At 57.0% G+C, this 67,189-nt stretch overlaps 1 protein-coding gene and 1 pseudogene across 1 annotated transcript; both read right to left on the bottom strand.

Annotated features, from left to right (window-relative positions):
• Positions 1-729: 729 nt before the first annotated feature.
• ONECUT3 (one cut homeobox 3) lies at positions 730-22,289 on the bottom strand. Its single transcript, XM_075535321.1, has 2 exons — positions 21,146-22,289; positions 730-1,022 (listed from the first exon to the last, which is right to left on the bottom strand). The coding sequence occupies exons 1-2, from the start codon at positions 22,287-22,289 to the stop codon at positions 730-732; spliced, it is 1,437 nt and encodes a 478-aa protein (XP_075391436.1).
• Positions 22,290-43,275: 20,986 nt separating this feature from the next.
• LOC142430273 (eukaryotic translation initiation factor 1 pseudogene) lies at positions 43,276-43,783 on the bottom strand (annotated as a pseudogene).
• Between the last annotated feature and the right edge of the window lie 23,406 nt (positions 43,784-67,189).

Raw genomic sequence — 67,189 nt, forward strand, 5'->3', positions numbered from 1 at the left:
GGGTGGGAAGAGTGCTCGCCTGTGGGTGCTGGGCGGTCGCCGTAGCAGGCCCCCTCCCCAGACTTTAAGGCAGGCAATTCTTGGCACAAGGAATCCTGGCCGCTGGGCAGGGCCCCTCAGTTCTGGGCTGGGGCGGGGCAGTTCGGCCCACCGACTGGGGAGGGGTCGTCTTGTGGCATGGGTAAGGGGGCTTACAAAGGATCCAGCTTGACGTAGGTTTTGTCGACTTTTGGGGGATAAGGGGGGTCTCTGCGCACCTCCTCCTGGGGAGGCGGGGTAAGAAGGAAAGCCCCCCTCCAGCCTCCCTCGGTGGGGCTGCCGGGGGGAGGGGCTATTCTTAAAATTCCTTTTTATTTTTCAATACCCGGTTTCTGTTTCTAGTGTGTGCTTCTAGACCCGTTTCAGGGGATCGCACGGAGAGCCCTGGTTTCCTTCGCGGGGCGGGGGGCGGGGGGGGGCGCCCTGTCGTCCTGGATGGGCAAGGGCTGGGGAACCTTTTCCTTTTAGCGCCCTCCCCCTCTGGGGGCAAGGTGAGGGGCATCCTTTGGCCTGGACGGGGTTGGGACGGAGGGAGGGAGGAGGGGGACCCTTTTGTGCACTTGGGCTGGGGGGTGTGCCTTGCCCCCTCCCTGGGTGTGTGGGGGGGCCCAGGTAGCGCCCCCTCCTGAGGACGGGGCTCTGGACCGGCAGGGGAAGGGCAGGAGGGGGACAGTAGGAGGCTGGGGCGCCTCAGGCCTTGGAGAAGGTGGCGGCGGCTCCCGCCGGGCCCCCGGGGGCGGCGCCAGGCTCCTCGGCCCAGCGGTTCATGCACCGGCGCCGGGCGTTCATGAAGAAGTTGCTGACGGTGTTCAGCTCCAGGCCAAGCTGCTGCGAGATGGTGACCTGCATCTCCTTGGACGGCCGCTTGTTCTCTTTGAAGATGGCGATCAGCGTGCGCCGCTGCAGGTCGGTGAACACCAGGCGCTGCTTCTTGGGCTGCAGCGCGCGCTCCTTTTGCTGCTCCTGCTCCTTGCGCTTGCAAGCTGCGGGGCGGGGCGGGGCGGGCAGGGGGCGGGGCCGCCGGGCAGGGGGCGGGGCCGCCGGGCAGGGGCGGGGCAGGGGTGGTGCCACCGTGCGGCCGCACGGGGAGAGGCAGGCAGGGTGTCCCGCCGGCAGGCGGAGAGGAAGCCAGACACAGCGGGAGGAGTAGTGGGGGAGGCACGGAGATGTCAGCGGCCGGGACGGACGGGCGACAGGGACGAGACGTCCGAAAGGACGGAAAAGACAGCCAGGAAGTGGAAGGACGAGGCGAGCAGGTGGGCGTGGGCGGGCACACGGGGAGGGGTGGCGGGTGGGGGAGACAGAGAAGGGGACATGATGTGAGCACTCGTTTGGTCCCCACCCTCGCCAGCCCCTCCTCTCTCCATAGCACCATCCCAGTCCCCCCCAGCCTGTTCCCACGCCTCCCCCACCAAACGCTCCCAGAGCCCCCAGGATGAGTCCGGTTGGTTTAGGGCAGCTTCCCCTCCACTCTGCAACTCAGACCCGGGAACACTGGGTGGCATTGTTGGTTCCATCTAATTGACTTCCGACTCACAACACCCCCGTGTGGCAGAGGAGAGAACTGTTCTGTCCCCGGAGTGTCCCCGAGGCAGGGCTGGGCCGTGTTTGGTTCTGTTGTGTATGGGGTGACTTTGAACCGAACCGACTTCATGGCACCTGACAATAACTAGCAACACCTGGGTTGCAGACGCAGGTGAGGAACTTCCTCGTGGAGCTCCCCCCACCACCCCTAGCAATCTGGGGTGATGAGGAAATGGAGGTGCTGATGGGCTGTGACAGTTCCTGTCTCTCCCTGGGCTGCCCGCGACACCTGAGGCCCTGGAGAAGCCCTGCATCGAAGCCCCACCCCAAGCCTCGTGCACTCCCTCCCACCTGAAAGCTGAACACCTAGATTTGACCTCTTCTTAGTATTGGGGGACCCTCTGCACCCACAGACCCGTGATGAAAGAGACCCTGGAGAAGCGGGGACGGTCGAGGGACTCTCCTTTCCCCAGGGGACAGGGGCACTCAGAAGTAAACAAAAGACACAGCTGTGGCTCAGGCCTTGGCCCTTCCCGCAGACCCCTTCCCTCCGTGCACCGAGGGCTTCCACAGGCTGGGCTACTCTGCAGGTGGGGCCCTCCGTTTCTCTGGCACGCCCCCATCACGGGTCACCAGAGACAGGGGTTCCATTGCCCTGCCCTGGCTACCCAGATTCCCACTTCCCTGAAGTAAAGTAGGTGCTATCTGAGAGACCGGACCCCAGCAGCCAGCCCCCCACTGGCTTTCTCCACGCAGAGCTGTCTTGTTTGGGTCCGATCGATGTCCACCCACCTCGAGAAGACAACAAGCACATGTCCCTCGTGCTGTGACTCACTTCTTGGGGACGGCAGGGACATGTATCTTGTGTGTGAGCTGACACGTGGACTCTCCAGTGGGTTGTGTCGAGGCCTAGGCTTAACTACCAGTGCTGGTCATTAGACATTTTAGTAGAGGCCAGTCAAATGAGCCGGCAGGGTGTGAGGAGGGCGGGAGGAGGCAGCATCTCAGAGAAGCAGACAGGGCAGGCAGCAAGTGGAGTATACAGAGTATAATTAGAGGTAAGAAACAGAGACTGCATGTTTATGAAACAAGAACAGGGTGCTATGCAAAAACAACTAGGCTAGTTGAAAGAATCAGAAAATGCTATCATTTAAACATCTATAGTGCTGTTTGGTTTGCACCCAGGAAAGGGGCGTGTCAGGGCTGTTTCTTTTCACTCTACTTATTTCATCGGTATGGGGAGCGAGCCACAGGGGGCACGGCACTGTATGGAGAGGAAGGCCTGTGGTGACATGCAGTTGACACAGCGTGTTTCCTGAAAGCCAAGAGGAAACACTCCACAATGAGGATCACAGACGACCTCCTTCCGTCAGCAGCACACCTCAATGTAAAGCAAGCCAAAGGGCTACCATCTGGCCCAATAGACAGCGTCACGATGGACGCCGAAGCAATGGAAGTGGCCAAGGATTTTTGTCTTGCCTAGATCCACACTCTGTGCCCAGGGAAGCCGAGGCCGGGCCGGGATGTCGACTGAAGCTTGCATTGGGTGGATCTGCTGCACAGGATTTCTCTCAAGTGTTGAGAAGCAAGACTGTAACTTTGACGACTAAGATGCTCCTTGGAGGCGAGGAGGGCAAGACTTGGTCTCACATACTTTGGTCATGTTGTCAGGCGAGACCAGTCCCTGGAGAAGGACATCGTGCTTGGTAAAGCGAGGAGCAGCGAAAGAGAGGAGGGTCGTTAAGTTGATGGACAAAGTGGCTGCACCAATGGGCTTGGGCAGTGGGGGGAGGTGGGGAGGGGCAGTGCGATGGTGCGGGTGGCGCAGGGCCGGGCGGTGTTTGGTTCGCTTGTGGACGGGGTTGCTGTGGGTCGGAGCCAACTTGCTGGCACCCAACAACACCACTCAGACCCCTATGAGTTGAAGCCGACTCTCAGAATCACCAGGGCTGCTTCATCACTTCACGGCCAGAGCGGAGTGATTCAGGGTGAGCCTGGGAGGGGAGAGGGAAGCCAAGAGCCCTGAAGAGAGGTCAGAGTTGGCGCGGAGAAGGGCAGGCGGTGGACGGGAGCACCCTAGAAAACAACGCATGGCTGCCGTTGGCCACACACAGGAATATTCATAGGCGACCCCGATGTCGGCAAAGGAGCGCCTTCGGCATCATGGGGAGGCTGGAAGATGCAGCACCCGCCTCCTTCCTGTGAGGGCCCCGGGGTGGGGGTGGGGGCTCCTTTCAAAGGGAAAGCTGAATTTCATGCCCAGAGAAAGAGTCAAGGCCCCACCCAGTCCTGGACCTCCTGGGGCCCCAGTTTTCCCACAAACAAAAAGACAGCACCTCAAACTCACACACCACCCCCCAGCCTCCACTGCCACCTCCCGTGGGTTTCCAAGACTGTCACTCTTGATGGGGGTGGAAAGCCGCCTCTTTCTCCTATGGAACAGCTGGTGGTTTCGAACTGCTGACCTTGCGGCATCCCCACTACATCACCCATGGGAACTGCCCGATCACCCGCTGCTCCTTCAGTCTTGTGGAAAGAGTCACCTTCCCCCAGAGAAGGCTCCTGTCTGCCTCCAGCTCCTCCGAGGCCTACTTCACGCTGCTAAGGTTCTCGCTGTTCTGAGCTCCCTCCTGGAGCCATCCTGGCTCGGGCCACCCCCTGTGAGGGAGCAGGAGGACCCCACAGGGCCTTCAGGCCTGACCTGTCTGCCCAGGAGCCTCTGAGCGGATTCGAGCCAGCAGAGCACCGGCCGGCTGGTGCTGTGGCACTCCAGAGCCTCTCAGCACATGCTCCATCGTTACGAAGATTCCAGAAGGCCAGGAGGTCTTATTTGCTCCCAGAAGGGAAGGCAGGGTCCCAAGGTGGCCCAGCTGGGACACTCCCCTCCCGCCCCTCCCCTCACTACAGGGGGCGGCGGTGGGCGGGGTGCCCAGAGGCAGGCGCAGGGGCGAAGGGCTGGCCTGCAGGAATTCTGGAAGAAAAAAAAACTAAACCCTTCACTTTCTGTTGATCACAGCAAAAAAGAGGGACCGAGGTTCCCACCCCCGCTTTGCCTGCGTACAATCTAATTACAGCTCCTCACAGCCCAGATCGATCAGCTCTGGTTGGAGCCATTTACCTACAGATGCTTTGGTCACCTGGGCCCTCCACCCACCAGCCAGCTGGTCAGGCCCACAGGGTGGGGGGCTGGGGGCCTCCCAGAGATGCCCTAAACACATCCCCTCACCAGCATCCTGCCGGGGCCTGTGCCAGCCCTGTACTGGGAGGTGGCCCGGGGAGAGAGGTGGTAGGCACGGCCCCTTCTGCAGAAAGGCAAACTGAGGCTTCAGAAAAGGGACCCCCTAGGACTTGGATCCGGGGGTCGGGCAGCCCTGAGGAGATGCCTGAAGCCACCAACCCTACCCACTGCTGCTGCCACCATGGGACTTCCACCCCTGCTGGTTTCTTTCTATCTCCATCAGCTCTGCTGCCACCATCTTTACCATGTACGCCACCACCTTCACCCACTCTACCACCTGCACCGTTACCTCTGCCTCCACTATTACTGCCACCTCATCACCTCTGCTGCCATCACCCCTCATATCCTCCACCTCTACTACCATCTCTCCCTCCACCATCACCTCTACTTCCACCTCTACCACCATCTCTCCCTCCACCATCACTTCTACTTCCACCTCTACCACCATCTCAACCTCCACCATCACCTGTACCACCATCTCTCCCTCCACCATCACCTCTATTCCACCTCTACCACCATCTCAACCTCCACCATCACCTCTACTTCCACCTCTACCACCATCTCAACCTCCACCATCACCTGTACCACCATCTCTCCCTCCACCATCACCTCTACTTCCACCTCTACCACCATCTCATCTCCACCATCACCTCTACTTCCACCTCTACCACCATCTCAACCTCCACCATCACCTCTACTTCCACCTCTACCACCATCTCAACCTCCACCATCACCTCTATTCCACCTCTACCACCATCTCAACCTCCACCATCACCTCTACTTCCACCTCTACCACCATCTCAACCTCCACCATCACCTGTACCACAATCTCTCCCTCCACCATCACCTCTACTTCCACCTCTACAACCATCTCAACCTCCACCATCACCTCTACTTCCAACTCTACCATTTCTACCTACACCACCACCACATTCTCTACCACCACCACCATCTCTACCTCCACCACGACTACCACCATTTGAATCTCCACCATCACCTGTACCTCCAACTCCACCACCAGCTCTACCTCCACCACCACCTCTCCTCCATCATCACCACTGCCTCCACCACCCCTCTACCTCCACCACCACTAAGCTCCACCATCACCTCTACCTCCACCACCAGTAACCTCCACCATCACGTCTACCTCCACCACCACTAACCTCCACCATCACCACTGCCTCCACCTCCCCCTCTACCTCCATAACCACACGTACCTCCACTACCACTAATCTCCACCACCACTAACCACCACAACCTCTACCTCCACCACCACTAACCTCCACCATCACCTCTACCCCACCTCTCCTCCACCATCACCACTGCCTCCACCACCAACCTCCACCATCACCTCTACCTCCACCCCAACTCTCCTCCACCATCACCACTGCCTCCACCACCAGTAACCTCCACCACCACCTCTACCTCCACCCCAACTCTCCTCCACCATCACCACTACCTCCACCACCACCTCTACCTCCACCACCACCTCTACCTCGACCCCAACTCTCCTCCACCATCACCACTACATCCACCACCACTAACCTCCACCATCACCTCTACCTCCACCACCTCTAATCTCCAGCACCATCTCTAATTCCACCACGACCTCTACCTTCACCATCAGCTCTACCTCGACCACCACTAACCTCCATCATCTCTACCTTCACCACAACTAACCTCCACCATCACCTCTACCTCCACCACCAATAACCTCCACCATCACCACCGCCTCCACCACCATTAACCTCCACCATCACCACTACCTCCACCACGACTAACCTCCACCATCACCTCTACCTCCACCCCAACTCTCCTCCACCATCACCACTGCCCCCACCACCACTAACCTCCACCATCACCTCTACCTCCACCACCACTAACCTCCACCATCACCTCTAACCTCCATCACCTCTACCTCCACCACCAATAACCTCCACCATCACCACAGCCTCCACCACCATTAACCTCCACCATCACCACTTCCTCCACCACCACTAACCTCCACCATCACCTCTACCTCCACCACCTCTAATCTCCACCATCACCACTAACCTCCATCATCACCACTTCCTCCACCATCACCTCTACCTCCACCACCTCTAATCTCCACCATCACCACTAACCTCCATCATCACCACTTCCTCCACCATCACCACTACCTCCACCACCACCTCTACCTCCACCACCACCTCTACCTCCACCCCAACTCTCCTCCACCATCACCACTACTTCCACCACCACTAACCTCCACCATCACCTCTACCTCCACCACCTCTAATCTCCACCATCACCACTAACCTCCACCATCACCACTTCCTCCACCACCACTAACCTCCACCATCACCTCTACCTCCACCACCTCTAATCTCCACCATCACCACTAACCTCCACCATCACCACTTCCTCCACCACCACTAACCTCCACCATCACCTCTACCTCCACCACCTCTAATCTCCACCATCACCACTAACCTCCACCATCACCACTAAACTCCATCACCTCTACCTCCACCCCACCTCTCCTCCACCATCACCACTGCCTCCACCACCACTAACCTCCACCATCACCACTAACCTCCATCACCTCTACCTCCACCCCACCTCTCCTCCACCATCACCACTGCCTCCACCACCACTAACCTCCACCATCACCACTAACCTCCATCACCTCTACCTCCACCACCACTAACCTCCACCATCACCTCTACCTCCACCCCAACTCTCCTCCACCATCACCACTACCTCCACCACCACTAATCTCCATCATCACCACTTCCTCCACCACCAATAACCTCCACCATTACCTCTACCTCCACCACCACTAACCTCCACCATCACCTCTACCTCCACCACCACTAACCACCACTATCACCTCTACCTCCACCACCACTAACCTCCATCATCACCACTTCCTCCACCACCACTAACCTCCACCATCACGTCTACCTCCACCCCACCTCTCCTCCACCATCACCACTGCCTCCACCACCAACCTCCACCATCACCTCTACCTCCACCCCAACTCTCCTCCACCATCACCACTGCCTCCACCACCACTAACCTCCACCATCACCACTAACCTCCACCATCACCTCTACCTCCACCACCACTAACCTCCACCATCACCTCTAACCTCCACCATCACTACTACCTCCACCACCACTAACCTCCACCATCAACACTAACCTCCATCACCTCTACCTCCACCACGACTAACCTCCACCATCACCTCTATCTCCACCCCACCTCTCCTCCACCATCACCACTGCCTCCACCACCACTAACCTCCACCATCACCACTAACCTCCACCACCACTAACCTCCACCATCACCACTAACCTCCACCATCACCTCTACCTCCACCACCACTAACCTCCACCATCACCTCTAACCTCCACCATCACTACTACCTCCACCACCACTAACCTCCACCATCAACACTAACCTCCATCACCTCTACCTCCACCACGACTAACCTCCACCATCACCTCTACCTCCACCCCACCTCTCCTCCACCATCACCACTGCCTCCACCACCACTAACCTCCACCATCACCACTAACCTCCACCACCACTAACCTCCACCATCACCACTAACCTCCATCACCTCTACCTCCACCACCACTAACCTCCACCATCACCACTAACCTCCATCACCTCTACCTCCACCACCACTAACCTCCATCATCACCACTTCCTCCACCACCACTAACCTCCACCATCACCTCTACCTCCACCCCACCTCTCCTCCATCACCACTGCCTCCACCACCAACCTCCACCATCACCTCTACCTCCACCCCAACTCTCCTCCACCATCACCACTGCCTCCACCACCACTAACCTCCACCATCACCACTAACCTCCACCATCACCACTACCTCCACCACCACTAACCTCCACCATCACCACTAACCTCCATCACCTCTACCTCCACCACCACTAACCTCCATCATCACCACTTCCTCCACCACCACTAACCTCCACCATCACCTCTACCTCCACCCCACCTCTCCTCCATCACCACTGCCTCCACCACCAACCTCCACCATCACCTCTACCTCCACCCCAACTCTCCTCCACCATCACCACTGCCTCCACCACCACTAACCTCCACCATCACCACTAACCTCCACCATCACCACTACCTCCACCACCACTAACCTCCACCATCACCACTAACCTCCATCACCTCTACCTCCACCACCACTAACCTCCATCATCACCACTTCCTCCACCACCACTAACCTCCACCATCACCTCTACCTCCACCCCACCTCTCCTCCATCACCACTGCCTCCACCACCCACCTCCACCATCACCTCTACCTCCACCCCAACTCTCCTCCACCATCACCACTGCCTCCACCACCACTAACCTCCACCATCACCACTAACCTCCACCATCACCACTACCTCCACCACCACTAACCTCCACCATCACCTCTACCTCCACCACCACTAACCTCCACCATCACCACTATCTCCACCAACCACTAATCTCCATCATCACCACTGCCTCCACCACCACCTCTACCTCCACTCGTGTCACTTCTAACCCACCACCTTTCACTCCACCATCATTTGGATCAAAGCCTCCTCCCATTTCCCTCTCCACCTCAGTCTCAACACCAGCACCACTTCCATTCTCCCCCATCACCTTCCCTATGTCCAACCCCGTCCCACAGTCCCATCACCTCCACACCCGCTCCTCACCCTCCTGTGTCCTCCTCTCAGGGATGTTTGCCCAGAAGAGGGCAACAGTGGGCTCCCAGCTGAGGGGGTGGAGGGCTGAGAGGTGGCTGCTGCACCATAGACATGCTCCACCAACCATGGTCACCATAGCAACCAGAGCAATGCCGCTCTGCTGGGCTGGCTCCTGGGATGGGTGGGTAGGGGATATCGGATTTGTTCTAGAACCCTGGCTGAGCCGCCTCTTCGCGGCCTCAGTCACCCGCCTGTGAAATGGAGGCAATCACAGCACCTCCTTCAAGCAGTGCTGGCTTCGGCCAGCTGCCTCAGTCTGCAGGCCCCTCTCCCTAAGGGAACAGGCCGAGGTCTAATCCTCCCTGCTTGCCCCCCGGGGGTGGGGCCGGGGAGACACCTCTCCAGTGTCCTGGCCCACCTGCTTGTAGCTGCACTAAAGTTTGTTCCCTGCATCTGGATCCTCTGCTTTGCGTTTTAATTCCACTCTGCAGACATCTCCCCGTTTACAGTCATCCGTCCCTTCAATAGCCCCACCCTCCACTCTTAGAACCGCCCTGGAGCTCAGGGAGGAGGGCGCCCTGCCCCTGGCTCTTGGGGTCCCCGGGGCTCAGCGCGGGCTGGGTGCAAAGGTGGGACATGCGGTGGGGGTGCTCTGAGAGAGAGGCGCTCTCTCCCCCTGCCCCCGTCCCGGGTGCCCGCCCGCATTTCCCGCAGTGGCCGGCAGAGGGCTGCCGCCACCTCCGCAGCCCTGGCAGCAGAAAGCAGGCAGGTGGGCTCATTGGTTCTGGAGGCCTGGGAAAGTGAGTTTCCTGGGGTTAGCAAACACGCCCCTGGAGCCAAAGTGCCTCAATGGGCATCTGCCTCCGTTTTGGGCAGTCTGCCCCAGTTTGCTCTACTGCAAAATGGGCTCACTTGTGGCCCCAGGTTGTCGTAGCCGTTGGGCTGCGAACCAGAAGGTCAGCAGTCCCAAACCACCAAAGGTCCCGAGAGAGAAAGAGGAGACTGAGACAGTACTCCCGGGAAGGGGCGGTTCTACCTGGTTGGACAGCAGTAAATTGGCGGTGAATCTAAGCTGAAGGTTTAGGCAGAAATAATCTGACTGAGGCTACCTGAGCACATCCCCCAAAGCCCAGGAGCAATGGTTGACTCCAGGACACTTCCCCAACACCTGCAGAGCCCTGACTCTTTCCTCTGGCACGCCCCTCTCCTCCCTCTGGTCCCTGTCGGTCTGGTGTGCCTCAAGTGACTGGGGCACCTCGTTCACACAGCTAGCACTCTGGGTTACCCTCGGACTCACATGGACCCCCGAGGGACATGAAGAACATGCGTCTAGTGGACTCTGGGACATCCCTAATATAAGTTCCAGCCCCCAGCCTTTGAGGGAGCCCCGGGGTCCCCGACCAACCACTTTTGTGGGATCTGAAAGAATGAATTATGACTACAGGGGGAGCTGGGGGTCTCAGCTGTGAACTCACCTCCCATTCCCTGGCCAACAACAGAAAGCCCCCTTCTATCCTTTATCCAGAAGCTAGTGGGCACAACCTGAGTGTAGCTGCAGGGGTGGGGGGGTTCCTCTGGTTCTGAGACACACCTGTACCTCAGGTATGTCTTGTCACACCCAGTAGGGGTGGGGTGCAGAATGAAAGGCAGGGTGAGCACAGCCGGTCTGTGAGGCTCCTGTGATAGGGCCCACCTGGACATTGAGGGAGGACAGACCTGGGGCCGGAGCCAGACAGCTGTCTGGCCAGGAGACTGTGGGTGGCACCAGGGGGCCATTTGACAGGGAAGGACAACAGCTGGACACTGCTCAGAGGCAGACCGAGAAATGACACTTGGGACCGTGAGTCTCCATGGCCTGTCCCCTGTGGCTAGGCTCCTTCACTATATCCACCGGGGCACCCCCCTTACCTCCCCCTCAGGCCACCTGCTGAGCGGCTGCTCCCCCCCAGAGGGGACAGTTCCATAGCAGGGGAGCTCTAGCAGGGCTGCTGATGGTTTCCCTGGTGACCAGTCCCTCCTGCCACCAGCTTCCGGCCCCAGATGTGGGGAACACTGGGGTCTCCACCCTGGGGGCTGTACAACACTGCTGGTGGGGGGAGGTAACTTGCCTATGGCGTTGTTGACTCACAGAGACCCCCAACCCCCGTTGTTTCTGAGTGGGCTAGTCTTTCTGGGAGCAGCCTGCCTCATCTTTTCCCCAAGTTACAGCTGGTGGGTTTGAACTACTGACCTTTGAGTGAGCACCCTGCTCCTAACCCACTGCTCCTCTAGAGGGCCCTGATATACACAGTGCTGGCCAGCTGGGGGCACTGGGGTAGGAGGCCCTTGAGTGTGGGTGCCTCTAGGACAGTGGTCTGATCTGGACCATGCCCCAGGTCTGGAGGGAGGGCGCTCCGGGAAGCCTCATCTGCCCCCACTTCACTCCCCACCTCCTTTCCCCTGCCCCACCCACTCCAGCCTCCTGACCTCTCACCCACTTTGGTCTACATCCAGCCTCCCTTTCCCCATCCCCACCCTCCCACCTCCCCTGATGGGATTTTAATAGCCACAGTTTCAAATTAGTTCCTGGTCTCTCACAGTCTTATCTGAGAAAGAGCATTTTCTCCTGGAAGCCAGACTCCAGACCACCTGCCCCTCCCGCTCACTCCATCTGGAGGCGGGGCCAAGGGGGCCGGGTTGTGGGGGGGGCCTACCCCTCCAAATCACTCCATCTGAAGGGGAGGACAATGGAGGGGAAGCAGGCAGGGAGGGGGGCAGGGTTCTACAAGAAAGAAGACCTCGCTCAACATCCTCAAAGGAGAACAACACAAACAGTGCTGGAGTGCTCATGCGCACACATGCACACACAGACAGACGCACATGCACACACAGACAGACGCACACGCACACACGGAGACGCGGACACGCGCGCATGTACACACATACAGACACACACGCACGTGCACACGTGGACACACACCTGCACCCAGACATACGCACGTGCACACACATGTGTACACACAGGCGCTGGCCACAGACCCAAGGCCTCATTTAAAAAACAAAGTTAAAGAGCCACCTGAGCACCTTTGGAAACGGACGACCGGGAGGAGCCACAATAAAAAGGAGAGGGGAGGGGGCACGGGGTAAAAAGTGGGGCAGCTGCAGCAGGGCCTTAGAACGAACGACTGGACACACACACACAAGCCCAAGGCCATCAGCGGTGCTGTGGACTCTGACGCCTGGCCACCCTGCCGGGCAGGAGCGGAGGCTGTCCCTGCACCGTGGGGGTTTCGGCCGCAGCCATCTTAACAGCAAGCCTTCGCGGGCTCCCCAGCGGCCAGTGGGTTCGAACCGTCCCTTTGTGTTAGCCACAGAAAAGCTTCCGTCCCCGGCGCCCCTGCGATGCACTCACTCACCAAACTGCCCCTTACTGCCCGTGTGCAGGCCAACGCACAGCCACCCTGGCCGACAGGGCAGAGCCGCGCGCCGCAGGACGCAACTCTTCCCTGAAGGAAGTCTCTCCCGCCAGAACGGCGGGTGGTTTCAAACTGCCGACTGTCCTTAGCAGCTCTGTGTGCAACCACGACCCAGCCTGGGCTCCTCCAGGGAACCCCAAAGGGGTGGAGACACAGTATGAGGTGGGGATGTTTGGGAGGGGGGGGCAGGTGAAGACAGAAAGGTGGTCTTGGCTGAATGATTTGGTGGTGGGGCACACAACAGGGCGACCCTAGGCGTGTGGGGTGTGTGTGTGTGTGTGTGTGTGTGTGTGTGTGTGTGTGTGTGTGTAAGGTGAATAAAAAAGATCCTGCGCAGCTGGGAACCCCGGATCAGCGGTTGGAAACCACCAGCTGCTCCCTGGGAGAAAGACGGAGCCCCTCTCAGAAACCCACAGGAGAGTCCTAGGGAGTCTGACCCAGGGCGGCGGGGGGGGGGGGGGGGGGGGGAGGGGGGGAGGCTTGGTTTGTTTGTTTGTTCAGCGCCCAGCGGTCGGGAAGGAGACAGGAATGTATGTGCCTGCAGGCCCCAGAGTCCCAGAAGAGAGGCGTGGGCAGGACGAGGTCTCTGGGGCTCCACTGGATGTGGGAACGGCATGAATAGGACAGGATGGTTTAAGGGGGGCCAGGCGGAGGGGCGTGGAGAGCTGGGTGGATAGCGCTATCTTCCCCAGCGTCTCCCTCAGCCCACCCCGAGGGTCCGTGGGGCTACCTTGCCAGGTGCCCTCAGGGCGTGGTTGAGAGGGGGTGCCAATGGCTGGGGGAGCCCTGGAGAGCTCGCGGCGGAGGGACTTAAACCCAAAGTCCCCCTCCTACCCGTCTCTGAGACTCAGTTTCCCCAACTGCACTGTGGGAGCGCTGGCCTTCAGCTTTGACCTCCTGCAGACTTGGCTCTGAGCTCCCAGGCGAGGCCCCCTCCAGGAGGAGGTGCAGAGCGCACGTCTGCCCAGCTCCGCTCTCCCTCCGCTGCAGCACAGTTGGTGTAGAGGTTCCGCACAAAGCGTCCTCCAGTGTACAAAGCCTCTAGAAGACCCCCATACCTGCCTTCCCCAGCCCAGCGTCTCCCACCCCCTCCTGTCCTCCCTCACATCTGTCCCCTTGGGCACCTTCAGCTGCAGAAGAATTGGAGGGTCTTCCCGTGCCCCCTGTCCCATGGGCCAAAGTCTGCAATGTCCTTGGGTGGTTGTGGCCATCCTTGCCATGTCCCTGTGGGTGTCTACACTGTCTACTGTCTCCCGTGGATGTCTGCACTGTCTACTGTCTCCCGTGGGTGTCTGTACTGTCTACTGTCTCCCGTGGGTGTCTACACTGTCTACTGTCTCCCGTGGGTGTCTGTACTGTCTACTGTCTCCCGTGGGTGTCTGCACTGTCTACTGTCTCCCGTGGGTATCTGCACTGTCTACTCTCTACCGTGGGTGTCTACACTGTCTACTGTCTCCCGTGGGTATCTGCACTGTCTACTCTCTCCCGTGGGTGTCTACACTGTCTACTGTCTACTGTGGGTGTCTACACTGTCTACTGTCTCCCGTGGGTGTCTACACTGTCTACTGTCTCCCGTGGGTGTCTGCACTGTCTACTGTCTCCCGTGGGTATCTGCACTGTCTACTCTCTCCCGTGGGTGTCTGCACTGTCTACTGTCTCCCGTGGGTATCTGCACTGTCTACTCTCTCCCGTGGGTGTCTACACTGTCTACTGTCTCCCGTGGGTGTCTGCACTGTCTACTGTCTCCCGTGGGTGTCTGCACTGTCTACTGTCTCCCGTGGGTGTCTACACTGTCTACTGTCTCCCGTGGGTGTCTACACTGTCTACTGTCTCCCGTGGGTGTCTACACTGTCTACTGTCTCCCGTGGGTGTCTGTACTGTCTACTGTCTCCCGTGGGTGTCTACACTGTCTACTGTCTCCCGTGGGTGTCTACACTGTCTACTGTCTCCCGTGGGTGTCTACACTGTCTACTGTCTCCCGTGGGTGTCTGCACTGTCTACTGTCTCCCGTGGGTGTCTGCACTGTCTACTGTCTCCCGTCTATACTGCACTGTGTCCCTGTGAGCATCTATACTGCTCTCCATGGGCATCTACACTGTCTTCTGTCCACTGTGGGTGTCTACACTGTCTACTGTCCCCTGTGGGCCTCTATACTGTGCCCTGTGCGCGTCTACACTGCACTGTGTCCCTGTGAGCAAGTATACTGCCCTCTGTGGGCGTCTACACGGTGTACTGTGTCCCTGTGGCTATTTACACTGTGCTTCCATTGGTGTTTGCACTGTTCTGTGAGGGCACCTATACTGAGTCCCTGTGGACGTGTATGCTGACCCGTAAGACTTTGTCCCCAAGTCCCCTGGTCCATACATTGTCCTACCAGCCCGCCTCTGTCCCCCAGCAGCCAGTGCTAGTCCTGGATGAATCTTTACCCGCTGGCTTCTGTCCCTGGACCTCTGCCTTTGTGGGTGTGACTCTGTGTAGCTCTGAAGGGTCCCCCACTAGCCCCCACATCTGTCCACCTGCCCAGACTCCAGTCAAAGGAGGGTCCCCTTTCCTCAATGATACCCCTCCCCACTACCCCCGTGGATGTACATTGATTGGGCCAAGGAGGAAACTGAGGCCAAGGTCACGTGGGTCTTCCAGACCGCCCCTGGCTTGTGGCCGTCTCTCTCCTCCCCCTGCTGCTGCTTCGTATTGATCAGGGTCCATATTTAATTAAAACCTAGATGCAAACCAGGTCAGCCTCCCCAGTTAAGCCGGGCTGCTGGCTGTGTGCTGGCTCCCATCTCCCCACCTTTGTTCCCAGGCTCCTACAACCTCCAAACCCATTGGGATGAGAGTCTAGAGCTGGGTTGGGATGTGGGCAGGGGGGCTACATCTTTCCAAAGATGGCTCACAGGTCAGGGAGCAGCTCCCTGTACTCCATACAGGACCCTCTCTGGGCACAGAGAGGGCACCAGGGATGGGCAGTGCCAGTACAAGAATTGGAGGAGAGGAGGTGGTGGTAGCTCAGACTAAAGTGGTGATGGTTGATAGGGAGCAAAGGGAATCCATTGGAGATAAAGAAGAATGGATCATTTAGAGACTAATCAGGTTCCAGGAGGTGACACAGCCAGACTTCTGCCCTGTAAGAGCCTCCTTGCTCCCCCCCCCCCACCCATCCACTGTACTCCTCTCTGGAGTGTCTCGGGCTCCAGGTAGATCAACCAAGGGAGGGGATGGGTGGCTTTGGGCCTTGGGGTGCTGCTGTTTCTCCAGTGAGGCCAGTCCTGGAGTGAGGGGAGGGGACCCACAGGCTCTGAGTTCGAGGGAAGGAAGGTCCCAGAATCTGGCTTGTCCTCCCTTCCCTGCTGGGGGTCCCCCAGGTGCCCAAATTAGATTACTGTCACTGTCCAGAAAGGACAGACTGAGGGGAGGACAAGGCTCCCAGGGCAGCATCCTCCCACCAGGACAAAGCCACCGCCCCCGTCACTGGGTGCCAATACATAGCACAGCCACCCTCTAAGGCATGCCTGGACCGTGTCTGGGAGGGTAACTCTGTGCAAATGCAGTCAGCCCCATCTTTCTCCAGGGCAGCGGTGGGTGGGTTTAAACTGCAGACCTTGGAGCTAGCAGCCCAAAGGCTAATGCACCATTCTCCTCACAGCTACAGAGCTCCCCCCACCCACCTTGTGAGTCTGCAAGCGCCACTTCCTGGACTCCTGTTCCTCACTGTGCCTCACCTTCCTCCCACCTGCTAGAGCTCAGCTCCACTCCAAGCCTGGGGAGCAACCTTTCCCTTCTCCAAGCGTCGGCTTGCCTGCCTGTAAAGTGGGCGCAATAGCGGAAGGACCTATTTAAAAGGTCCTTCTGAGTCCGCCCTCCCTCCCTCTCCTTTTCTGAGAAGCCCTCTCCTGCCTAGTGAGGAGCGGAGCCTGGCTCTGAAACCCTGGGCCAGCCTCATCAAAGAGCCTGAGATCTGGAGGTGGGGGCTAGTTTCAGGCACTCAGCAGTCTCCCTCTGCCCTGTGAGTCCCTGTGGGGTCTCAGTCCCTCTAGAACAGTGGTTCTCAACCTTCCTAATGCTGCAACCTTTTGATACAGTTCTTCATGATGTGGTGACCCCCCAACCATAAAATTACATGCATTCTGAAATGAAATACAGTTACTTCATAAGGATAAGTTTGCTACTTTAATGAATCGGTAGACCCCTGTGAAAGGGCCATCAATCCCCAAAGGGGTCAGGACCCACAGGTTGAGAACCGCTGCTCTAGAGTGCTAAAGAACCCCTGCTCATTCTCCGCTCATCGCACAGGTTGATGTGACCTGGCTGACGCCCTGAAGCCAAGAGGTGTGAATGCTGGTGTATGACTGAGCCCAGCAGCTTCCACCAGAGAGGAGATGGGGAGGAGTCCATGAGAACAGTCTTAAAAATACTTGCAGACCAGCTAGGAGTCTTTTCAAGGGATGTCCTGGACGGGAGTGGGGTGAGGAGTTTCTGCAGAAGCAGGGTCCCAGAATGTTCAAGGGGTCAGAGGGGTGGGGGAATGGGGCATGCAGGTGGTCACCGCTCCAAATGGGGCTACAGAATTGGAGGTTGCAGAAGGGAAGAGAGAGGGCAGGCTTATATTCGCTCCAGAAGACCCCTACCCCCTGAGACGGGCTTGGGGTCCCTGCCAGCCCTAGAGACTGTCCTCCAGCAGCAAATCAGTTCAGGGAAATGAATTAGAATAGTATGTTTCTTAGTTTACTCCCACCCCCCACCCCCGCCCTCTTTTCTTGCTTCTTTGTCCGAAGTGTCTGATCTGCTTGGAATGGGGATGGGAGTCCCTTGTATGTACATTATATATACATGATATATATTCACTGTATGTATATTATTTCTGATCAGTTACCGAAAAATATTTTTCTTCCGGAGTTGCAATTTAAACAATATTTGAAGAAGGCCGAAGCTATCGACCGGCGACGTGATGAATTAGAGACGGTCATTCGAACGCATCGACCGCCCCGCCCCCGCCGAGGAACCCACTGCCCCTCCCCCAGCTCCTCTACCAGAATTACAGTTGGAGGCAGACCCCCCGGAGGGCTTGGAGGGGGCAGCGGGTGAGGGGGTGGGGGTGGGGGCGGTGGGACACGAGGACCCTGGAGCAGAGGTAGGATGGGGGTGCAACGCAAAAGAACCTTGGCTAGACTGGCAGGAGTCCAGAATCCCCACATTGTACAGATGGGTAAACTGAGGGACGTTGTACACGGGCACAGACAGGGGTGCAGGGGTGGGAGGGTTCGCCTCCAATTCCTTAATTCCTTTTCCCTGCCTCTGTCTCGCTCTGTGTTTACGTTTTCTCTGTGTCCGTTAGTCGTTCGTGTTCTCTCTCTCTCTCCTGATTTTTTTTGTGTCTTTTTCTCGCCTCTTTGTTTTCTGTCTCCCATCGCTCCTTCCTCCGTCTTTCTCTTCTCTGTCTCGGTCTCTCTTCATGTCTAGCTGTCTGCTCGTCTGTTTCCCTTGTCGATTCTTTCTCTTGGGGGCAGGGCCCTTTCGAAGGGACAGGCTGGCCACGAGTAACTTCGCGCCGGCGGTGCGTCCGGAGCGGGATGGCCCGGCGCCGGGGCCGCCGGAGGTATCGCCGGCCCCGACTGGGACCCGGAGCGTTTGAATCGTGCGGAGAGAAGGCGTCTCAGCTGAGCGCGCCGGTGCCCTGGAGAGGTTCGGGCTGTCGCCCGGCGAGGAGTGGGGACGCGCCCCCGCCGCCCCCAGTAAGCGCGGCGATTAGTGGCCACTTGATCGCTTTCCATTTGCTCAGCGACCGGAACTAAAGGGCTCCGCCAGCGCGCGCGTAATTACCCTCGGTCTTCCGCCCGCCACCCACGACCTCAGGGTCGTGCTGGGCGGTGTAGACGCGGCCCTCGGCTCCGGGCGCGCCAGAAAGGCGGTGGGTGCGGGGCCTGTGTGTGTGTGAGTGCAGCAGGTTCATGTCACCAAGGCTCCTGTACCCCGTCCGTCCGGGTGGCGTGCGCTGGCCCCAGTGCTCCCTCTCCCCGCACCCAAGAGGCGTGGAAAGTCCCGTTTCCCAAAAGGGAAACCGAGGCTGGGAGAGGTAATGTCTCAGTCTACAGGGGCAGGAATAGAATTCGTGACAGTGAGTTTGTTTTGGGGGAAAAGAGACATCAGGGAGTGGACCCTGGGTCTGTCTCCCCTGTAATTCTCTTGGGCGCCTGTATGGTTAGGTGCTGCGCTGGGGCCAGGAGACCGTAGGCGGTGGGCACCGGCTGGCTGCACAGACCCAGCAGCCAGCCGGGCATTGCGGACGGACGCGGGGGTCCTCACTTAAGGTTGGTCCTTCTGTGGCAGGGGCCTGCCGGAAAGTGTGATTTCAATACCGCCAATGGGCCGAGTTATTTCCCACGAGAGTGGAAATTCGCTGCACACACACACACATACACACCGCTCAGGATGAGCTACAAAACCTCAGTGCGCGGAGGAGGAGGGAGATGGCTGGCTGGGGAGAGCACCTTGCAGCCTCACGCGTGTGGCCCGGCTGACGCGAGTTTTCCAAGGAGCCACTTAGTGTGTGTGAGGGATTTGAGCTGTGCCTGTGCGAGGATTTGGGCAGTCTGGGGTGTCACCCCATTTCCAGCCCGCAAGTGGGAGGTGCGGGTCTATTGGGGCACTAGTGCCACCACAGGGGTTACGGGCAGCAGAGGCGGAGCCATTGCTCACTGTCCGCAGGATAGTCCTCACAAAGAATGTATTCCCGGCGGCCCTTTCTCCCCACGCTCCCACGAGGTGGGAAGGGGGACTCCCGCTTCCCACGGGGAGGGGGAGTGGAGAGTTGAAGACCCCCAAGAGAATCCCACCAGCGACCTCGCCCTGAAGGGGGTGAGGACTGAGACCAGGGGAAGCAGTGTCCCCACTCCGCAAGACGGTTCAGTCAGCGGCGACAGGGAGGCCTCGGCCAAACTTAAGACCCCTACTCACCCCCCCCATTCTTTTCCTGGATGGGAGCTTGGGGTGGGAGGGTGGGGGGGCTAGTCAACCCCCTCCTCCCCACCTCCCTGTTAGAGGGACAACTCCGCTGAGCCCCAGCCGCCCGCTCCGCTTGCCCCAGTGTAAGGCTGAGAAGCAGGAGATCAATCGATCGGGGAGCCAGCAGCTATTGTCCCCGGAGCCGGGCTGCACAGCTCACTCCCCAGCCCGTCCTCCATGAAAGACCCCCCACCTTAACCAGGTGGTTGGGGGGGGGAACCTGCCTGCCTGCGACACATACGCAGGAGATAGGGGGTCTGACTAGTCGCCTCCTTAGGGGCAGGTGTAGACCCTCTGTTGTCAGCTGAAAGAGAGGAAGAGGAGGGTTCCTATGGAGCCGATGGCCGGCTGTCCGCGCGAGACAGAGAAACAAATAAAGCGCGACTGAGACGGGAAGAAGAAAAAGGAGGGGAGGAGAGGGGGCAGTGAATCCCGAAACGGGAGGAAAATAAATGCACAGCAGTTTGACCTGGGAGATGTGAGCGAGGAAGAGACTGGAGAGGCCCGCCCGCCCGCCAGCCGCGCGCCCCCAACTCAGCCCCTGGCTCAGGCTAGGGGCCGGGACCGGAGTGAAGGCCTCCGGCCGTGCGGCCGGCCGAGGGTCCCCGGGGCCGCCCCTCCCCCGCGCGTTCTCCGGTGACCTTTGCCAGCGGCCAGAGCGCAGGCGGGAGGCGGCCATCGATCGAGGGCCAGCTACAAAGAGGCGCGCGCTGGGCCGGGGAATGAGCGCGGGTCGGGCTCTGCTCTCGGCGGCGCACGGACGCTATCGCTGGCAGCGCTGGGGGCAAAGCGGGCCCTCTCCCACAGGAGGAGGCATGTGGCACCCCAAGCTGACAACTGCGACGCCTCGGGGCACAGAGCAGACTCCCCGCCCCCTTCTAGACACACACCACAGGCGCACACTCACACAATGAGCTACCCTGGAGCAGCTTGGGGCGCGGCCAAGCAGCCTAGGGGGGCCGAGACCCCTTTCCCATTCCCAAACGGGAGGGCGTGACGTCTCTGGGGGGGGGGGAAGCCTCTGGTCCCTGTTGGTGGCGGGCGACACAAACTGGAGAGGGCCTCAGACCCCCTCTGCCCTCTCCGGTGCCCCCCTGTCCCCCCAGGGTCTGGGGCCCTTGGGTCGCCCAGCGGGGTGGCCCAGCCCGCCGATTAGGCGGCTAGGGCGCGGTGCGCTCCTACCTGCTAGGCGCAGCGCGGACATGCGCTGGAACTCTGGCTCCTGCAGCCACTTCCACATCCTGCGGAAGGTCTCGCGGCCGGACTTGAGCTTGCTCCAGGGCTTGGGGTTGCGCAGCAGGTCGGAGAGCGTGCCCTGCGAGCGGCACAGGATGCGCTGCGCGAAGATGGCTTGCGGGATGCTGTAGCGCTTCAGCTCCGCGGTGATGCGCTGCGCCACCTCCTTGGTGTTGATCTCCTCTGCCGCCGCCCCGGGGCCGCCGCCGCCGCCGCCGCCGCCGCCCGCGTGCGGCCCGTGCGCCCCGGACGCCGCCAGCCCGCCCAGCGGCGCCAGCAGCCCCGCGGCGCCCCCACCGCCCGCGGCCCCGCCGCCGCCGCCGGGCAGCCCACGGGCCAGCGCGTCCTCCGCGCGCCCCAGCAGCGCGGCGTGCGGCTCGAAGGCAGCCGGCGGCAGCAGCTTGTCCCCGGCCAGGTGGCCCGGTGCGCCGTAGGCAGCCAGCGGCGGCGGTGGCGGCGGCGGCTGCGGGGCGCCGTGCAGCGCAGGCGGTAGCGCGTTGGGCAGTGGCGACAACGGGGACCCCATGGCCGGCAACTCCTTGCCATAGGGCCCGTAGAGGTGGCCCACGGAGGCGAGAGCGGCGCGCTCATCGCGCATGAGGGTGAAGCTGCCGCTCACGCTGGCCGCCAGGCGCTGCGGCGGGGGCGGCGGGGGCGGCGCGGCCGCCGGGTGAGGGTGCGCGTGCGGGTGGCCGCCGTGCGCCCCGGCCACGGCCGCGGCCGCCGCGTGCTGGTGGAACTTGTCGGCCACGGCGGCGAGAGGCGGCAGGTGCTGCAGCGGCGTGAGCGTCGTGTAGGTGCCGCCCAGGCCGGGCGCCTCGCAGGCCATGCCCATGGCGGGGTGCAGCGGACTGGCCAGTTCCCCGCGGAAGTCGGCCCCGCTGCCTGCGCCGCCCGCGCCCCCGGCGCCCCCGGCGCCGCCACCGTCCAGTAGGCTGGCCATGCCGGCCACCAGGCCCGGGCGCCCGGTCGCCACCAGGCCGCGGTGCTGCGCCGCCGCCGAGCGCGCGTGGCCCGGGCTCAGCAGCTCGCCCGCCTGCGCGTGGGCCACGCCGTGCAGGCCCCCCAGGCTCTCCAGGCTCAGCTCCATGCTCGCCGGCTCGGCCGTCCGCCCGCCCGAGCGTTTCAAGCCCGCCGCATGGCTCCGCCGCTCCGCGGGGGCTGCGCGCAAGGCTGCCCGGCTGCCCTGCTGCGTGCGCGGCCACCAGGATGTGGCGGGGGAGCGGCCGCCTGAGCCCAGGCCCGGCCTGACGTCAGCACCCCCGCCCACCGCTCCCCTCACTGCCTCCCGCCGCCGCGCGCCGCTCCCGCCCAGGACCCCGCCAGCGGAGCAGGCTGGGGCGCGAGCTCTGGCCGGACGTGCAGGGGGAACAGGACAGAGTGGCCCAGGTGGGACTGGGAGCCTCTCTCTGAGTCTCTGAACCGGTCTGTGACTCTCCTCAGAGCGCCACACGCAGGACTTTCTTGTCGGATCCCCATCTCCAGGGAGGGCGTGGAGGGGCTGAAGGGGACTTTTCTCACACCAGTCACCCCAGTAACAGCCCCCCACCGACCACCTAGGAAGACGGCTCCCTCAAAGCTCAGCCTGAAAAAGCATACTCAGGGGGCCACAGCCTTGCATGACCTGTGTGGAAGGAGCAGAGGAGAGACCCTCAGGCTGGGTCTCACCTATATTCACCCCAAATGTCTGGCTTTGTACAGGGCACCTCGGCCTCAGTTTCTCCAGTTGTATAATGGAACAGTCCGGCCAGAGGAGACTCGTAGGCCTCCCTAATCCATCCCATGATTTGACAAAGCAGGTACTGAGTGAGGGGTGACCCTACAGAATAGTGGCCCTGTAGTCCAGGGGGCTGAGCATGCTTCCTACCCTCCTATTGTCTCCATTCTCCTTTGAGGTATGTGGGGTGGAGGGTGCTCCTCCCAGCACCTGCATAAGAGGGCCTAGGGACCCCTTGGAACTGGGATAAATGGGGGTCCTGGCCAAACAGACCGATTGAGGATATCACCCAGTGGGGCATAAGATGCCAGCAGCCTTGGAGGTGGGGAGGAGAATCCTGCAGACCAGGCCAGACCCCAAAGGGCACCCCCTCTCAGATAAGACCTGGGGTTGGAGGTGCCTAGACCCACCTCATCTCTTTCACATCGGACCCAGGGATGAGCCCCACCCCTTGTTTTCTAGGATAAGAGAGGGTCTACCCATTTCAGTGGGGAGTATCAGGCCTGCCAGCCCAATGTGCCTGCCCCATCTCTGTAGGGGCAGGTGGGGGAAGGACCAGCTCTGGGGATCGCCCCCATTTGCAAATCACTTGGGGAGCTGGCCCTTTCCACATCTTAACCAAGCTTCCTGGAGGGTTACCTGTCTGAGCTCAGACCTGGCTTGTTCCCTATTGAGGCCCTTCTGTGCCTCAGTTTCCCCCAATGTGAGAAGGTCCCTGTGGAAGGCCTGAGGTGCAGCTATACTGATCAACCATAGTGGGACAGAGTGGGGAGCATGAATTTGAGTGAGTTTTGGGGGGCCCAACATAAGCTATGAGGTCCAGCCGTTGTGGAGACCAGGCCCAGGCCCTGGCCCTGGCATGTAAGGAGACTGGGGCAGGGGACTTCTGTGTGTAGATAGGACTGACTTGGGAGCGGTCAGCATTTAGTAAGCACCTCCTGTTGACCAGGGGCAGAGTGAGGACCCACTCCTCTGTCTTATTTGCTTTGGGGGTCTGAGCAGAACCACCCTGATTTAGCCTAAATTCTAATAGCCTCCACCCAGCTCCGCTCTGGGGCAGTCTAAGTGGTTCTCAAGCCTGTTGCGGGATTTAGCGGGTCCGGAGAGGCCATCAGAGAGGGGCAGGTCGGATCTGAGTCCCGGAGGGCCTAGCCTGGCCTCCCTACCCTCCAACAATCGCAAAGGAATCAGAACAATCATGGCATCTGAAAATCGATGTGCAGTCAGATCGCGCTAGCGTCCCGGACTCCAGAAACCGCGCATGAATCTGGAGCCTGGGCAAGTCAGGTGTGTGTTTTGGGAAGCGGTACCGTTCAAGGGCGCGAAAATGCCCAGGCAGAAGAAATAGTCCCCCAAAGCTGACATTGGGGTCTCAGGCATTTCGGATCATGGGGTGCCACTGCCTGTTTCTTTATGTCTCCGCCTGTTCGGCTCAATTATCGTTTTCATTTTCATAACAAGCCTGTGTGTGTGTGGCTTTTGTTAGAGGGAAGCGTCCATTTTGAAAGAAAAGCAGAGAACTGCAGACTTTGAGAGAGAGGCCCAGCTGCCCGCTGCCCTCCTTACCCGGGGACTCGGATGGTGACAACCACCCGCTAAAGCCAAGTCCCTTGGAATCGAGAGGGAGGGACTTCCCAGCACCGTTGAACCCTGGAATCCGGCGGTACCAGCTCTCTGTAGCCAGCTTCCGGAGGTAGACCAGGACTCGGATCTTCCCAGCAATGAGCCAGCATCAATCTCTTGACAGAGATGTTGATCAAAAATTTGTGGGGCCCCTAGAGGGAAAATGTGGCCCTGGGGGGTGTCCCAGAATCGTCATCCCCCCACCCCCATCAGTGGCCTTTTAGTAATTAGTAAAATAGAATTGAGTGGGCCACAGGGCGGACAGGCCCCTGGGGCTGATCGATCTTGGGTTATTAGGCAAATGGGGGAGGGAGGAGGGACAGACTGTATGGGAGCAAGGCGCCCCCATCCCCGCCAACCCCCATCGCCAAGACCAGCAAGTCCTCCCGCCTCAAAATCCCAGGTTGGAAATAGGAGTTTGACCTATGGCCAAGCGCACCCCTAGTGGGGGGGCACCCTCCCCCCCAGTACTCCAGGGTCGCTGGTGCCGCGGGGCCTGCCGCCCACCTCTCTGGGCGGGACTTTGGTTGTGGGAAGCCAAGTAATGCAACCTGCGAGTCTGCTGCGTCTGGGAGCGGGGTGCCCTGGTGCCGAGAGCGGCGTGGAGGGAGGGCCGGTGCGCTCCGGACTCCCTTCCTGCGAGGGTGGAGAGCTGCCTTCGCTCCAAGAGCCATCAGTTTCCGACTGTCTGGGTCCCCTTTAATCCGTGCCCCACTAGGTCTTCCTTGTTGTTCTTGGCTTCCGGGCGCCTTTTAAGAACTTAAGAACTGGGAGTGGGTGGGGGTAGGCACCCCACTTCCCTCCCCCCCCCCGTCTCCCTCAGCCCCTCCCTGGGCAGTCGCCGCAGGTTCGATTTGTCTCCACTGTGAGCCACCGGTGCGATGTTGCGCTCCTTCTTAGAGCAAGGTTTTAATAAACGATGGCGATATTCAGCCCCCTCTTTCCAGTCCCGCCGAGTCCCAGACCTTTTACCCGCTTCCCCAACCCGAGGACGCCCCAATCCAGGCCATGGCCACCCGGACACCTTCTTTCACTAGGAATCTGGGGGCCGGCTGTGGACCTTTGGGGAAGGGGTCGAGCTTTTTCAGGAAAGGCGCCTTGGCGTGCCTGGCGGGGGGTCCCTGCCGGGCTGTGGATGGCGTCCCTTGGTTTCCTCTCAGGAGGGTCTGGCGCGGAGACCGGAGGAGCGAACAACCAGAGCCCCGGCGAAGTGGTGTTTCGCCCCGGGCGGGCTCGGCGTGCAGTGCTTTCCGTCCCGCGGTTGGGGTCTTCCAGGCGACGCAGACCCTCGGGTGGAGGCTCCCGCGGGGCGCGGCCGCGACAGCTGAGCCTCATCGATCCGGGGACCCGGCTCGGGTGCCTTGGCCACGCGGCTCCATGGAATCCCCATCGCTCTCCGTCCCTCGCCGGGGCGTGCGCTCGGCAAACACTGCGTTTGTTTGCGCAGGACGCCCGGGAATGGGCAGCGGGTGGGCGGAGGTCCCTGGGCCCTGCTCCCGTGCCTCTCCCCCCAGAACTTGAGAGACCCAGTTAGAAGAACGGATCCCCACAACGATTCCGGGTAGGTGGCCAAGGGGCAGCTGGGCCGCTTGGTGGGGACACCCGCATAGCGGCCTCATGGCTCCCCCGGCACCTCAGTTTCCCCCCTGGTTCCGGAGACGAAGTGACGTGATCTGGGCACAGGCCGCCCCCCCCCCGCGCCTGCTTTCCCTTCTTTTGCCCCCGTGCCCACTGCAGAGGCTGCCTGCAGAGCAGAGGAGTTACCCCGGGGGCACTGGGACCCTAGCCTCTCCCTTCCCTGTTGTTCGCCCCTGCTCATACCACCCCTACGAATCCGGTGCAAGCTGCTCTCCCTCCCCGCCCTGGAGGGTGCGGGCGGAGGATGCGGGGCCCAGGGACCTTCAGGACACCCCCAACCCGGACTGAGCACACGGACCTCGAAACCCGCGTCGGGCGCCTAGTGCCTGAAGGGGCCCTAGGTCACACCGCTCCGGCTCTCCGGAGTCCAGTACCGACAAGCGCCCCAGGTCCGGGGTGGCCCTCACCCGGACGCCCCCTCCGCGGCTTGCCTCCCCCCACCCCCAGCCCCAGCGTCCTCTGGCAGGGACGCTCCTTTGACAAAGTGTATTGTGGCTTTAATCCTTGCTGGCAGACATACAGAGCTTGGGGGTGCAGGCCAGACTGTAGGGAGCGGCCTTGGAGTGCAGAGCCCCCAAGGTATTGCTGGGGGGGAGGGGACACAGTACCCTGGTTTTCCCAAAGATGCTTCTCCAGAGCTCAGAAGCAGATAGGGAGATGGGAGGGGGGCTGCAGGCGCCCATTTACTGGACTCTGAACAATGACCCCCCTACAGGGGCTGAGGCTCCCGTTTTCTCCCGCCTTGTGTACACCCCCCCCCTCGCCCCCACGGAGCTCCTGCATCTGACCAGGAAGCCTGTGGGGCTGGCTCTCCATTAACGCCCCATTTATCTGACCACACCCGTGCCCTTTCCGCCCAGCCGGGACAAGGGGGGGGGGAGGGTGTCCAGGTGGCTTTGCCCCACCCCTCCCCACAAAGCTGACTGCCCCCACCCCAGCGGTGCCTCTTCCTGGAGAAGGGACCCTATTTGACTCCGGAAGGGGCTGAGGTGGTGGATGAGTTGCAGGCCTCACTGGGGGAATGAATCTTTGACCAAAAGAGGAGGAGGAGGAGGGGGGTGTACCCCCATGTGCTGGAACCTCAGACCCCTTCTCTTACCCAGAGCTCCAAAGTTTGGGGAGGGGGAGACAAAACCTAGACAGTCGCCTCACTGGAGGACCAGGTGAGCCTGGGTTTTGAAGCAAATGTAGGAGTTTGGGGAGGCATGAAAGGAGTCTTTGTAATTTGGGCAAGGGGGCGGAGCATTATAGAGCAGGGGCAGCAGGCTGGTGTTAGCCACCTCGGCACTGCACAGACTTCTATTAAGGAAGTATTTGCTGAATGGTTGAATGAGATAAAGCTAGAGGCAGACTGGGGATGGGGGGGTGGGTAGGGGCAGACAAACTCAGGCTTTGGAAGCCAGCTGAAGAGGGGCTGGGCTTGTCCTCCCTGGTCTCAGAGCTCCCCCCAGTCTCAGTCGGCACAAATAGGAGTCAGCAAAGAGCAGGGTGTGTGTGGAAGGACTCCCTCCCTATCTCTTAAGTCCAGGTGTGTGGGAGGTGGGTCCCCCCACTCTGAAAGGAAGCTGTGTCTGTCAGCTTCCTCTGGGATTTCCCAAGGCCAAGCAGAGCCCAGGACTCCCCCCCCACCCACCCACACACACCACCCTTCCTGAGTAAACCTTTCACTTGCTGGGCAGTGGGAGGCAAGGAGACAGTGAGCACTTGACCTGCCCTTCCTAATTTTCAGATACAGAAACGGAGGCCAGAGGGCTTTAGTCTACCCAGGTTATGTGAGAGGAATTCGCACAGTCAGCCGTTCAAAACCACCTGCCGCTCTGAGTGAGGAAGACCAGGTGTGACAGCCTCAGAAACCCACAGGGGCGGTTCTCTTTGTCCTGGAGGGTCACCACCAGTGGGCGATCCACTCAGTGGCAGTGGGTTCATGGTGGTTTGGTAGAAACATGAGCCCCAAGGTGTGTGCCAAAAATGTGTTGAATGTGTCCTGGGCGGGCTGCAGACAGGTGACAGTGAGGTTCTGGCTCTGCAGTTCAGCCTGCGCTGGGTGGGGAGGCCCCGGGGATCCTCAGCACCCTTGGCCAATGTATGCAGTGAGTGGGGGGGACCCTTCCTCCTCCCCCACTGCTCCTGCAGGGAACTGCAGGGCCCTGTCAGCTGGGCTCCTGGGGGTGACCTGCCTGGCCCACCCCAAATGCTGGAGTCTGACTCTAGAGGTGCTCCCTACCTGGGGGTGGGAGTGGGTGGGACACAGACAGACACCCCAGTGAGAGGGGGCAGTGAGAGGCAGACCTGATGCTTGGAAGGAAAATGACAGGTTTGGGAACGCCAATGGGTTTCCTGCCCCTCCTCCCTCCCCAATCCCTCTCATTCCCCCCTCTCCCTAACCCATCCTCCTCTCTCCCCTCTCCCTCCTCCCTCCATGCCTGCTCCTCCTCCCCATCTCTCTCCTCCCTCCTGCCTCCCTCTTCCCTTGCCCCTCCTCCCTCCTGTCTTCCTCCTCATCTACCTCCTCCCCCTACACCTGCCTAATCTCCCTCCTCCCGCTCTTCCCAGCCCATCCTCCTCCCTGCCCTCTCCCAGCTCTTCCTCCCCCCTCCCTCCCCTTTCCTCCTCCTTCTCCAATTCCTGCTGTCCCTCCACTCCACACGTGGACAGCCTCCCTGGGGGGAGTGTCCTCCCCCAGTGCCCTCTGGACTCCTTCCTCCCCCTCACTTCTCGCCTGCTCTGTGGACAATAGCTTGCATTATGGCTTAGCCCACCTCCCCACAAGCACCTAGGGTGCCCCCCAGCCTCTCTGGGGGCGGTGTTGCACAGAGTGATTGCCTGGATAATGAACCAGGGCCACCAGCTCCCCTCCTCCTCAGCCTCACGGTGGCTTTTTTTTCTTTTTCTTTCCCCAAATCATTTCTGTTATTATTGATCAAACTGAACTCCCTGTGTGCTGGGAGGTAAGAAGACAGGCCAGCTGGCAGTGGCCTCCAGGGGGGGGGCACCCCCAGTCCCTCCCCTGCACCTGAAGATGAGAGACTGGGAGGGGGAGGTGGGGGGTCCACAGAGAATTATCCCATTAGGGGTTCCCCTGGGGGCTGCCAGGCCTGGGGGGGCGGGGACAGAGCTGAGGCCTCCCTCCCCAGGGGGAGGTGTGCTCAGAATGGGCTCCCTGACTGAGGCAAGGGCAAGGTTCAGCCACCTCCAGTTTCCCAGGGAGTACTGGTCAGCCTCCGGGGTGGGTAGAGCGAGCCCTGCCCTGGCGTGTCCCCCCCCTGAGGACAGTGCTCCTTCCTTCTCCCCTTACAGGTGGGTAGACTGAGGCCTGTGCAGCAGCTGGCCGCTGGACCCAGTCTCTGGGCTCCATCTGCCTGTGGGCGCCTTGTTACCCAGGACAACAGTCTGGGGCCCAGAACAACAGTCTGGACCACTTGCACCCCTCACCCAAGTCCCTGGTCCTTTGGAGCCTCAGTTTCCCCATCTGTGGAAGGGACAGAAATATATACACATATACAGACATGCACACACACATATGCACACACTACACATATGCACATACCACATACACACACTCACAAGCATATACACATCACATACAGACATGCACACGCATACAGACACACACATGTACACATATATACATAGACACACTCATACGGACATACACATATGCACACACAGATACACATGCACACATATGCACACAGCACACATATACAGACACGCACAGATATACACATACATATACAGATATACACACACATATGCAGACACACACGCACACACATATATACAGGCATACACACATGCATGCAATATACATGCACATACACACACTCACACACATATACATAGGCATGCACACATTTACACACATATACACTCACAGATAACACACACAATCACACATACATACACATAACACATGCACGTATATGCACATACACACAACACACATATAAACTCCTACACAGACACATACACATTCACATATACTTACACACGTGCAGACTCACATACACACATAACACATATACACACACATGTTGGGGACTCCAGGGTGCCGAGATGCTCAGAAAACCCTGTCCTGTGGTGTGTGTGGGGGGTCTGTCCCACTCCCACAAACTGAACAAGAGGGCTTGTGGGCACGGGGGCGCACAGGAACTCAGAGAGCAGGAGTGCAGTGGGGCTGCTGGTGGAGACCATCTGTCCCCGTGGCTCCCCCAATCTGAGCCCAGTCCCTGGGCTGATTGGGTATTGATCCTAGAGGACCAGGAGCCAGTGAGCCTGGCTCCTCGATGGGAGGCTGGGGAGGCCAGGGACAATGAGGAGGGACAAAGGGCGACATGGTTCCCCCCCACCCCCCGCCCCACCAGGCCCTGCTGCTTCTATGGGCAGCTCTGTTCACAACCAGTGCTCCCAGGAGTCCTGTGAAGGGGGGTGACATGGGTCACAGGTGAGTACCTGAGGCCAGAGAGGCCATGGCAGGGGTCCTTCAGGCCTTGGCTGGGCTCGCTGTGGAGCTCCTTGCGGGAGAGAGCTGCGTCTCTGAGGCTCACAACGCCCAGGGGCTGTGCTACCCTGTCCTCAGGGACATGGACTGCATGGCGGCAAGTCCAAAGTTTCCAGTTTGCCTGAGACCTCCTGGGGGAAGGGGGCTTCCTCTGAATCCTCTCAGTGCGGGAGAGACGGTGACAGGGTGGGGACACAGGGTGGGCAGGGGTCCCGCCCAGGTGGGCAGAGCACAGGCACCAGGAACCACAGAACTGTTGTCAAGAGGGAGTGTGTGTGTGTGTGTGTGTGTGTGTGCGCACGCGCGCGCGGGGAGCAGGGACCGGTGATCTCAGGGGGCTGTCAGTGGGAAGAAGCCCAGGGACTGCAGCGTGTGGCCGGCACACCGAGACAGGAGAACATGACTGGGCCTTCACCAGGGACAGAGTCCTGGGCTCATGGTGGACCTGGTCACGGCGTCCGTCACAGGAGCACAGGTGCTGTGGGCCTCTGAGCACTGAGTGGGTGGCTCTGCGCTGGGCGTGGGGATGGCCCGAGTGGTGGTGGGGGTCCCCATGTTTTCATGAAGGGTGATGGGGGTTTGACCGCATGACGGGCATAGTTAATGCTACCGGGCTGACTTGGTGACCACATGGTGTGTGACCTTTTTGGTCACAAGGAGCAAACAATGGGGACCATAGGGTGGGTCAGCTGAGGCCAATGGTGCCCATTCTGTGGGTGAGCCATCGAGGCACCTGTGGCCCAGCCCCTTTGGAATTGGATGGACAGGAGCTGCCAGTTCATTCCACATCTGTGGGCCACAGTTTCCTGATCTGCAAAATGGCCCACGTAATCCATTGTCCTAACTAGGAGGTCGTTGGGCCCAAAGTTCAATCTGAGCTCTGAGTTGGCTTCAGGGATGCTGCCTCCTTGCTGCAGGCCCTCTACCCTCCGGTCTGAGACCAACGGTGAGCACCGGCCTCTCCAACACCAGGGGCTGCTCTGTAGGGTGCTCACTGCCACCCTCTTGGACTGAGAGCCCCCAGAAGGCACAATGGGTTTTGGGCTGCCCTGATGCCCCCATGTACGCCATGCTAGCCCACCCCAAGAGCCCCCAAAATGCAATCCACTATTGTCAAGATGATTCTAATTCCCGGTAATCCCAGGTGGGGTTCCTGAGTCTTGTTCACCTTGATGGGAGCAGGCAGCCTCCTCTTTCCCTCTCAGAGGGGCTGGTGGGTTCAAACTGCCCAATTACACCACCAGGGTCCTTTAGTTCTGCTCTATTTCATCTGGAGCTTTGAGTCTGTGACCTGCCATGGCCGAGAGTGAATTCAAATGAGCATGGCGTGCTGGGCCCTGACCCTGGGGCCTCTTTGGCGGGGCTCCGGGAGCCATGCAGGGCTGAGCCTGGCCCTGGAGTGGTGGAGAGCAGGCAGAGTAGAGGGGGGAGGTCCCGGGTCTGCCGGGCAGGTGGACTTCATTGGTCTGGGCCCCTGGATGCTGCTCAAGGGACCATGTTTCCCTGACACAGCACTTTCTGTCCTGCCCATGGATCGATGTGTGGCTAGGGCCACGTGTGTCAAGGGTTATTTATGCCCGTGGTCCGCCCCCTGCAGCCTCTGCTTCAGAATCTGGAGGGGAAGGGACTGTGTTTGCGGCCCCCCTCCCACTGGCTGATATAGCCCCCTCCCTGGCAGTTTGGCCTACCTGTTCCTTCCTGTGAGGTTTCATCTGACCAGCGAGTGGGTGGCTCAGCCCTCAGGCTGGATGGTTCAGTCTCCAAAAAAAAACAAAAAACCAAACCCGAAAAACTAAACTCACGGCCAACCAGTCCATTCTGACTCATTGTGGCCTGAACAGGACTGGACAGAATCGGCCCCTGTGTGTTTCTGAGGCTGTGAATTTCTGCGGAAGCATAGGGCCTCATCTTTCTCCCAAGAAGCAGCTGGAGGATTTGAATTGTTGACCTTACAGTTAGCAGCACAATTTATAAGCCCCTGCGTCCGCTGGATGGTGGTGGGTGGGGGACTCCTTCCCAGGTTAGAATCTGGCTTCTTTTCCTGCCCCATCCTGGCTGATGCCTCGGGCTAGGCTAGTTCTCTGTACAACATACGGTGAGCTAGACAACAACATTCATGAGCTCAGAACAGTGCTTGGAGGTCCGCTGCCCAGAACTGGGAACCCCATCCGGTTTGGAGTCAGGAAGGATTAGGGAGGAGACGGTTGCTAAGAGACAAGGCCTTAAGAGAAATACATCAGAAGCACAGGCCCAGCAGAAGGACAGCAAGGAGAGACGTGAGCCCACTGCAGGCGGCACTATTCTTTGGGCTCCAGCTCCCCAGTAGGCAAGGCAAAAAGAGAAACACTTGCAAATATCTATCTGCCTACAACTCTGCACAGATGTTGTTACTGCTCTCATTGTTGTTGTTAGGTGCCTCTGGGCCTGTTCTGACCCAACACAGAAGGAAACACTTCCTGGTCCTGCTGGTGTGGCCGCGGTGGCCATCTGCCTCATAGGGGTCTTCCTCTCACCCCTCCACTGTAGCAAGCATGATGCCCTTCTCCATTCATGGGCAGGGAGGCGGGCCCCTGTGCCTGTGTGTGCCGGCCTCTGCAGGGTGTGTGTGTGTTGGGGGGGGGGCAGGTGACCAGTGTGGTCCTGAGTTGCGGCTCTGAAGGACCCCAGCCCGTGGGGCCAGCGAGTCAGAAAGGATTGTCCTGAAAACCGCTGCTCCCTTTCCTAGACAATGAGGGAGGGAGACAGACAGGCTTCTACTCCCCAGAGGAGTCACCTTCTCAGAAACCCACAGGGCCAGTCCTACCCTGCCCTGAGGCGTCGCGTGGAGCTGCACCGGTGCCTTTGGTTTTTTGGTCTGAAAATGGGGAACAGGTCTTTCTCTGTGGGACCTCCAGCTAGGTCTGTGCCAACTGCATCTCTAACTCCTTCTCCTCCTTCCTCCTCCTTCCTCCTCCTCCTCTTTCTTCCTTCTTCCTCCTCCTCCAGTCTTCTCCTTCCTCCTCCTCTTCCTCCCTCCTCCTCCTCTATCCTTCTCCTTCCTCCTTCTTCCTCCTCCGCCTTCTTCCTCCTTCCTCCACTTCCTTCTTCCTCTACTTCCTCCTCCTCCTCCATTGAACTCCTTCCTCCTCCTCTCTTCTCCTCCTTCTTCCTTCTCCTCCATTCTTCTCCTCCCTCCTCCTCCTTCCTCCCCCTTCCTCCTCCTCCTCCTTCCTCCTCCTCCCGCTTCCTCCTCCCTCCTCCATTCTTCTCCTTCCTCCTCCTCCTCCCTCCTCCTTCCTCCTCCTCCATTCTTCTTCCTCCTCCTCCTCCTCTTCTTCCTCCCTCCTCCTCCTTCCTCTTCCTTCTCCTTCCTCCTCCTCCTCCTCCTCCTCTTCCTCCCTTACTTGTGTATCACAGAGCTTCAGTTTGACATTTCCTCCTTTTGTGACCACTCAGACCAATGTCAAGATCTGAGGGGAGAGGAATCTGGAGAATTTTTAAGGCTATGAAACTTCTCTCTCTCTTTAAATTAAAATGTGTTATTTAACACACACCCCTTTATTTGTGGCCTATCACACATACAAAGAACATACTCTGGTAGCCACACAGCCCATCAGGTCAGGACAGTGACAATGTCCCAGTTAATATCATCCCCCATGTATGTGGGGCTTTTTCCTTCTCTGACCCCCATTAGTCCCTCCTCCCCTCTCCCCCGACCCACTCCCCCACTGGGCTCATCATGGTCTTCAAAGTCTGTTCCTTGGGTGTGAACCCCCCCCCCCAGTGCCCTCATTTATAATGTTGGTGTTGTGATGATGTACCTTCGGGAGATGGACTGGCCTTGCTGAGTGTAGCATCTTCCACTGTTGTCCGAGTCTGAGGAGTTTGGCAGACCCGCCACTGTTGTCTAAAATATGCACGACATGCCACTGTGCGCTATGGGCCAGAGCTGGCTGTCTGCCCCTCCACAGATGGGGTTTGGCCTGTTCCCATCCGTGTGCCATTTTGGAAATCTTTGAGACATTCACGGGCGTTTGTGTGGTGTTATTTCTCCTTCTAATGTAGCAAAGTTCTTGTCGGGTGTCCCCGGAGTGGAGAGATCGCAGAGTCTGATGGTCCGGCTGTCCTCAATGTCCATCTCAATGTCCATCCTGTTTTCCTTTGGCCGTGCTCGTCCCATTCCGCAAACCCCCCAGCAGCGCATGCGCGCGCGCGGCAGTCCCTCCACGCCCTCCCAGCGTCTGTCCTGCTCTGTGCCGTCCAGCCCCTTCGGTTGCGCTAAGCGAGTTGGTGCGGCTCCCCAGCCCTTCTTGGAAGATTTCTCGGTTTTTCTGTTTCCTATCACTTCGTCCTGGCGACCGCAAGGGACTCAGCGTGCTCCTTGTCAACGTTTCTTGACTTGGGGGAGTAGGGTTGAGGGCAAAACGATGCCTGCAGGGCCAACATCAGGGCTTGGAAGGGCGGGCGGTGTCAGGTCCGCGGAGGAAATTCTCGTCCTATGGTCCAGGCTGCCCTTGAAGGAGCAGGCGCCCCGTGAGGTGGGAAAAATGCCTCAACACAAAGTCCCAGGCCCTTGTCTCAGGGATGCAGCTTCTGGTGAAGGGAAAGTGTGAGATACGAACTAATAATAACAATAGATCATTGATCCGGATTCATGAGGGTCGGAGGGTGGGGGAAGGGAAAAAAGAGGAGCTGATAGCAAGGGCAACCTATGGTGCAAATGTGCTTGATACAGTCAATGTACGGAATGTTATAAGAAGTGTAAGAGCCTCCAATAAAATGATTTAAAAACAAACAAACAAACAAACAAACAACATCGTCTGAAGAAGCCAGGATGACCACAGGAACCTTCCAGAGCAGAACTCTCTGAGCAGATCTCACATAGCCCTTTTTGGGGTCCGCCCTTTGATTGGACTTTGCTCATTTTTTTTTTGTCACGACACCGTAATGAGTCTCAGAACCAAATGACTCTTGCCGCCACCGAGTCAATTCTGACTCCCAGGGGCCCTGTAGGACAGGGCGGAGCTGCCCCTGTGGGCATCAGGTCTTTCCCCCAAGGAGCAGCTGGTGGTTTTGAACTGCTGACCCAGTGGTTGGCAACCAGACGCTTCCCCATTGCACCAGGAGCCCAAGAAGCCAAGTGTGTGACTGTGAGCTGTCTGCCATGCGCAGGTCCCAGGGGCATGTTCTGAGTGAGCTCCTCCATGCACAATGGACTGGCCGCTACTCCTCTGGACCCCTCCTCGTGCTACCTGGCCCTGTGTGTGTGGGCAGGACTTGTGCCTTGCTTACACCAAACCACACCCCCTGCCTTCAAGTGGATCCTGACTCACAGAGACCCTCTAGGACAGGAAAGAGCTGTCCCCGTGGGCTGCCCAGACAGTCACTGCACAGAAGCAGAAAATCTCACTCTTACCCCGAGGAGCAGCTGGTGGCTTTGAACTGCCGGCCTTGTGGTCAGCAGCCCAACAGGGAAGCACTGTGCCCCCAGAGGTAGCAGCCAGCCGCATGGCAGCCTGGAAGCAAACAGGAAGACCTAAAAGGAGACAGATGGATGCAGTGGGCATCAAGACAGGCTCAGATGTCATGGTGGTGAGGATGGCGAGAAATCAGGAAGTGTTTGCTTCTGCGTGAGGTGCTTGCAAGTCGGGACTGACCTGTGGCACCTCACGCTAGCCCTGTGGGTCACCTCCGTCTATGCCCACACAGCCAGCAAACAGCAACAAGAACGAAAACCATGGTTTCGTTGTTATTATATGTGATAACCACGGTTATTCCCATGCCTGTTTTTCAGATTGGGCAAACAGAGGCCCAGAGGTTCGCGTGCGTTCTCCCGGAGCACGCACACGGGGGCTCTGGGGTTGTGTGGCTCCAGCTCCCTGCCTCTCCTTCCCTTGAGGTGTGGAGTTTGGTCCATTGCTACCTCTCGCCAAGCGACGGGTTCTATTCCCGGATCACAGTCCCACCAGCAAGGCTCAGGGGTACGGCGACACCGTGGGGACCCATGGAAAAGGCTGCAGCCCCTGTCAGCGGAGTCACAGGACCAGGGTGGGCCCTCAGTCTCCATGCCCAAAGGGAACTCTGATCTGTGCTCAAGTCTGAGAACCACCAACCCCCCAAACTGGGAAACAGAGGAGCGTATACCAAGGGCTCGGGGAGAAAGAAAATGCATTGGAAACGATGATGGCGACATCTGTACCAATGTGCTCGATACAGTGGATGCATGGATTGCTGTAAGAGCCTCCCTCTCAACACAGGGAAGGCAGGCACATTGAGCCCATTATCAATATTTTGCCTGTTGATTTTTATAGAGATATTTGAGAAAAAACAACAAACAAACCTCACTGCCATTCACTTGATGCCGACTCTTGGTGACCCTGTAGGACAGGGTGGAATCACCCCTGTGCATTTCCAAGATGGGAAATCCTATTTATTGAAGGGAGCAGAAAGCCCCATCTTTCTCCCTCGGAGCAGCTGGTGGGTTTGAACTGCCGGCATTGTGGTCAGAAGCCCAAAGTGTAACCACTACACCACCGAGGCTGGTCAATCCTGATGTTTCCAGCTTCTGAGCCTCCACCTGGGCCTTGCCCTCCCCTGGATGAGCCTACTCCCTGCTGTCGCCTCCACGGAGCCCCCTTCTCCTCTGGGGCTCCCCACCTCAGGGGGTGCCCTTGGGGCTCCAGCCTCTGCCAGCCAACCCCCCTGCAGGCTTGTTCCTTCCAGCGGCTTGTCTTGGTCTGTGGCCGTGTTCTTGAGCAGTGCACAGGACAACTAGCTGAAAGAAAGGCTGAACCCAGTCTTGGGAAGGGGGAGCCACAGCCTGGAAGTCCCTGAGGAGCTCACTTTGCTAGGGGTGTGTGTGGAGGGGGGGAGGGCAGGTCAGATCGACCCCACACAAGCTAAGAACAGCCCTCATTTCCCCTGCAGACTCTCTCTCAGTGGGGGTGGGGGTGGGCTGTCCCATAGCCATTCTGGGTGGGATAAGGCTCAGATCCAGTGCCCAAGAAGTACTGGAGAGAGCGGGCGAGAGAACGAATGAATGAATGCATGTGTGAACGAATGAACGCTTTCTGTCCTGCATCCTGATTGCCGCCAGAGAACCCCACCACCATCTCCAGCAACTCCAAGCCACAGCCGGCCCTGCAGCCTCCGGAATCACCAGCTTCCCTGCCGGGCGCATCGACCCACAGCGGCTACTGCGTCTGGCTTTGAGGAGCCGAGGTGGGGAGGGGGCTGCGCCAACCTGCTTGAAGCTGGGAGAAAGCCCCGTCTCCCAGTGCACCCCTGCAGACCAGGCGCCCGATAGTGGGGGGAGGCCTTCAGGGGTGGGGTGTAGTGTGGGGGGCGGGCAGCAGCCTGGGTGGAGGAGCCCTCTCAACACACAAAAGCAGGGAAGGCAGGCACATTAAGCCCATTATCAATATTTTGCCTGGAAAAAATACAAAAAGCATTTTCTTCCCTGAAAAATTAATAACCTGGAGGGGGTGGCGGTGTCTGGGTTTGATGTCTGGTGAGAGAGAGTGGTGTGTGCGTGTCGTGTGTGTAAGGGGGTGAGGCTTCAATTCTATCTGGGTCCCTACAACAGACCATGCTCCCCTCAAGACCACCTCTGAATTTCTCCCCTGAAAGGCAGAGCCCCCAGCCTTGCTGGTCGGCTTCCACCTGCCCTCTGTGTGGGGGTGGGGGGGAGAGAGGTGTCTAGCTGAGGGTCTAGGTGGCATCCTTGTCTTGCCCCCCATTGCTTTTGCTGTCCCCTTCCCCAGGAAACGTCTATTCCACCTTCAGAGTCCAGATCCAATGGCCTCCCTCACTCCCAGATAGAACACCAGTGACTCTCAGGGACTCCCCCAGTTCGGGCCCAGTCTGGTACCCCTATATCTTATTTTCTGGGGTCTTCCTAGGAGCCAGGTCAGAGCTGACCCCTCCACATTCACCCCACATGGCCACCCAGTTCTTTGAGAATAAGCGGGGCCTGTTTTGTGTGTGTGTGTGTGTGGGGGGCATCCCCTTGAGAAACTGCCTCCCCTCCACACTTCCCCTCCTCTCCCCTCCCGCCTCCATCCATCAGTCCCTTGGGTCTGGAGAGAAGGTTCTGGAATCTGGGATGGGGAGGTGCACGGCCACAGTCTCCTCGGGCCTCAGTTTCCCTTTTTATATCCCAGGGGTTTGGGTGGATCTAATCGGGTGGAGCCGGTCATTTCCTGGACCTGTGGAGCAGTGACCACTCAGCGCTGGCCTTTCTGCGGAGGCCCGTCTGGACTCTGGGCCTGAGGAAGACCACAGGCAGGGCCCCAAGAATGCTTGGTTCCCAAGCAGCCCCACACTCACCTGCTGACCCCAGGTTGGGCACCAGGTTGGAGAATTAGCACCAGGGACAGAGGACCCCAGAATCTGGCCGGAGGTCCTCTAAACCCCCACCAGGAGGCAGCTGCGTGGATTTAGGGGACACTTGTTTGCTCCCCCCCCCCCGGCCCCCGCCCCCCTCTGACTGCTCTGACATCCGTAGGGGCCGGAGCTGTTCCTGGTGCTGAAGTCAGGGCGTGAGGGTCCCTGGTTTGGGGCAGGAGCGTTTTGGCCCTCACCCGTGTCCTCCTCTCTCCAGCTGACGCCCGTGGGCCCGACGGCTGCCCGCCATCTGACGCCCAGAGCTGGCTGTCATTCTCTGTCGCTGCAGTCCGAACCCCCAAACCCCGACTCTGACTTGGGTGCGCTCCTGGCCTTTAGCCCGGCGACAGAGACCCCACGGAGTTCTCCTAGTGTGCTTCACTCAGTCGCAGGAAAGGCAGAGAGGCAGCTCAGCGCCTGCACAGTTGCTACATGACCCCCTTGGGCGTGGGACTGGGGGAGCTCCTTGCCCTCTCAGAGTCCCCAACCCCCGGGCACGACACCACCCCGCCCGGCTCCAGGAATGAGAAGGCTGGCTCCCAGACATCCCAGCCAGGCTTCCTGGGGGAGGTAACCCCGTTAGAACTTGGACAGGTGTGTTTGTGGAGGGCAGGGGGCTGGTTGGCTCTCCACCTCCCACCCCACCCCCAACTCGTGAAGCTCAGACTAACTCAGTTTAAAAGGCGCAAGGTGGTGGGGGGTGGGGGACGCGAGGCACCCGGATCTAGCAGCGAGCTAGCGAGAGGGGCTGTTAGGGGAGGGGCAGAAGCGGAGCAAGACTAGGGGGCGGGAGGGGGGCGTGGAGCCGCCGAGAGGGACTATTTCATGGAGGCGGCCGTGATCGCTCTTCCAAGGGCAGTACCTTGTCAGACAGGGAGTATTCTTGTCGATGCCGCCTGAGCTGTAAGTGGAGGGGAAAAATCGCTTAATGGGCTGCTCGAGTCTCGCTTAGGTGGGTGGACGCCCCCCCCACGCCCCCCCACCCCACGTAGCTGAGAAGAGAAGGCAGCGATGCTAACCCTTGAAGGCGCCTCTGACAACCCGCTCCCGGCTCCGGAGGGCTAATAACTCTGCCAGAGGAGCCCCGGGCTGCAGCCAGTGGCTTCCTCGGGATCCCAGTGGTCCCGCAGGCTGCGCGCCTACTGAGGGGACAGGAGTGCATAGTTAGGGGGACTCTGGGGGGCCCTGGGAGCTTCCCTGAAGGGGCCAGGGTGGCAGCGAAAGCTGTGGACAGAGCGGGAAGTGACTGAGCTGACCGAGACTGGGAACAGCATTCCAGGCAGTGGGAAGGGCCTTTGCAAAAGCTTGGAGGGTGGAAGGAGAAGGGAGAGAGGCTAGCGGAGCCAGGGCTGGGTTAGCTCCCCCCTGATGGGGGAAGAGAGTGGGAGGCCTGGGGTAGGGACTGAGGACTGTTGTCAGACTACCTGATGACTCTGTTTGACAGAAGAGAACAGAGGCGCAAGGGCAACACATCAGACCGATTCCCCCTTCTTTTCACTCAGAGCCCGCAGAGGCCACCAGCAGGCATCATGATGGGAGGGTGGCCTGAGTCCCAAGGAAGAGACAGAGCCACCCAAAGAGGCCACAGCTTCAGGAAAGGGAGTTGAAAAGAGACCTCAGTATTTTTAGTGATGTTTCCATCTGGTTTCAGGCAGGTAACACATGCATGGGATATAGATTTCCGACTCGTGGCAGCCCCGTGGATGGCAGAGGAGACATGTGAGCCATAGGATCTCAGTGACTGAGGATTGGGAAGCAGGTCAGCAGGCCTTTCTTCCCAGGGGTAAGACTAGAGAAACAAATTCATAGACACTCATCTGCGTACAAGAAAGAACCTTAATTGTCTATTAAGAAATCTATCCCAGCCCAGTCCAGGTCAAGTCCATAAGTCCATCATTAGCCCATATATCTGATACCAGTCTGTAATTCCTCTACAGACTCATGAAACACATGCAGTTACGCTGAATTCAGGACAATCGCAAGCCAGTGGGTGGGAAGTCTTGTGGATTCAGTGGTGGCAGAAACATCTCAGGGCTTGTGTGGGTCTCCATGTGGCTTCTCCAGCTCCAGGGCTCTGGCTCCATCAGCATAGCTCCATGTGGCTTGTCAACAGGAATGTCTCACAGGGAGACAAGCAGAGAGAGAGTATATCTGTGTCTGGCCTCCAGTCAACTATCTCCCTGGAGCCTCCAAACGAGGTCATCAAGCTGTGACCTGATTGACAGGCTAGACTCCACCCCTTCGCAAGTTGACAGGAGATGATGTAACTGGCCATACCAGGCATCTGGGTGGATGGGACCCTCCAGCCATTAAGAAGGCAGCTAACAACAATAACAGCATCCACACGTTACTAACTGGAATTTAGCTGATGTTCTATTACTAACGAAAGCCCAGTGTCAGTACATGGTTCTTATCTAAAGTTCAGAGTTGATACATTTTTTCCTGATTCTTTTTTTTTAAATTTAATAAATTATTTTATTGTGGGCTTGTACAACTCTTATCACAATCCACCCACCCATCCATCCATCCATTGGACCAAGCACATTTGTACTTTTGTTGCCATCATCATTCTCAAAACATTTTCTTTCTACTTGAGTCCTTGGTAGCAGCTTCTCATTTTTTCCCTCCCTTCCTCCCTCCCTCATGAACCCTTGATAATTTATAGATTAATGTTATTTTTTCATGTCTTATACTGGCCAATGTCTCCCTTCACCCACTTTTCTGTTGTCCGCGCCCCTAGAAGGGGGCTATAGGTAGATCATTGTGATGGGCTCCCTCTTTCTCCCCTTACTTTCCCCTTCCCCTCCTGGCATACATTATTATGAACTGAGCTCTAAAGTATGAGTCATAATCAACTTGATGGCAGAGAGCTGATACATTGTTATTAACCGAGGTCTACAGTTGATACATTATTGTTAACCAAGACAGAGGTGATACATGGTCTTTCTTCGGAGGTACATAGTTGAAACATTGTTGTAAATTGCAATCTAGAGCTGATACATTAACTGAGGTCTAGAATTGAGACATTGTTTTGAGCCAAGGTCTAGCTTGGACAAGCTGCCATTAACTGAGGTCATGGGTGGGCTGGGGGAGTCACAATGGGCTCGGTGGCAGTAAGAGTGGATACACTGTCATCAGTGGACGTCCAGCGTGGATACAATGTGCTCAGTAAAGGAGAGGGACAGTGAAAGAGAGGAAGGCTCTTGATGAGACAGACAGACAGACACCATGGCTGCAACCACGGCCTCAAGCATGGGTGTGGTGGTGAGGACAGTGCAGGACCAGGCAGGGTTTCACTCTGAAGTGCAAAGGGCCCCTTTGGATCAGCACCAGCTCGATGGCATCTCACACCACAGATTGGACACACTGTCTGCCTGAGGCCCAGAGTCGATAGGGTCTATGGGTCAGATCCGGCTCTATGGCCCCTGACCCCAGCCACAGCAGAGTTGCTGCATTGCCGTGAACAGAACTCGAGAGTCAGCACCTTGTTATGAACTAAGACCCGGGGTTTAGGTTAGAGTCTGTGCTCTGTGTGGACAGTGCTATGGGTTTTGACAAATGCACAAGGCCAAGCGTTCCTCAGTGCAGTGCCACACAGTTTCCATGGCCCTAAAATGCCCGGTGGTCCACCTACCCAGCCCTCCCATTCCCCTGGGCCCCAGACAAACACCGCTCTTTTCACCCTAGTTTTTTCCAGATTGTCCTACAGTTGGGACCTCATAGCAACAGGCATTCAAGGATCCTCCAGGCCTGTCTGTTTTTATTTTCACTTTCATTGGGAATTGGGTGAAGGCTGACAGAGCAGATCAGTTACCGCTTGGGTGATACAGATGCAACTTTGTGTCATGCCAATAATTGTGATACCCACAACACACCGTCCTTTATCCCACTTCCTCCCGGTGCTTCCTGTTTCCATTCCTCCTTCCTCCCTCACCCTTCTGGACTTTGTCCTCAGGTCAGTGCTGCCCTCTTGATGGCAAACGGTTGGTTAGTCTTGTGTGTGTGTGTGTGTGTGTGTGTGTGTGTGTGTGTGTGTGTGTGTGTAAATCTTCGCTTGACTGTTCCCAGATACCTCAGTCTCATGTTCGGCTGAAAAGTGAGCCACGGGGTGAGCTCATTCTCAGAAGTGAAGGGTGTCTGGGGGTGGGGGGACACCAATCTCTATCTGACAAGTAAGCCTGGTCTTTTTTTATTTTTAATTTTTTTGGCTCTTTTCAGTTTATTGCATGAAGGAGTTATACTAGTCCAAGTTAAAAGTGGACCCCAAATGGTTACATCATACAAGCTGTGAGGTTTTAAACTTGTGACAAGGGACAGAGGGAATTTTTCTACTCATTGCAAGGAAATCCTCACTTAAGCTTCCGTGAGCCACAAGCACTTAAAACCCATGGACCTTCAGCTGGTCGTCCTTAGCCAGTCCAATCTCTACAAGGAACTGGCATGTGTTCTTGCGCTGGTCCCCCTGGAGCTGAATCACTTCTCCATGTTCTGGATGCTCAATCACAGTCCCATTGCAGGCAAATTTCTTCTTAAAGGCCTTCACTAGCTTCTTTTTGTTGTAGTCATCAGCGATCCCTTGGACAGTGGTCAGGGTCTTCCTGCCGTTGCGCTGTTGAATTCTTACATGGATATAATCCTCTGTCCCCGCAGGCAGCAGGTCATCACCCTTACTTGCATCAGCAAAGGGGTCGAAAGAGTGGAGGTTCTGGATAGCGGACATATGGTACGATTCCTTTTCCTCGGTGGAAACGGCCTGCGGAAGGCGGTGGCTGGAGAAGGCGGGCAGGGGGGACGGAGCGTCGGGAAGTGAGGGGGCTCGAGGGGGAGGCTGCTGAGTCCTTGGCGGCGGCTCAGTGACTGGGCTCTTTTTTTATTTTGCTATTTTTTATGGGCTAGCCGCTGGATTGCTAACTGCAAGGCCAGCGGTTCAAAACCACCAGCGGCTCCCTCGGAGAAAGAAGAGGCTACCTGAGCTTATAAAGATCGACAATCTCCCACACCTTGAAGAGGACCCATATGTGTCCGAATCCACTTGATGTCAGTGGGCTTTTTTGGGGTTTGGGGTTTGGTCTTTGGATGACTCCTGTCTGTTTTCTTTTATTCCTTTTAGTTTTTAAATTGTGAACTAGGTGGGGGTTGACATTCAGATAATCAACTCTGTTCTCGGTGCGAACTCTTCTTCTCCATCTGGCAGATGACTCTCTCCCGTCTCTGCCCAGTTCACACCCTTCAACTGTCCAACCCTCTGCCTCCTCTTCCCACCGTGTCGTCCCCACACCGGGCCATCTCCACAGTCTGTCCCTTTGCTACAAAGCCTTTGTTTGATTTTTTCTCTCATATAGCCGTGGTCTCAGGTCATAGTTTTCCTTGTGTGATTGTGTGTTTTCCCTCCGCTTGATGGCCTTCAGGTCCATCCGTGTCACGGGTCGCTTCATGGCTGAGCCACTCTCCCACGGCGTTCCATGGCACTTCATCGTGGGGAGGTCCCGGGGTTCCTTTTCGCCTTCTTCTACGGGTGGGTGTGTAGGTGGTTGCCATCTTCTTCCTGGCTCTTATGTCTCTCTGGTCTGATGAGCGTGCACTGAGCACAGGAAGGCATGCATCAGCATTAGGGCTTAGGGCTTACGGTAGTTACATAATCTGGTGTCAACCTGCAGAGGGGTGGGGTCTAGCCTGTCAATCAGGTCGCAGCTTGATGACCTCATTTGGGAGGTGCCACAGAGCTAAATAGCTCACTGGGGATCAGATACACACAGAATCTCTGCTTTGTCTGTCTGAGAGACATTCCTATTGACGAGTCACATGGAGCAGTGCTGGTGGAGCCAGAGCCCTGGAGCTGGAGGAGCCACATGGAGACCCACGCCAGCGCTGAGATGCTTCCACTGCCACTGGATCCACAAGACTTTCCACCCATTGGCCTGTGATCTCCCTGCCTTCGGTGTCATTGCATGTGTTGCGTGAGTCTGAAGAGGGATTTACAGATTGGTATTGGACCTATGGGCTCATATCAGACTTACGGACTTGATGTGGACTGGGCTGGGATGTTCTCTTAATCTGCAATGTCCTTCATATGAAGTGCTCTCTAACACATCTCCGCGTGTCTCTGGATTTGTCTCTAGTTGATCTGGACGAGCACAGGCTCTTCCTTCCGTCAGGTTTGCATATCCAGCAGAGGTACTTCGGGGTCTCAGGACCTTTCTGTCCCTAGGTGTTTGAGGGACGCCGTGTTGCTTTCTGCAGTGGTCAGACACACGTACAGTCCCACCAGCTTTGGTAGGGGGTGGGGGTGTCCCAAGGGCTCCACAGCTTCTCCAGCGCCAATTGTTTTCTGTCGTATTGAACTTGGCTGCCATTGTTGGTGTGCGGTGGCATCTCACTGTTGCCTCACCTCCTCTCCCGATGGCTGGTACCCGTGAGCTGTTCTTTGTGTGTGTTGACCACTGGCATGTCACCTTTGGTGAATGCCTCCTTTCTTTTTAATGACCCCTATCTGGGGTCGCCATGAGTCTGGATCGCCTTGATGGCAGTGAGGGTGTTTTTGGGGGGGGTTGTTTTTGGTGCGGGTCTTTCGACAGTTCATTTATTTTAAATGACTGAATACCACTCAGTGACACCCAGGAACACCATGGAGAGCCACTCCTGCTTGTACGCAGTGTTCCATGATGAGAGTTTGTCATGGATTTAACGAGGGTCCTATTAAGGGGCCCTGGTGTCACAGCAGGTTAAGTATCTAGCTGCCAACCACAAGGTCAGTGGTTGAAACTCAGCAGTCTCCCCAAGGAGAAGGAAGAAGCTCCAAAATTTACAACCTGCGACACCCAACGGGGCCAGTTCTACCCTGTCCTCCTGAGTTGTTATCAATCAGATATAGACTCAACAGCAGTGGGTTTTGAAGCTTTGGAACATTTAGTTGTTTCTGGTGTTCGTGTAGAGCAAAGAGGACAAGGTGCGCCGGACTCCAGCCATGGTCTTCTGCATGGCCTCCTACGCCCAAGACAGTTGGACAGGATGAAGGAAGACCAGCCAAGTCTGAGACGTGGCTGTAGAGGAGCCCTGGGCCCCCCACCCCTGCTGGTTAGTGGAGACAGGGCAAGGGCCTGGGAGAGTGTATTAGTCTGGGTGCATTAGAGAACCAAATCCACAGAAACTTTTATGTATAAGAGAGAGTGTTATATATAGGTTAAGTGTGCATCAAGAAAACACTCCAACCCAGTGCTGCCCAAGCCCACAAGTCCAACCTTAACCCATTAACCCATATGTCCAACACCAATCCACAAAGTCCTCCTCCATCTCACAAAGCAGAGGCAATGATGCCGACTGCAGGAGGAAAGCTGAGTCAGCGAATGTGTAAGCATCTCAGCACTGGCAGGGGTCTCCACACGGGTGCTCCAGCACCCAAGTCTGCATCGAGGTAGGTCCCATGTGGCTTCTCCTTGGGGATGTCTTGCAGGAAGTCAGCCTTGCCAGCTGAAGCTGGGAACTGCTAAGGCAGCTGCACCCTGGTCCGACCATCAAAAGCAAGAGACCCGAGAATTCGAAAGGCGAGGATCACTGAGCGATTTATCGCTCCGCCCTTCAATTAACTCCACATGTGTTTATTGGGCAGGTTGGTACAATAAACTAATTAACTCAGAGAGGCAAGGGGACCCAAGCAAGTCCATCCATCAGGGGGTTCTTTGAAGGGGCTAATAAAGCTGCTGGGTGGAGAGCTGGCTTCAGAAACCCATGTGTCTGGCTGTGACCATTGGGGTTGTGTGCCAGGACACAGCTGACAGTCAGGAGGGGGTGTCATTCCAGTCCGTGATGTCCCCAAGGAGGGGCTCTGGGGAATTGGACATCTGGGGAAGGATGTCCACATAGGTGAGCGTCTATCTGTGCTGGGTACTCAGACGAGGCTGGCACCCTGCAGCACATCACCATGTGTCAGGCTTCCCTGTCCTGGGCCCCAGGGCCTGAGACACACAGCGATTGCTCACTGACTGGCACTCTCCTCTGATAGAACACATGGTAAAAAAATTATAATGTTAGTAAAACTCAGCAATCTGACCATTTTGCACATTAACCACTTATATCTGGCAGCACTGTGCCAAGGTGCCAGGCGAGAGTAATGGTGGCTGTGAAGGTCAAAGTTATGTGTCAGCGTGGCTGGGACTTGGTGCTCAGTGATTTGGCAGTTATGGGGTGGAGTGACCTGGCAGCTATGGGATGGAGTAACCTGGCGGTTATGGGATGGAGTGAGCTGGTGGTTATTTGATGGAGTGAACTGGTGGTTATGGGATGGAGTGAGCTGGTGGTTATGGGATGGAGTGAACTGGTGACTATGGGATAGAGTGAACTGGTGGTTATGGAATGGAGTGAGCTGATTGTTATGGGATGGAGTGAGCTGGTGGTTATGGGATGGAGTGAGCTGATTGTGGGATGCAATGAGCTGGTGGTTATGTGATGGAATGAGCTGGTTGTTATGGGATGGAGTGAGCTGGTGGTTATGGAATGGAGTGAGCTGATTGTTATGGGATGGAGTGAACTGGTGGTTATGGAATGGAGTGAACTGGTGGTTATGGGATGGAGTGAGCTGATGGTTATGGGATGGAGTGAACTGGTGGCTATGGGATGGAGTGAACTGGTGGTTATGGGATGGAGTGAGCTGGCAGCTATGCAGTGGTGTAATCTGGCAGTTATACACTGATGTAATGTGGTTGTTTTTCAGGGATGTACTTTGATAGTTGTGTAATAATGATGTACTTTGGTAGTTCTACAATGGTCTAATCATCCTCCATTTTCAAACAGCGTAGTTTTTACGTAAAGAACTGGTCCTTGGGACCCAGCCATGTTGGTTAGTGATAAGTGAGTGTGCAAGGCAGACAGCTTCACTGGGGAGCTCCCCAGTGAGGCCAGCACACGCCCAGCAGCTGTGTGAGAGCAAGCGTCGATCTCATTGGTGACACGTCCTCCCCCGGTGAGGTCTGGGGTACCGATGTTGGGGACCGGACCTGGGCTGGTCTCTCTGGTAGGACTCTAGAGGAGGTGGCCCTGGAAGGGGGACCTGAGATGAGGAGGGAGAATCAGGGACATGGGATGGACTGATGCTGCTGTGACAGGAATAGCAGAAGGCCAGGGCAGGGCAGAGCTTGGGAGCTGAACTTCAGTGAGAGAGGAAAAGGATGGGTGAAGGGACACGGAAGAGCATCAGGGGTGCAGGTCCATGCCTTCAAAGAAACTCTCCTGCATATGCTCATGAGGTGCACACATGCACACACACGGCACACACACACATGTTCATGCACACACACGCACTCCCTTATGCCCCCTCACACACGAATACACAACACACACTCAGTAACATTGTGACTGCACACTCTTATACATCCACACACATCATACATGTACATGTTCACAACACATATAGTGACATTGTGAATGCACACTTGTGCACACCCAGGAACATGACACACACATGCTCACACACACTTCTGCTGTCGCTGGGCATTACTGTGCAGATTCTGGTCATAGGGACCCCGTGTGACAGGGTGGAACGTCCCCCTCAGGTGGTGCCCTAGGCTGAAGGCTCTGTGGGAGAAGATCCCAGACCTCTCTCCGTCCACACACTCACACTGCCACCCCAACGCCCACCACCATGAAGGGAGTCTGACCCACAGAGCCCTTAGAGCACAAAGGAGACTGCCCGGGAGGGAGTAGGTGGGCACAAAGGAGACTGCCCGGGAGGGAGTAGGTGGTGCTCCCTTTCTGTGAATCTTTAGATGGCACAGCCGCCTCCGCACGAGCCACTGCGGACTTATTGGCTGAGAACCCCACCACTGTGCCACCACAATTCTTGTTTGCACACACTCACACACACTCATGGGGAACTACACTCACACACGTGCACGCACCCTGGTGTACATGCATGAGAAACACACGTGCACACATGCTCACACACACACTCACATATCTCCACTCCACACAGGCTCACACACTCACACTGAAGCACACATACACGCACTTCAGCACACACTACATCACCTCCACTACAGAGCCTCAGGCCCTCTCCTCCCACGGCCACACAACCACTTGTATGCTTGTTCACATTCACACACATGCACCCACCACACACTCTTTCACATGAACACATATGTCCAGAGTCCCACCCAAAGCCACATATACATTTACTTGCACACACACACTCACCCTTCTGCACTCACCACATGTGCACACTCACACCCCGTTCTGCACACTCACACACTTGTGCACAGTCACACACACCCTGTGCGCATGCACACACCCTGCTGCACACTCACCCAGACACAAACTCACACTCATGCTCATGCACACTCTTTCATGGCCACCGTGTATCCAGTCAGACCTGAAAACCATGTGCCACGCTCAGTGCCCCCTTCCTGGGCCGTGGAGGAGCCCGTGGGTGGAGCTCTCTGAGCACAAGGGGGATAATGAGTGCCAAAATGGGGGGGGGTTTGAAGAGAAGAGCGTGGTTCTGAAAAGTGAGCCGGGGGGAGGCACTGATCGGAGTGAGCACAGCTGGCCAGGCGGGGCCAGCTGTTGGCACTGCCCTCTGCTTGTGGGTAAACGCACCAAGGTTCACAGGCCACTGCACCAGACCGCGACGAGTTTGCGGAGGGAGGCCCAGGACAGGGGAGGCCGGTGGGCATGGAGGATGGAGGGAGAAGCACATACATGGGGGTTAGCAGGATACGGCTGTTGATTTCATGTCTTGAGATGGGCTGTGTGAACAGATACAGTGTGTTCGTATGTTTCTTTATAAGCAGACACAAAGAACCCCTCCCCATGCGTATCCCTCAAACGTGAGCAGCGGTCTGCGTGGCTGGAAAAAAGCAAACAAACAGGAAAATTAAAACGGAAATGGATCTGGATCCTGTAGTGACAAGCAGGCTCCTCTCACACAAAGAAACAATCATGAAGCTTCTGAGTGTGAGTGTGTGTGTGGTCATGTGTGTGACTGAGTGAATGTGTCTGTGAGTGCGTCTCTGTGAGTGTGACTGTGACTGAGTGTGTATGTGACCATGTGAGAGTGTGTGTGAGACTGTGTGTGACTGGGCGTGTGTATGTGTGAGTGTATGAGTGTGGCTGCGAATGTGTGTATGAGTGAGGTGTATGAGTGTGCATATGTGAGTGTGTACATGTGTCTGTGAGTGTGCATGTGGGTGATTCACTGCGGTCATTTCAATAACTCTCTAAGCCCTGGACTGGGCACCCGACTTATAAAACAAACAACCCCCCATGGATCAAGGTTGTATCCAACTATTCTCTCAGGCTTTTCCCCCCCAAAGAACGACCGTGGTGGGTGGTGTCACAGGGGGAGCCCCGGCCTTTGCCGATGTCGCCTCTGTCCTGGTGACGATGAAGAATCCCGGGGGCACAGCGGGCCAGAGAGCTCAGCAGTCTGGGCCCCCCCAGCAGCTCTGGGACAGAAGCCCTGCCCCTGCCCCCCTCCAGCTGCTGAGAGAGCCCCCGGTGGGCTCCAGTCTGTCACCTGGGTTGCTATTGAATTGGAATCGACTGGACAGCCACCGACAGCAACATTCGCACAATAAATCTTCCTGGGACAGAACCCAGTAGTTCGTTTTAACAAACCCAATTAGTTGTTGGGGGACTTGGGGGGTTTGCTTCCTTACAAAGCCGGATGGATCAGCCTTGCCCGGGATCCCCTCCCCCTTTTAAATTCTTTTTTCCCCTGCAGTCTCTTGTGCTGGGTCGGGAGTGCCCCTCTGCGGGTCCTTTGGGAGAGAAGACCCTCATCATTTCGGGGCTCTGCAGCGCCTACATTACATTTTAATGTAAGCCACTGCCCTTCCCCGATGGACGGTCGGACAGACGGACGTTCAGGTGCAGGCAGCGAGCGTCCGACCTCAGGAAGGACAAGGACTGGGAAGGTCTGGGTGTCATCGGAGGATGCGCTGACATCCCGGTGACTGAGCTAGCCGCTTCGCCTTTTGAGCCTCAGTTTCCCCCTTCCTGGGAAGAGGGACCAGCCAGCCCAGGGTGGCAGCCAAATAAAGTTCCCAGATGAGGCGCCATGGTGCGCGCTGCGGGGAGGGGAGGCCGGGGAGGGGTCCTCCAGCCGCCTGCTCCCCCCTCCCCGCTATCCAATCGCCCCCATTGCAGGAAGCCCTGCGGCCCCTGATAAGAAACCGGTCAATACCCTTTTCTCCAGCCTCCCCAGCACCCTGCCCCCCTCAGGGAAAGGTCAGATGTTAGCAGCATCGACCCGCGCCCGGAGCCAGGCCCCCGGCCACGCCGCGGCAGCGATGACCAACTGACCACGCGGTCTAGCAGCTCGGCCGCCTCCGGCCAATGAGAGCGCGCCTAGCCGCGGTTGCCGGGCAACGCGTGCCGGGGAGGAGGGGCGGGGCCGGCGGGGCGATGGATCGAGGATGCGGCCGGAGCGCGGATCAATCGCGGAGGCAGTGCGCAGGCGCGGCGGGGCAGCCAGGGGATGCTGCAGCCGGCGCCCCGCGGCCATTGATCGCCGAGGCCGGAGGCGCTTAATAAGCTCTAGCAGGACTGGGCTGGGGGTGGGGTGGATGGAAGGAGGGTCCGGATGCCCGACCACCTGAACCCCCTCCTCTCAGTAATAATAGCAACAGTAGACAGGGCTGGTGGGGTCCTTCCGCACAGGGAGGCCGCAGTCTGAGGGTCTGGGTCCACTTCTGTCCCTGCAGCTCAGGGGCGGAGCGCCCTGCAGGGTCCTGCTCTGGGAGTCACCTCCTGTGTGTGGTGACGCCCCCCCCGCCCCCGCCCCCCCCAGGTGTGGCAGACCGTTTGCTTTCACTGTTCGGCCTGGAGCGCCCAGTGGCAACGCGCGGTAGAGACCTGGCAATCCAACAATACAGATGGTTGTTACTGTTGCTGGAAGCTGCTGAGAGCAACTCTCCCACTCCTGTACTGTCCCCTAAACTGTGGGTGGCCAGGTCTTTCAAACCCGCTTGGGGGTTTGAACCGACGACCTGTGGAGAAAACCCTACCGAGTACAATTCTAGCCTGTAGCTTGTGGGGTCGTCAAGAGTCAGAGCTGACTCCTTGCTTGGCAAGAGATTCGGCTGTTGGTGGCTGTGACTCCTTTCTCCCCACCGCCGCCATAGATGCACAGGTTTATAATGCACAGAATGAGATTTGGATGTCTCAGGATCCCAGTGGCCTAGTGGTTGCACATTGGGCTGCTAGAGTCTTAAGGTAGCAGTTCGAAACCGCCAGCCGCTCTGTAAGAGAAAGACGCTGCTTTCTACACCCCGGAAGAGTTACAGTCTCAGAAACCCACAGGGGCAGGGCTGCCCTGTCCACGAGGAGCCCCAGGCTGGTTAAGCTTGGTCGGTTGTCCCTGAGACCCATGGACGGTGTCGGACATGCTTTCTGTCCTGAAACTCACCTTGTGTTCATCAGGCTGTCTTCCCAATATGGTCCGAGTAACACAGTGGGTTTGGAAAAAGGGACCAGAGAGGTGGGCCCAGAAGTGTATGGCGACTGTCCTTGGGGAATCAATGGGGCCTCTTCATAGATTGACTCAAAGGACACAAGATGGTCACAGATGCTTATTATGAAGAAGAAGCGTTTTGTTGAAAACAACTCATAAGTCACATGAGAATCCAAGTCCGTCTCAGTGTTACTTTCCCTCCTCTGATAACCCCTGGGATCAATGTCTCCCTCCGAGGGCTCAGGCCTCTGGGAAGCAGGGACCTGGTATTTGGAACGTGATGTAAAGGGCAGTAGGGGGGCTTGAGGAGGCCTCATGAGTCCTCTGATGCTGACCTATAGGCCCAGAGAGGGGAGGTCACTGCCCAGAGACGCACAGGGACCCATCTTCTTCCATAATGGCTGTGGGGTGAGCACTGAGCTCAGAACCACCAGGTTGGTGGTTTGAACCCACCCGCAGCTCTGAGGGAGAGAAGCCAGGCTGTCCACTTCGTTCTTCAAGTCTCAAAAGCCCAGGGAACGGTTCTCCTTCACCCTGCAGGGTTTGCTGCGAGTCAGTAGGACTGGGTGGCAGTGGGCTTGCTTGCTCGGGGCACTGTGCGAAGTGCTTTGCACGGATAAGCTCTTGGGTTTTCTAAGACAACTGGCATGGGGAAGTTCATCCTTGTAGCAGTTACATAATCTGCTGCCAACTTGTGCAGGGGTGGAGTCTAGCCTGTCAATCAAGCCACAGCCAATGAGGCCTCGGGGTGGGCATGGCCTTCTCCTGAGGATTCTGGGAGCTCCCGTCTTCCTCCCTAGAGGCAGAACATACTCTCTTCTTGGTATTACTGATGACAAGTTACATGGAGCTACGCTAGAGCCCTGGAGCTGGAGGAGCCACACGGAGACCCACGCCAGTGCTGAGCTGCTTCCACCACCACTGGATTCACAAGACTTTCCATCCACTGCCCTGTGATCTTCCTGCATTCAGCATCAGTGCATGTGTTGTGTGATTCCGAAGAGGAATGTATAGACTTGGATTGGATGTATGGACTAATATCAGACTGGTCGACTTGATCTGGACTGGGCTGGGATATTTTCTCAATATACAATTGCTCTTGTATATGAAGCTCTTTCTTATACACCTATGAGTGTCTATGAATTTGTTTCCCTAGTCCACCTGGACTGACACAGTCCCCATAAACTGCTACGTGTGACGTGTGCCTCTGACCTGGCTCCCACTCCAGCAACCTCAGGTGGTGCTGATGACAAGGCCTGTAGTTCGAACCCACCAGCCTCCCCACAGACAAAAGGTGCGGCTGTCAGCTCCTGTGAAGGTCTACAGTCTTGGAAACTGCTCCTATGCTCGATGGAGCTGAGCTGGGCTCCCCAGGGTTCTCAGGGGCTGTTTCTTTTTTAGATCTGAATCAACAGACCTTTCTTTCAAGGTCTCTTGGGTGGTGGTGGTGGGGGTCACTCACACACACCCCTCCGTTCTGGGAACAGCCAGCTGAGAGGTTGGCTGTGGGCACCACCACCAGGCACTTTTTATGAATCTCCCCAGTCAGTCCCTTAGGACAGATAGAACTAGTCTGTGTAGATCTTTACGGGAGCAGACAGCCTCATATTTCTCCTGTGGAGTGGCTGGTGGGTTGGAACTAGTGACCTTGTGGTTAGTAGCCCAAGGCTGTAGTCACTGTGCCATCAAGGATCCTTAAATGGAACTGAGCCCACCAAGTGCCCTCCCTGTGCAGGTTTATGAGCCTGTAACCCTTCATGGGAGCAGGGCCCCTGCAGGCGCAGCTGCCGGCCTCAAACCCCTGACCTTACTGTTTAGTAGTCCCAGGACACACCCCAAATTCACATCTAAAACTGGACACGTTTGTCCCCCTTCCTCATGGAGAGCTATCACTGAAACCCAGACCCCAGGACTGGGGAGCGGGGGCTTCATCCTTATACTGATGTTGTTTCTTTCTTTTTAAATTTCGTGAGATAAAAAAATGCATAGCCGCAAACTGGCCATTTGGCAATTCCAGAGGTACAACTCAGGGGTGTTAGTTACATCCTCACAACTGGACCAAATCGTGCCTTGCTGTTTTCAAATTCTGCTCCCTCCCTTCCCCCCCCCCCCGCCCCCCCGGCCACTATCTCAGTCTTTTGTTCTTGGCAATCCAAAATCTAGCTCACTGCCATCGAGCCCAGGCCGACTGGAGCAACCCGATAGGTTCCACAGGGTAGAACCGCCCCTGTGAGTTTCGGGCACCGGAACCGTTGACAGGAGCAGAGAGCCCCGTCTTTCTCCAGCCGATCGACTGGTGGTTTCAAACTTCAGACCTCTCAGTGAGCAGCCCGACATCTAACCCTTTGCCACAGGGTTTCCTTGTGTTGTTCAGTGCCGACCTGTTCCGTGGGTTCCGATTCACAGCAACTGGATATGCCCCAGGACCGGACACCGCTCAGCCCTGCGCCATCCTCACCATGGTTTTATGCTGAAGCCAGTGGCTGCAGCCGCTGGGTCTCTCCGTTTTTGTTGAGCGCCTGCCTCTTGTGCGCCGCCCCTCCACTTGACCAAGCACGGCGCCCTTCTCCGGGGACTGGTCTCTGCTGACCACACGTCCAAAGTACTCGAGACAAAGTCTCGCCACCCTTGCTTCTAAGGGGCATTCTGGCCATACTACTTCCAAGACCAGAGGTTCTCCACCTTCCTCGTGCCGTGACCCTATCATACAGTTCCTCATGTGGTGGGGACCCCCAACCATAAAATGATTTTCATTGCTACTTCATCACTGTCATTTTGCTACTGTTATGAATCATTATGTAAATATCTGATATACAGGATATATTTTTTTCATTGTTACAAATTGAACATCATTAAAGCATAGTGATGAATCACAAAACAATAGGTCGTTATATACTGTGAAATATTTATTTCTAAGGACAAATAAATGAAATTTTGTCTTGAAGCATGGTGTAGCATGGGTAACAGTCTTAATATAGAACAACAGTAAACTACATTGCTACATTTTGCTACAGTATACTTAAAAAGCTCATGTCAGCGGAAAGGTTGAGATAGCTTCTTTCTCAGCAGATCAGAAATCCTCGGGGAAGTCTTTGCAAGAGCACAATGAAGATCATCTTCCACAACAAGTCTACTTCCACATTCAGACTTGATAACCAACACGCCGGAAAACCCTGTGTCGCAAAGATGTGTTGTTGGAAGTGGAAGAAGAAGGCGCAACACGGTCTCAGACAGAACAGGATCTGACTGCAAACACTTGATCCAGAATCTTGTAACTGGCATTGGAGAGAAGTCAGTTCTCGCTGCATCGCTGTTGAGAAGGTCAATGAACTCCTCTCGTGCTGTCTCAGGGACATCTTCAACATTGACTGTGAATGGGCTTCTGGCAAGTGCAAATGGGGTGTCAGGTAGAGGAGTGGTGTGTCGGTTCCTAAAACCATGGGAAATACGTGTTTTCCGGCAAATGAAGGCCCCTCAGGCATTCATTACTCCATCCCGCCACCATGGGCGACTCTACTCTGAGGGGGGCGGCAGCTCCACAGTCGTAGTTTGCACACCTTCTGGCACGGGGGCAGTAGGAGGGGGGTGGTCATCTTCCAGCACTCTCTGACAGTATCCTGCTACTCTTTCTGATGTTTTCCGCATCTAATTCCTCAGAGGTGGGGTGGCAGTTACCTAAACAGTTGTCAGTTTGGGAGGATTAAGAGTGAAGGGTGGAGTTTAGCCTGTTAATCAGGTTGCAGCTTGATGACCTCATTTGGACGTGCTAAGGAGATTGATTAATAGCTCACTGGAGGCGGGACAGTGGCTTCCATCACCATTAGATCCATAAGACTTTCCACCACTGTCCAATGATCATCCTGCATTTGGCATCATTGCATGTGTTTTGTGAGTCTGAAGAGGACTTTATGGATTGGTATTGGACATATGGGCTAATATCAGACTTATGGACTTGATCTGGACTGGGATGTTTTCTCAATATTCAATTGCTCTTGTCTATGGAGCTCTTTCTTCTACACACACGAGTGTCTATGACTTTGTTTCTCTCGTCCACCTGGACTGACACAGCCTGTTCCCTCTTCATAGTCTGCTCCTAGTCCTGAGGACCTTGAGTGGCCCTGCCGGCATTTGACGCACCAGTGACACAGCTGACAGCACCAGAGCAGCACACGGGCCATGGCAGTGCCACCGATGGACAGACGGACGCGTGGTGGGCTTAGCTTCCTAGGGCCACACTGGAACACACAGCACAGGGACCCTTTAAGGGACAGAGCTCAGTGTCTCACACTATCTTAGGGTCTGGCTCACATAGAAGCCTTCTCCTGCTCCTTGGTGACCGCCGGCCACCCTGGGGGGCAAATGGCCCATACCAGGCATCTCTGTCCCCTGTGTGTGTTCTGTCCTCGTATGAGGAAAGCCTGCTTCCTGCCATCTGATCCATGTCAACTCAGAGCCGCCCCGTGGGACAGAGGAGAACCGTCCCTGTGGGTTTCTGAGACGGAAATGCTTTACGGAGCAGAAAGCCTCATCTTGCTCTCACAGCACTGCGGGGGGTTTCAAACTCCCGACTTGATGGTGAGCAGCCCAATGCGGAGCTGATGTGTCAGGAGAAAAGCCTCTCCCAGCCGCTGGAGCCGGAGCAGGAGCTCCAGTGGCTGCGTGGCCAGGGGTCGGCCTGAGATTCACAAGGTCAGCAGAGGGGTAGCTCTACCCCGGCCCACGGGGTCGCTGTGGGTCAGCATCGACTCGACGGCAAGGAGTTAGGTTTTTGATTTGGAATGAGGGTTTCAACACACACGCACACACACACACACAGGAAAACACACACTTACAGATACAAACACACAGACAGACACATACAGATACACAGATATGCACAAAGATACACACATACAGAGATAAACATGAACACACACAGATACAAATACAGAAACACACACACAGAAACAAAGAGACACACAGATACAAACACACACATACAGAGAGATACACACACAGAAATACACACACATACATAAAGATACATTACATACACAGAGATAAAAACACACGCACACAGATACACATACAGATATATACATATAGAAATACACATATACACAAAGATACACACAGAGAGATACACAATACAGACACACATGCACACAGAAACACACACGTACACACACAGATGCACACACAGGAACACACACACACACACACGGCTGGGAAGGACTGCACAGTTCAACCCTTATAGTCCCAAACAGAACCTCTGGGCTTGCCCCCACCTCAGGCTCTCACATCCCTGTAAGGCCAAACCCGGCCCCCCCTCTCCCCCACCCCCGCCAAGGGGCTAAACCCTCAAGAGCCCACCTGAGGCACCAGTGCCCAAAGGCGGCGAGCACAGCCTAGTGCCAGGGAAGCACGGTGGAGTGTAAATCAGGAGATGCACACAGGCTTTGTAGGACTTCAGGGCTATGGGGGTCAGCATGGCATGGAGGCTATGGCTTGTGGGGTGCAGACAGAGCGCCCCGCCCTCTGCTCCCAGCTTTGTGCCTGCTCTAGTCCTGGGCACAGGAAGTAGGGCAGTGGCAGGGAGGTAGGATGAAGTGATGGTGGGGGCGGGATGGGGAGGGGGGAGTATTCGCTTGGATCCCAGTCGCTGCGTGGCCTTGCGCAGGTCACTTCTTTGACTGGCATCTCAGTTTTCTCATCTGTAAAACGGGGGCAGGAAAACATCACCTTTGGCTTCCAGGACACAGGGCCAGCTCTCGGTCCCCGGATGCAGTGCTGCTGCCAGGACCAAGTCTGGGTTATGGGTTGGCACCCTCAGGGTCCCGGGCTGTAGAGCACCACCCCCCCAAAGCCTGTCCCACCCCACTGGGGTCCCAGTCCTCCTGCAGCACAAACTAGCTGCTGCTCTTCCAGATTTGTCCCGCCCCCCAAAGAAATACATCTTCTGTTATTAATCATGGAGGTGCAGGAGAGAGACACACAGGAATGAGACGCAGCAGTCCCTAGGGAAGAGGGGCACTGGTCTCCTTTCCTTTGCTGTCCTCACTTCTTCCTGGGGATGTCCGGGGTGGGGGTCACGTTCAGAGTGTGGGAAGATGTAGGGGGTCTGAAGGAGGCAGGATTGCCCCCCCCGTGGGCCTCAGTTTCCCCACTGTTAGAGGAACGTTTTGGCTTTGGGTCCACCCCTCGTCCCCCTCCCCCCAGCCTCTGTTCCACGTTGGTCCTTCCTGTTCATTTTAAAAACTGGTGGCTGACTCCCACCCCCGCTGTGATCCTGGCCTGGGACTAGGAGGGCAGAGCCAGAGCTGGAGAAGGGATAGGTAGGGGGGTAGGGGGATGCATCTCAAGAGCACAGAGGGAGGGGTCTGGGGAGGAACGTGATGGATGGGGACTGGATTCCAGGCAGAAGCAGCTTCAAGGGGAAAGGCTGAGAGGCATGTGGGTAGACTTGCAGTGGGACCAGCCGTGGGACATTAGGATGAGCTGCGTGGATGGGTAAGGAGCTAGGGAGAACTAGCAGAGGGGAGAGGCAGCATGGGTGGGGTGGCTGCGGGGAGACCAGGGAGTGATGATTTAGGAGCTGTGGGGGTGGGTGGCAGGCGGGCTGAGACCAGCAAGGGGGCACAGATTTCTCAGGACGAATCCTAACGGGCTGACCGGAGTGGGAGCTCCAGCTCTGTGGGGGCTGACACAGCCCAGTCTTAACAAACAGGGGGTCCATGAGGCCCAGCCCAGGGCTTTGGGGCGAGTGAGGCACATCAAGGCAGGTGGCTCTGGGCTGCTAGCCACAAGGTCTGCAGTTCAAACCCCGCAGCGGCTCTGAGGGAGGAGCCGAGAGGCGGCTGTCTTCTTCAGCGGAGACTGACGGCTGTAGTGGGAATCCATCCGCTGCAGTGGGTTGCACAACGTGGGCAGCCTCTCTCCTGGGCCTCCCGGGGGTCCATCCTGGTCTCTCTTCAGCTTCTCTTCCTGGTTCCTTGATGGTCCCCTGGCGTGGTCACCCCTTCCTCCACCTGCGTGCCAAATTCCTATCTCCTAGTTCAGGGCCTTAAAACACACCGTATGCTAATATGACCTCATCACTGTCATAACCATGTCCCTCTCGCCAAGGGGGATGTGGTCGGGATTGACAATGCATATCTGGAGGAGGGCCAGCTTCACTTCAGTGGAACCCCACAATCCCACCCTGCTACCCGCCCCCAAGTCCCAAAGACAGGAGCAAGCCCCTCCCTGGTGCCCAAGGCCTTCTATCTCGGCCTGCTCTTGGTGAGGAGGCTGGGAATCCTACTCCTGTCTCCCAGCTCACATGAGAGAAGCCAGGGGTGGGGGCAGGGGCTACAGAATGGGGCCCCTGGAATCCTGGAGCTCCCAGGGGCAGGGCCAAGGGGCCTGTGGAAAACACTCAAGTCAAGGCGGGCAGGCTCCCAAAGGCCCTGGTGGTGACAGTATTTTGGGGAGCAAACGGCTCCACCTGACAGCTAAGGCACAGAGAGCCTCCGACGTGCCCCCATGGCCACACAGCAGGAGGGCAGCCTTCTCTCCCTGCCCCCTGCCCCCATCTGGGAGGCATTTGCAGACCCAGGTCTCCCTGGGGGCTGGGGGATGTCATCGGGGTGGGTTTGAGCGGCGCCCTAGCTAGGGTTCCCGCCTGCAGCCCCAATCGGCACCCCCAAATTTATAAGGCTTTTCTCCCAGGGCCTTCCCAGACAGGCAGAGTTGGGGTTCCACCGTGCCCCGCCCCCTCCCAGCTCCGAAGCGACTGCTGCGGCGGCACCAATCGATCAGCAGAGAGCGATCGATCGATGGCGTATTGAGCACTTTTCAGGCTTCGGTGATTTCTGTGGATTCAGTATAAACCGCGGCCTGGGCCCCCAGCTCCCATCGACCTCGGGGCGGGGTGCCCCCTCCCCGCGACCGACGCTCTGACAGCTCCCGCGGCCCCGCGGCGCCCCCCTAGGCCCGCCCCCCTCACCTCCTCTTCTCCCAAGAATAGCAGATGAGGTGCGCTGTAGACAGAGGGTGGGGGCACAGGGCCTGCGGGGAGGGGGTGGCCAGCTCCTCAGGTGTTAGCAGGGCTAGGAGAGGAGGGGGACCCTCAAGGTACCGGGGAGGAGGGCGACAGGATCCTCCCCCACTCCCCCCTCCACAGATGGACCTCAGTTTCCCCCAGATGGTGAAGCAAAGTTCCGTCTTTGTGTCCCTCAGATCTCCTCCCTGTTGCTTCCAAGACAAATCCAGAAGGGCCAGGGGCTCCTTGCCCACCAAGAATCTCTTCTCGGTCAGAACCTGGCTACTGGCCCAAAGCACTACGCCTGGTCCCAGGTCCCATCCACAGCTTTCTTGCTGCTCCTGAGACACCTCCAGGGACCCGCCCCCTTCCCAGCTCCCTGCTGAGATGCCTGCTTCTCACCTTCATCCCGCCCTCCCCATATGTGCCTTGGTTGTGACAGGGTTTCGGAAAGCATGAAAGGCACACAGGTTGCCTTCAGGTGCTCTGGTGCAGGACCCAGAAAGCACACATGTCACTCAGGTAGCCCGTGCCCTTAACGCCCGCCCATCTACCGACCCACTCACCCACCCATCCATGCCTGCACCCACCCACCTACCCACCCACGCACTCACCCACCCATCCATGCCTGCATCCACCCACCTACCCACCCATGCACTTACCATCCACCCATCGAGGCCTTCCACCAAGAAACCCGCCCACTTTAGACACTCACCCATGTAGCCGGCCATACATTCACCAACCTACCCATTCACCCAGATGCTTGTCTCTCCCTCCCTCCCTCCCTCCCTCCCTCCCTCCCTCCAACCATCTATCTATCCTTCCCTCCATCCATCTATCCACCCACCCATCCTTTTATCTACCCTTATAATCATCCATCAATCCATCCATCCACCTGTCCATCCATCCATCCATCCATCCATCCATCCATCCATCCATCTCTCCATCACCTACCCTTTTATCTACCCTTTTAAACACCCATCCATCCATGCAGCTATTGATTTACCAATCCATCCCACTGTCTATTCATGCTCCATTTAGTCACCCATCCCACCCAGCAATACATCCAACAGCCTACCCATTCATCCAGTGACTTGTCTCTGCATCCATCCATCCATCTATCCAGCCAGCCAGCCACCCACCTATCCTTTTATCTATCCTTTTAATCATGCATCCATCCATCCATCCATCTGTTTGCCTGCCCATCTGCCCACCCAGTTACCTATCCTTTTAGCCACCCACCCTTTCTTTCATCCATTCATCCACAGTCCACCCATCCATCCCCAACCCATCCACTCATCCGTCCAGCAATACATTCACCAACCTACCAGTTCATCCAACAGCTGGTGCATCGCCCATCCATCCACTCTCCCACTCATTACATATCTGTCCACTCAGCTCCCTATCTGCTCACATACCTAGCATGCCAGCACCAGCCATACCTTCACCAAACCATTCACCCACCTACCCACATATTCTGTAATCCATCCATCCATCCATCCATCCTCCCTCCCACCCTCCAACCTACCCACCTACGCATTGCTTCACCCACCCAGTCTTTCACCCATCCTTCCCTTCCCGTCCGTTTTTTAATTTGTCCTTTTAGCCACACACTCAATGAACTACTAATACACACACACACACACACACACACACACACACACACACACACACACCCCTGCACAGCCTATTTCTCAATTTACTTATCCACTCACCCACCAATAGCAGTTTCTGGGGTCATCTTTCACCCCTCCCATTGCCACACTCTGGGGATAGAGCTGCGTCTCACCAGATTATGGACCAGATGTGTTCTGAGACGGAACACACACACACACACACACACACACACACACACATCCTGGACATAACCAGGCTCAGCCCAGTCGTGAACCAACAGGAGATGTCACCTCATCTGATGGTGACATTTTACCAGTGAACACAAACAGCGTCCGCACAGGTCCCCACCTGTGGGGACTTTCAGCACCCAAGCAGAGGACCTTCCGGCACCCAAGTCAGCCCTCCCGACGTCTCTTGGGGCCCATCCGCCAGGAATTTAGCCTGGTTCAAGCTTCATGGGGCCATTGGCGGTTCAAGGGTAGACTCCTCGCCTCTGTGCAGGATGCTGGAGTTCATTTTCTCACCGGGGAGCCTGCCTTCAGACGGGGAGGGGAGGGGGTGGCCCACGTGTTGTTATGACGATGTGTAGGTTTCATCGGGAGCATCCAAACCAAGAATGACTAACAAGAAAGCCCTGGAAACCCTTGGACCTACAGCCTCAATGGTGGGCTGCCTCCTGACGAGGCAACATGTTCTGTGGTTCTGGGCCCTCCCTGAAGTGGGCTTATTCCACAGCCACCAACAACAGGGTCAGAGCTGCACCCCCTTCCTACCTCCCATCCAACCCCTCCCTTCCAGCTGGAGGAGCAAGTGGGCCAGGTATTAAAAGCACAGCAGGGGAAAGAAGACCAGCCCCTTCCAGGAGCTTACCCTCCAGTCAGGGAGACAGGGGGAAGCAAACAAGGAAACAGCACGCTGGGTGGAGAATCAGCAGAATTTGCGAGGAGGCGCATTTGGAAGCCAGGCCTGGAGGTGGAGGAAGGATGCTCCTTCCTCCTCTCCTCCCCAACGATTCAGGGATGCTGGATCTTGGGTACCACGGGCCGTAGGTCTGGGGAGGCGGCAAGGAGGAGGCAACAGGACACGGAGGGGCAGCAGGAGTGTGGGGGCTGGCGGGTGGCGGGTGGCGGGTGGGAAGAGAGACCGCCATGTTACCATCAAAGCAGGAGCTGCCGGCTCTGAAATCCCCCTTCATAATTAATAAATGAAGAATATGGTTGTTAATCGATGCAGCTGTGAAGAGAATATTGATTCCAACCTCACGCTTTTTTTTTTGTTTTTGTGGCGCTTAGATTTTTACACCTCATTTAGAACCAGGCTTCCCCAGGGAACTCTTAAAACCAAAAGATATTTGCAAGACTGCAGTGGAGTGGGGGTGTTGTCGGGGGGCTCCGGCGGTGTGTGTGTGGGGGCAGCTTGGGGAGCAGGAGGCAGCAGGCAGGGGGCAGGGGTGTGAGTGGGGGAGAGGCAGAGAAATATTATTTATCATCCAGCCGAGTCGCCGAGCCCTGTGGCTTTCCTTGAAGCACCCATTTGAATATTTGATTAAGGATTGATTATTGTGGGTGTTGGGGAAGGTCGTTCGCAGGAGGCCATGGGGGAAATCTCGGAGAAGGAGAATAAATCATATTATTATGATTATTATATTTTATGACACCAGCCACGGATTGCTAGCGGAGTCAAAGAACCCACCGACACGCACACAGAACCCCCATCCCCGCCTCTCAGAGAGAGCCATGTGCAGTTTCTTGGAGGCCTGCAAGGTGAGTTCTCGTGAAATAAGCACACCTTCCTCGGAAAGGGCTAGACACGCCCGGGCCCACACATCACCTGGGAGCCGCACTAGGTTAGCCATGCCTTCTGATTAGAGAAGTCGTGTATCTCTAGGGTCCGAAATAATGAGACTGCTGCAAAGAACATAAAAATCACTTTTCATTTCTTCTCATGGAGGTGGCATTTGGTGGGTTTTATTTTGCTTTATTTTTTTGTCTTTCTCACTCGCGAACTTTCTCTCTGGGCATCGTTTCAGATGTACCGGACGTGCTCCAAGAGAAGACAGAGCCGTCTTGTCAGCCGATCCCCCAGCTTCTCCTAATGTTGACGAAACCACGGTCCCAACTCAGAAACTAAGCTGGCGCATTAATATCAGCTAAACGCCTGGCTTTATTTGGCTTTTTCTTTTCTAGATGTCCATGAATGTCCTCTTTCGGTCCCAGGGGCCCATTTGTTTAGACCACGTGGATTTTGAGCCATCTGTGGTGCTAGATGTCCTCAGGCCAGTTCTGACGCCTCTCCACCCGCTGTGCAATAGAAAGAGACACTGCCCAGGCCTGCGGTGGCCTCGCCACTGTGTCGTGAGATCCCGTGGTGTCAACCACGGAGCCCGCCCCTCCGTGAGGACCCTCCACTTTCCTCAGCATGATGTCCTTCTCCAGGAGCTGCTCTTTTCTGATCAGGAAGGGATCAGCGTGCCATTCGTGACCTCCTGAATAATGCTTTGTGAGCACATTGTGGGTTAGGTATTTAGCTGCGAACCACAAGGTCGGTGGTTCAAACCCACCAGGCCCTCTAAGGGACAAAGACGAGACTATCTGCTCCTATGAAGATCTACAGTCTCAGAAACACGATGCTGAGTCTCCACACGTGGGAACTGTTTCGATGGCGGTGGTTTGGTGTAGGTGTGGGCATTTGGACCCCTTTGTTAGGCCAGGAGATAACATACCTCTCCCACAATTTTTTCTGACCACCAAATTGTGTCTGCAATCTATTTCCGCTTCCCTAACCTTTGGACCACATCTTGGACATTTCTCTGATTGTTTCATATACATAAAACAGTCGATTGAATACACACACACACACATGAAAAGAAGGCTTTGGGTTGCTGTCGACAGGTGCCACCTAGTTGATTCCGACCCATAGCAACCAGGTGCAAAGAAGGAAGGACCAGCGGTCCACGTCATCCTCACAACGGTTGCTATGGTCGAGCCCTTTGTTGCACCCACTGTGTCCATCCATCTCCTCGACGGCCTTCCTCACGCTCTCACTTAACCTCTGTGTTGCCAAGAGAGACGTCCTGTTCCAGGGACTGGTCTTTCCCGACAGCGTAGCCTTGAGTCTAGAAAGAATGCCCTGGCTGTCTGTACTTCTCCGGGCACAGATTTGTTTGTTCTTTGGGCAGGCCCATGGCATCGTCAACACACGTCAACAGCATGATGCAAATGCACCCATGGTCTTTGGTGGTCCTCCTTGTTCCTTGTCCTGCTTCTGAGTGCATGGGAGCCGATGGAAAATGAGCACGGCCGGGGGCAGGCGCCTCTCAGGCCTCAAGGTGACCCCCTGCTGTCAACACTTGCAAGAGGTCTTGTGCCAGAGGTTCTGCCGGGGGGCAATGTGTCCTTTGGTCCGTGTTTCCAGATCCCTTCAGAGAAAAGCTGCCCACGGCATTCTCTCACCAGCCCGGCAATCCCAACCATCGCAGCTGTGGGTTTTATGAGTACTTGTCCATTTTATCAATAGTTTCAGTTTTGTTGACCTGGCATGGAGAATGCCCACTTCCGACGGTCTTCTCTGGTCTTGGCAATCCCCGGTAGCTTTTATGACTCGCTTGTTCTTGTCTGTTGCCCATTTCCCCCCATCAGGACACCTATATTTTTCTTAATGGTTTACAAGATTCCCCCCCCCCCCCGTACCTATGGTGGCTATAAACTTCCCCAAGGCTGTTTATGGGGTGTCACCCAACTGGTTCCCATTTGTGGTGATCCTGTGTACGATAGAACCTCATCCTACCCAGTCCTGCACTCCCTCACGGCCGTTGCTATGTCTGAGCCCATTGTGACGGCCCCCATGCCAATGCACCCCACCAAGAGTCTTCCTCTTCTTCAATCAGCCAGCCCATCGTGCTGAGCATGCATCCTCGTGTCTGATGCACATTCTGGCTGTCCTTCGAGCGAGCCCAGATTGGCCTGTCCTTTTGGCAGTTCGAGGTCACTCCGCAACTCACCCCCGATTCTCCTCCCCTCTGCCGCCTTCTTCAATGGCCAGCTTCAACAGCGCATGCGGTGACCGCAAATACCATGGACCTGGGTCGGGCGCACCTGAGTGGTGCTTCGACATTTGGAAACCCTCAAGGGATCTCAGGAGCAGAGCTGCCCTGGGGCGATGAGCAGCTTGGCCACATGGACCACAAGGGCTACCTGGAGGCTCTGCGCCATTTTCTTCCTTGCGCGTCTTTTTGCGTCCCTGATGGTGTTTGGGCGTTCACGTGCACCGAGGGATCAGTCTCGAAGGGGACTTCCCACCTTTGGGTTCTGGCCAGGAAATTCCTCCTTTGCCCCCCCCCCCCATGCCTCCGTTCCTCATCTTTAGACACCCCACAGTCTGTCTTGGACTTCTCTCTCCATTTTCACCTCATACGCGTACATTCCCGGCAGGAGGAGGCGCTCCAGCCACCTGCTCTTCAAACCCCCGACAAGGACCACGTGTGCATTCTGCTCTGGGAATTTCAGACTAGTGTTTTGGGGTTGGTTTTCAGTCCTCTTTTGCCTGGGGGTGGAGGGGGAAAGATTAGATCAGAATTTTGATGGGTATTGAAATAACCGTTTATAGATTCATCTAGAGGAAATTGGCGTTTCTACATTATTGAGTCTTTCCACCCAGCCGTGGGGATGTCTCTGTCTTTATTCCATGGTCTTTCATGCCCTTGCATAGCTGCATGTTTCTCTTTTTTTAAAGTCATGCCTGTGTCTTTGGATTGCCCCCCATTCTTCCCACCCCCCAAAAAACCCACTCTGGAGACTTTGCTCTTGTTCTCATTGATACTGGGAACACGCTCCTCTTTTGCTTCATTTTGTTTTGTCAGGCGCCCCCCCCCCAAATCTCTGATGATATTTTCTCATGGGTCAGTGCCGGTGTTGTGGCATTAACTTTGCACCAATCTCCACTGCCTTGGTAGCCCACGCCGAAGCCATGGAGGGGGAGTGGATCCAACCCCACGTGTTCTACATGGGGATGAGCCTGGTGGCCTCGAGGGGACGAATCGGGCTGCTCACCGCCAAGCCAGCTGTCGAGGGCCACTGGCCACTCCA

This window comes from Tenrec ecaudatus, chromosome 1, assembly GCF_050624435.1.
Source record: "Tenrec ecaudatus isolate mTenEca1 chromosome 1, mTenEca1.hap1, whole genome shotgun sequence".
Classification (NCBI taxonomy): Eukaryota; Metazoa; Chordata; class Mammalia; order Afrosoricida; family Tenrecidae; genus Tenrec; species Tenrec ecaudatus.

Excerpts from the sequence above, each read along its gene's own strand:
- ONECUT3 (XM_075535321.1), bottom strand. The coding sequence starts at position 22,289 with ATGGAGCTGAGCCTGGAGAGCCTGGGGGGCCTGCACGGCGTGGCCCAC. Across the intron at positions 1,023-21,145 it reads GTCCGCGCTGCGCCTAGCAG|CTTGCAAGCGCAAGGAGCAG; the intron begins GTAGGAGCGCAC and ends CCCGCCCCGCAG.